Source organism: Dermacentor albipictus, chromosome 4 (assembly GCF_038994185.2).
Source record: "Dermacentor albipictus isolate Rhodes 1998 colony chromosome 4, USDA_Dalb.pri_finalv2, whole genome shotgun sequence".
Lineage (NCBI taxonomy): Eukaryota > Metazoa > Arthropoda > Arachnida > Ixodida > Ixodidae > Dermacentor > Dermacentor albipictus.
The window spans coordinates 22,348,597-22,420,685 of NC_091824.1; the positions used below are offsets into that span (position 1 = coordinate 22,348,597).

A 72,089-nucleotide genomic window follows, 5' to 3' on the forward strand; every position below is an offset into this window, starting at 1 on the left:
CAACTCGGCTAGCGACAATTTATCTGTGAAATGTGCAATAAATGCCCTTGTGATTGGTTCCACTACTGTGTTGTCGTTCCTTTGTCCCAAGAGCACGGGTGAGAATCCCAAATCTGGCTGCCCAACGTGGACCTCTTGGGCCATCGCACGATAGCTTTAAGTTTTGCTTCGTTCGAGACATTTGTTTGAACCGAAGCGTAGGGCTAGCATGGATTTTAATCGCTAGCGCCGGTGGCGTGCTTTCTTGAGCGAGGTGACATGCAACACATGCAACTTCGTGGTTGCATGTGTTTGCGCTGTAAACAGTTTTTATGACGCCAGGTAGGTGCGTGTCGTATGTAAAACTCGTTTGCTAGCCTCTAAGAAAAACTGTCATGGAAAACTATCACACAGAAATATTGGTAAATTTCTCGAACAACGGAATTTAAAATCGAATTTTTACTTTGACCTCCACACTCTGGTATCTGAGGCGATGAATCAGGGCTTCACAATTTTATACTTTAAAGATAATTCTTGTTTATATTTATTTGTTATCATACCAAGGAAGATTGGTTCCCATTTGTTCGCATTCTGCCTATACCTAAAATATGATAAAGCTCCCTTTGTAGGAAAGAAAAAATGTTAAACAATTTCATACTTTGTGGAATTTCTATTTTGCTATTGTAAACAATTCACAAACCAAACCAAAGCTGTTAAGCATCCGTCATACCAGGAATCAGTGTTTCTTTAATACTCAAAGAAAGATGAATACAGTAAAGAATTATATCTTTTTTAATATTTCCCTAGTGGTGTTTGCGGCGCATCCGTTAAAACAAAATGCCAACAAGAAGAAAATTTTCGGGGTTGGGAACGTAAGTTACAGAAATATTTGTCAGTATAGCGAGATCAATCGCGACTTTTTAGAAATAACTACAGGTGGTCGAGCACAACGTCCGTTGCGTTTCGAATGGAACGAACGTCCAACCATGCATCTCCTCTCTCCCGCAGGAATTGCGTTTTTTTTGTATAGCGTACTACCACGTGCCGTAATTGTCTACTTGCCCATGCCTGTATGGATGCTGGTTGTTCATTTGTTCGATTTCTGTCTGCCATCACGAACACTCTAGAAAACGAGCGATCCTTATATATATAGCTCATGTAAACGGTGTTCTAGGCTGCCAGGTAAGATGGTCCGTCAAGCTGCTTAGTCTTGTGGATTTTATACTGCTTTACAGATTTTTTTCTATGTATAAAATGCTTTAATTGTGATGCATACCTTTTCTGTATGTTCAACGGAACAACCTCGTCGTGGCGTAATGTGTTGGAATTGACGTTGTCTTCATTCTGTATGTATCACACATTGAAAAGCATGCTCCTGCTGCAGTATGGTTGGTTGAAGAGGAAGTTTATTTTGAAAAGAAGGAAAAATTGCCCCAGACAGCCCGTTTGGCAGGCACCATAATAAAGTCGCATACGGGTGCGTCACACATCATACGTTGAGTCGCTATCGTCGTCTTGTCCATCGTTTTCTCTCATTCGTTGGATGAAGCTTGAGAAGTAGCCATCACCACCGCTGAATTGGCCGTACAACATGCCGGTGTCGTCGGGGTTTGCCTGGGTCACGTGAGCGGGTGGCATCGTGTGAAGGCTAGCAGTTAAATCATCCGCCTGCATCGCGAAGCTTTCAGGGGTAATTGTCTGCCATCCATCAGTGACTCCGGAACCGGAAGCGGTTTTGTTTAGACGGAGTTCCGATGCCAGTTCGGTGGTTAGATCCACTATGGAGTTCGATGTCTGTGCCCCGCCTGGCGCGGTCGTGTTCGCTGACGCAGATAGTGAAACAGTCGGCGGGTCAGCACCAGCTAGGAGCTCCGAGACAGTGAGCTCGCGAAGCCGTACAGACATGGCTGATTCCAGGGGCGCCATGCAAAAAGTAGCGGAAGACATGTTCGGTGTCAACGGTGGCTCAGATGTATTTTCCCCACTGAATGTGAACACAGGAGGCTGTTGGCCTGAACAACGGTCAGATGAGTTTGCGTTTGAGAGAGGCTCTGCGAACGGAGTGAATGCTGCTTCGTTGAGGTGACCGGTTTCCGGTGGCATGTAAATTCCGAATCGCGACTGGCCGCAGCACCTGTCAGAGCCGTGAATGACGTTGGCCGTGAGGTCATGATTTGTAAACAACTCGAATGGCGGCGTGCTCTGTCGTGTCTGCAAATATAAGTAAGATAATGTCGGGTGAGCTAATGCAATAAACTAGTTTTCTTTGCATGCATCCTCATCTCAATGTACTCACATGTACTCCTCATGAAAGTATACATATTAGCACTTCGAAACAGTGATGCTTGGAATCTACTCTGGTATCAAAAGAAGTAGATCGACCTGTTTTATACGCAATGGGGACAAAGCCTGCAATTTTTTCTTTTGCTGCCTCAAGCACGAGATGTACACAGTTAACGCAGCATACTCATTGTACACACGCAATAAAGTATGCAATTTGCGTGGCGTGTCTTGCCCTGTTGCTTGCATTTACTACGCTCACTATTTTCCGCTCAAGAATCCTATGTCCTATCGATAATGCACATACCGTTCTTGATCGCACCGTTAAGCGTTGCAGGACGGAAAGGAGCGCAAGATGAATGACGAATATCGTTTGAAGACGAGATAAACCACTAAAGGTGAAAACTTTTCTAAGAGTGTACCTGGAAGAGATATCTGGCTGATAGAGCGCGGTGTGACCGTGTTTAGATGAACTCGCCTCACAGGTGCATCAACGACAGTAGAATGCAGCGTAGAGATGAGATATCAATGCTTTCGAACGAGACTTGCTGATTGACACACCCACCTGCGGCAGCTTTATTTCGTGGTTCCTTCCATTACATGGATTAGGTTGCGCTACGACAGACTTCGTCTTTCGATTATCCCGGTACCATTTCCAATGACGGCCTGTAAGAACGCCGATGTCTCAGTGATACCACGCAAGCCTTGCATGTGGCTTATCCTATGCGTCCGCGTCTACATCTGTGCTGCCATCAGTGAGGCTGGATCAACCTGCGCCTTGCATCTAGGCCGGCTGAGCGCCCATTTGATGATTACCCAGCACGGCTCCAGGCGTTTAAATGAACTCAAATAGCCTATTACAACCCGACGAGCCATTTAGACCCACTTCTTCTCTGTTCATGTAAACGGCTTGACTATACACGATGCTCAGAAGGAACGGTGACAGAAGCAAGGAACGACAAGGATGCTAGACTTTCACAACTGACGAAAGTTTATTTTAGTGAGCGCGCCAGCGTTTATGTCGTAACTTGTACATCAGATGGTCAAAACTAAAAGAAATCACGCTGGGCACGTATGAACATAAACATGGTAATCAACGCAGCATGAGGCTATACCAATACATCGATTACCCACACGCTTGAAACCCATGAAAGGAAGATCAATTGCCCTGACAGGAAAAGAAATGTCAGTTGTTTCTAAGTGGTTTCTCCTTCATGTCTTTACTGCCTTATGTTGTCTCATGGACTATATGAGATGCCTACACGTACTCCGTATATTTTATTGTATTGGAAAGTCGCGTTCTCTATACATCATTACATTATTTGTTCATAACAGTGGTCACTTTATATTTAAACTCTGGCACCTGCGCCAAAATAAGTTATCTTCTGTCCTCAGAGCACTGTGTCGTTGTTGGTCTTAACTTCAGTCCGTGTTCTTGTTGCATTTTGTTTAAAATGAGTCAATTCCCATTTTCAAACATTCTTCATAGCGCCAGGACAGGCCGCCATTGGAATCTGAGTTCAGTAACGTGGAAAGTTGGGCTAGCAGCGAGTGTCGTCTATTCCTGCTTGTCTTCACTGTGTCCGTGTTTGTGCGCTGCTTCACCAGCAAGGTACTATGATCACTCACCAACTAGGCAGCGAGTGTCGTCTATTCCTGCTTGTCTTCACTGTGTCAGTGTTTGTGCGCTGCTTCACCAGCAAGGTACTATGATTGGAATCTGAACCTGGCAACGTTTAAGGCTAGAACGTTATCTAGTGATGCGAGCCTAGCAGTGCTATGGGAGGAATTAGAGGGCAGTAATTAGGATATAATAGGGCTCAGTGAAGTTAGGAGGACAAAAGAAGCATATATAGTGCTGAAAAGCGAGCACGTCCTGTGCTACCGGGGCTTAGTGGAGAGACGAGAACTAGGAGTCGGATTCCTGATTAATAAGAATATATCTGCTAACATACAGGAATTCTACAGCATTAACGAGAGGGTGGCAGGTCTTGTCGTGAAACTTAATAAAACGTACCAATTGAAGGTCGTACAGGTCTACGCCCCTACATCCAGTCATGATGACCAGGAAGTCGAACGCTTCTGTGAAGACGTGGACTCGGCGATGGGTAGAGTGAAAACAAAATACACCATACTGGTGGGCGACTTCAATGCCAAGGTAGGCAAGAAGCAGGCTGGAGACAAGGCAGTCGGGGAATATGGCATAGGCAATAGGAATAGTAGGGGAGAGTTATTAGTAGAGTTTGCAGAACAGAATAATATGCGGATGATGAATACCTTCTTGCGCAAGCGGGATAGCCGAACGTGGACGTGGAGGAGCCCGAATGGCGCGACTAGAAATGAAATAGACTTTATACTCTGCGCTAACCCAGGCATCATAGAAAATGCGGACGTGCTCGGCAAGGTGCGCTGCAGTGAGCATAGGATGGTAAGAATTCGAATTAGCCTAGACCTGAGGAGGGAACGGAAGAAACTGGTACATAAGAAGCCAATCAATGAGTTAGCGGTAAGAGGCAAAGTAGAGGAATTCCAAATCAAGCTACAGAACAGGTATATAGCTTTAACTCAGGAAGAGGATCTTAGTGTGGAAGCACTGAACGACAATCTTGTGGGCATCATTAAGGAGTGTGAAATAGAAGTCGGTGGTAACTCCGTTAGACAGGATACCAGTAAGCTATCGCAGAAGACGAAAGATCTGATCAAGAAACGTCAATGTATGAAAGCCTCTAACCGTAAAGCTAGAATAGAACTGGCAGAACTTTCGAAGTTAATGAACAAGCGTAAGACAGCTCACATAAGAAATTAAATTTGGATAGAATTAAACATGCTCTACAGAACGGAGGACGCATAAAAGCAGTGAAGAAGCAACTAGGAATAGGCAAGAATCAGGTGTATGCGTTAAGAGACAAAGCCGGCAATATCATTACTAATATGGATGAGATAGTTCAAGTGGCTGAGGAGTTCTATTGAGATTTATACAGTACCAGTGGCACCTGCAACGATAAGCAAAATTATTTGAGCCTAAACATTTTCTCCTGTTATACTAGGGCGCCCTGAATATGTCATGCTCTAAGCCCAGTAATGCAGCAGTATTGTTCACACCAGTATCGACTTCCTCGATTGCTGATATAGTAATTCGTACAATCAATATTAAAGTTATATGTACAATGGTTTGGGTGTGTCACTACTCTTGATATAGGTTATAATCAATATAATGAGTACTTGCCACTTTGTTTTGCTGTTGCTGCATAGGACAGAAAGCAGGACCGGTTGGAAATTCCCACCGGTGCCTGTGTGAAGGAGACACGGAGAAGCGAGCGGCGTGTTGGATGGACGATGGCCCACTGGCGCTGGTGCCCGTTCTGCTTTCGAACAAGCTTCGCCCAGGCAGGTGCTTTCCCTGTTGTTGACTACAGCGCAACGGGCCCAATACAGGTGTCTGCGAAGCAAGAGCCATGCCCAGCAGTTGTAGTATTTTTGACGACATGGATTGAAGCAGCCGCATATATGCTGCTGAATGAAAGTGCGCAAGAGTTTTTTTTCTCTCACTGGAAGGTTGACTGAAGTTTGTTTTGAGGACTTGTTCTTCTCATCAGTATACTGCCTCCTGTGCCAAGCGCATACTATTCGAAGTGTGCTTTCAAAATTTTACCTGTGAGACGGTTCTCAAAGAGCCGAAGGATACCACTTATGGTACCGATAACAGGGCTTGTACGTTGCCGATTTTCCACGCGCGGAATTCAGGCAAGTGTAGAATGAAGCTCAACGTTGCGAGAAATAAAAGGTCTAACACGTAACCGTTGCTGCAGCTTGGAAGAGATATTGTTGAACAATTAATTTTTTTCTTTTGAGCTGCTGTGAGCTGGTCCAAAATAATGCACAAAGTGCGAAGAATTCCTGTGATATTCTGCATAACCTGCAGAACATCGCGCTACTTTCAATAAGTTATTGCGTTTCACTTGCGATCATAAACTCTTCCTAAAATAAATCATGTTGTGTGCAGCTATACTGCAATGACCATGAATTACTTTATATGAAAATATAAACAAGTTAAACATCAATTTCAACAATAATGCGAAAATCTGTGGCCACTCTAAATACACAAAGCAATAAAGATTCGTTCGATAAAACTGCGGTTCTATTTAATCCATTAAAACATTGAAAAACATAAGAACGCGTTTATCTATGAACACCTACACTGCTTGGTATTGAACGGGCTCCTGCGACAGTGGTGATAGCCTCCGGCAGACTCCCATGCTGCATGGTGACCCATGAAGTCGAGGCTGTCACTCTGTCGACATAATGTCACAACTAGAGGCATTACACAATCACGATACAACCTTCCACTTTCATACATTCCCCTGAATGCTTTGCACGAACGCGGGTTAGAGCTCCCGACCGCCTATAGACCAACAATTCCCATAGCCTACACTTCGTAGTCTTTTATACCTCACATGCTACCCAGACTTCGGCCCGGTCTGCGGTAGCCCTTAGAAGGCGTATCACGATATAACGGAGTACACGGTACTCATTTTTCCAGCCCGTACCCCATTTTATTCCACACCCTTTGGAGCAATGGTGTTGCGGAACGGTACCCTCGAGGCCAGCCGCAAGTTCTCCACAGGGCAATGGACATCGCAAGCGTTATCACAAGGGCTTCGGACTGCCGGCTACCCTCCTCCTCCCCCTCGGTTCCCCCAAACAGCCGTACTCACTCTCTGATGTTTTTCAAGTGTGTCACCACGGTGCCACAACAACCTATCTTCGCTCCCACTTTATCATTCAAGTTGTAGTCTACTGCAGCATTACTTATCGGGCCAGGTGAATTGAACCTAGGTGGTATTTCTAACCTTCTTTTACCAGGCCTGAATCATTCTTGATGAGCAGATTTTCCTTGATTATAGTCTAGGTAATAAATGCAAATAAGTTCGCAACAGCATCAGGTGACAGGCGATTTTCATGACATTCCATAGAAATTTACTGAGGAATGCAAATTTTAATCCATTCAGAATGTGCGGCTTCGCTCTTTCTTGGTAGATACAGGATGCATTGAGGTAACGTTCGTAGCTTTCCGATAAGATTTATATATAGCTATTTTTTAGATTTTGCAATCTAACTGTCGAGCATCGCCTTTAAGAGCAATAAGAATGTGTTTGGGCTTTTTGAAGCAGAGTTGTCGCATCTGCATGCGCACCTCGCTTTATGGGGTGCCTCAACGTAATGTTGTAATTCACTCCACAACACCTGCTCATTGATGTAATCATCAGCATCAGCCTGGTTACGCCCACTGCAAGGCAAAGGCCTCTCCCATCCTTCTCCAACTGCCCCGGTCATGTACTAATTGTGGCCATGTTGTCCCTGCAAACTTCTGTATCTCATCCGCCTAGCTAACTTTCTGCCGCCCCCTGCTACGCTTCCCTTCCCTTGGAATTCAGTCCGTAGCCCTTAATGACCATCGGCTATCTTCCCTCCTCATTACATGTCCTGCCCATGCCCATTTCGTTTTCTTGATTTCAACTAAGGTGTCATTAAATCGCGTTTGTTCCCTCACCCAATCTGCTCCCTTTCTCATCCCCTAACGTTACACCTATCAATCTTTCCATAGCTCGTTGCGTCGTCCTAAATTTAAGTAGAACCATTTTCCAGGTTTCTGCCCCGGACCAGGTTCCCGGACCAGGACCAGGAACCGGGTTTCTGCCCCGTATGTGAGTACTATATTGATCCAATACGCTGTCCAAAAAAGAAACCCTTCAGACTGGGTGTACGGCCTAGTATACCGTGGCAATACAAAGTTTCAGGTGCTTCACAACGACCCTCGGGCTTTGATCACTCCGATAAGGTAGGGTGTCTCGCTGTAGCGCGCCACCATAGAGAGTGGAGACACTGCCTTCGTGACCGCCATATTGGGGCGAGCGCAGATACGGCGGGCAACGGAGCGCCAGCCGATATTCTTGTTTAGCATGCGCTTAATTGCGCCAGCGAATTCAGGTGGATAAAGGCCTTGCACATTTACTCGCAATCCTAAGCGCTTCTTGCACATGGAAATAAAATAGCCTATTGTCGCGGCACAACGTGGACAAAACACAGGGAGACGTTCTTCACGAACAACAGGACAATCTGTTTAAAAACAAACAGAGCAGAGACACGTCTTCTTCGTCATCATCCAATCTCACTCTGACCCACTAGGCGGAGTTCGTTAGTGCTCCCATCGTGGTTGTAGTCTGCACATGATACACGCGTCAGTATGCTTGCATGTATAGATTTCAAAAGCAATCGCTACTGGGGAGCTAGGTCCACGTTGGCGAACTGGGATGCTCAAACCGAAGAATTACTTGACTAGACTGCCTGCTTTGTAAAGGAACGCCTTTTGGTGCTGTCGGGCATCAGTGTTTATAAGGCGCATAACATGCAGTAGGCCTCAATTTTGTCTCTTGCTACAAATCAACAACCAGTGAACGTTGAGCACAAATTCGCAGCGTCGTACAGGATGCCTGCCGCTCTCGGTCGAGCTAAATTTAAAGCCGGTAAGGAACACCGAGACCCGGATCAATCTAGATAAATTTGGTCGCATACCGCATTACAAAAAATTCATTAATTAATAATTAATGAATCAGCTAGCTAATTAATCTATACATACTGCAGTCTCAATGAGGTTATTGCCGGAGTGGGATGAACAACAAACCTACAGCATTTATAAACAAGCTTGCGTGAAATGCTTGAGTGGTAGTGAACGGATGTTGGCCGGTAATGAATTCTAGACTTCAATTGTTGAAGGAAAAAAATGTGTAAAGGAACCAGAGCGGGCAATAAAAGGTTGAGACATTTAGAGCATGGTGACACTCGGTTTGAAAAAAAGTCGAGTATTTATCTAAAGAGGAGAGGCACGAGAAGAATAGATTACCGTGTGAAGGAATTTTAGGCATTCAATTTTGCCATGCTCTGCAAGAGGAGTGAGACGAAGTAGGGGAAGAGAGACGGCGTAGATTCGTTGTCATATCTCCTACAAAAAAAAACGCACTGCCTTTTTTTGCACTGATTCTAGTTATTTGACATTCTCAATGCGGCGTGCCGGCCGCTTGAAGAATGATCAAACAAACAACAGCAAGCTTCGTGGCATGATTCTAACCACACAATGTTGGTACATAAAAGCGGACAGGTGCTTACCTTTATCCGTTCCTTATCCCGCGAAAAGCGAAAACAGCGCTTGCCTTTCGTTGTGGAGCCGGCACACAGCGGTACACAACACCCTAGCATGCTGGTTTTTGCCACTTAACACAGTTCAATCGCCCAGCACCTGGCGCACAACAAAGCAGCTTCGCAGATTACCCAACCATGCTGCTCTAGCAAAGCTGGAAAGAACGAGCGCAGCCATAATACGGCGACCGCGAAGCAAAACGGTTGCGTGGCAGAAGCCAAAAGGTGTCACCACCCTGTACGGCCGCGCGCTACATCGATGCACCCTACGATAAGAGAAAACACCCTGACCCCTAGCATCCAAGTCATCCTCATTCACACTTCGCGCATATTAAGCATCGCGCGTCACGGTTTCCATCACATTGCTTCCATCACATTCCATCACACTGTTGCAAGCGTCGTTTTTTGTATTACGGCCTGCCATTTTTACCAGCCATGTTTGCATTCACTGTTTTACAAACAGCTAATGATGCTAATAGGCAGTTAGCTGTGAGTTCATTCGTTGCCTCCTTTGTCATTTTTCGAACAAGCGTGACGCTAATGAACAGAGTAAATCCAGCCAAAATGGCAAACGTACAATGGAACTTAATAAGTTAAATAGTATATTTTTGTACCCTTGGTGTAGCGGGAGCTTCGGGCTCTTCAGGCTCGCGCGCCGAGAAGGCCTCCATTCGGGCAGTGATCTGCCGCATCTGGCGATTGACGTGCGACAGCTGCTGCAGCGTGTACTCCATCTGCTGGCGCAGCATGTCCAGCGTGCCTTCCAGCGTGGTGATGTAGTCACGCATCTGGCGGACGCAGTCGTGGTCACGTTCCGTGTCGGCGCGCAGGCTCAAGCCGCAGTCGCGCCTGCAGCGCACCATCCGCTTGGAGCAGCTCTCGCGTTGGTGCCTGAACAACTCAGATGCCGCCATCGGGGCAGCACAGTCCGCGCACTGCACTCGGCGGAACTGGCAAGTATCCATGTGACAGTTCAGTGATTCCATAGCCACCTGCAGAAATCACAGCGGTTGCGTTTGCTCTCGTAAGAGAAACTGGAAACGTCTTTGTCAACTTTGTACCGATTCACTGTGGCGATTGGATAAGTTCCTGTTGGAAGCGTCAGTTGCCAAGCGTGTAATTTATTCCGTTTTAAACGTACAGGGCGTTTTTTTTTCATTTTGCTGCACCAAACGTTAAAGTTAGAAGAATTTAAATCACGGTAACGTTATGTTTATATTTGGAGGATACGGATTTGAAGCATCTAGATAGAGAGTAATTCCTGCACTTACGTGCGTAATGCGCAAAGTTACGGCAATTAACTTTCTAAAGATCAACAATTGGTGGTTCGGATTTTTGGGTTTATTCGCCGGTTATCTTAACCCAAAAAGATCATGTTCTCGTGACGCCTATGGCAGAAAGGATGTTCGACATCCGCGCCAAGTTCTGTGAAGCGTGGCGCTGGCTAACACTCCCAGGGTTCTACTAGGAAACATGAATACCCAAGAACATGGACGGGTAAACTGTGCCGCGGTAGCTCAATTCGTAGAGCATCGCACGTGGAGTGCGAAGGTTGTGGGATCGTTCCCAACCTTCGGCAAATATGCACTTTCGTTTCCGTTAATTTATCGCTTCTTTATTTTATTTATTAAGCGCAAGTATTTTTCCCTATGTTGTCCTTGGTGCCAGTGTTTGTTGGCTTCTTATGATATTACCTACACATAGTAGTTTATGTACCTGTAAGCAGGTATTGACAAATGTTAGTATGGCCTACGCTTCTTCAAACCGGCGCGCCGCCACATCATCCTTTCAGGGTGGGGGGATGGTTGTATGGACGGATGCTACTAGCGTCCCCTTTGAAACGGGGCTGTGGGTTGCGTCACCAAGCTATTGTTACTGTATTGCGTAATGCCCTACCTAACTTCAAAAAGAATAAGAAAAGTTAAGAAGAATTCCTATCACCCAACTTTCTGAACCTCTATTGGGAACTTCGTTGTTTATCGTTTCCCCACTTTTCAACCCCTAGTCATCCGGTCGCCTCTTACTAATCTCTATTGCGTACATGTTTGCTTTCCCCCTACTCTTGCTGAACCCAAGGGCGTCGAGGGGGGCAGAGGTGCCTAAAGCGACCGCTGGGTAGGTATCTTCTCATTCTAACAAAACATGCTCTATCGTTCCCCTAGCTTTAGCGCAGCAAGCACATGCGTCTTCTTTCTTGTTGTATCTCGCTTTAAAGGTGCGTGTTCTAAGAAATCTTATCACACTTCGAAAGTAAAAAGCTTCTCTTATCTTATCCAGTGGCACTGCATTACCAGCTCTCCTAGCGGCCACTGCAGGAAGCTCCCCCGTTTTGAATGGGATGGGCTCATTTCTCGGCGTTAAAAAAAACGTACAGGCGCGAATTCCACAAAGTCCGCAGATAGGCACGTTCTAGGAGGTGTACCGCGATTCACCAATTCAGCAGTGTTAACATCGGGGCTTCCAATTCTCTTCCCATATTAAACGATGGGAACTTGTGGAAGCTACTGAAATGACGGCTCATTATTCAGGACAAAAACGGCCCATTTGAAAAAAACTAGATGGAAACTTCCAAATTGGCCGATAGTACAAGTATTATATACATGTATCTAATTTGAGCCAATCATCATGTCTTCGCGTGAAGAAGAACGCGTTCCAAAATGACGCATTCGACAACGCATTTGGGCCTTCGATGATACTGTCTTGATGATACCCATCGTATCACGCCGCCATCGATGTGCGTCGCCGCCGAGTGGTCTAATTGACCATGCTGTCGACTCGCGCACAATCTCAAGTGCTGGAGTTAGAATCACGAAATTCTGTTACCGCTTTTTCTTTTTTTGTCGCAGCGTGGCTGAAAATCTAATTGCTTCTATTCTTTTTTTCGCTAGAGCGCAGCACCCCAAGTCATCGCTGCAGCTTCGGTTTCATTTTTTGGAAACATATGCAGTGAACTTCTCACGTTTGATTATTTCTTATAACTCAACCTTCTAGAGGACGAGAAGATTGCGAACTACGGAGTCCCATTTTGTTTAATCAGAACCATAAGAAGGCAAGAAATATTGAAGCCAAGGAAAGTGAGGAAAGTTATTTGCAATATAATGGAGATTGCGTTTGGTGTAAGCACATTAGTACTTTGCACATTGCACTATAGCTTCGCACTGGCAGAACCTGTGAGAAGCTTGCACTGTCGAATTTACGTCTGCTTTCTGCGTGACCAGATTCTGCTTCTGCGCGTAGTACTGCTCTTGTTCAATACAGTTACTTCCCTTTCGTAAAATGGCCATCCCGACGACTTATGGGCAGAACTCGACTGCAGAGTCATAGTAAGACTTTAGCCGGTCTATATGCACAATCTCACGCCCTCGTCGTCGTAGATCAGATGACTCAAGCGGCTGGTCGACGTAGTTGGCGGACGAAGTTTGCTTGACCACACGGTGCGGACCGTGGTACTTCGAAGAAGTTTTGTCAACTGACCGGGCCTAGCTGAAGGAATTCAGAGCCACACACGTGAGTCAGGGGTATATGACGATGAAGGCTTCGAGACGTCTCGATGGCGTTTTCGGCGCTGCTGATCAGATATGGTGAGAGATGGGGTCATCTGAAGACACTCTTCAGCGTATTAAATTCAGCAGCGTGGAAAAATGTTGTAGACTCCCTTACATCAGGATGATATTGGAGTATGGTGTGTAGCGTGCAGGAGGGCTCGTTTCCACATAGCACATACTAAGGAGAGAATCTATTCGTGATCTGCGTAGCAGTATTATGGGCGTAAGACACAAAGGGCAGCACACTGTCCCAGTGTGAGGAATCGGAAAGGACGTACATAACCAGCACATCGACCAAGGTTCGGTTAAGTCATTCTCTCATACCATTCGTTTGAGAATTGTCTCCCATGGTGGTCAGGAGAATGACGTTGCTATCATGAAGAATTGTTTCGACGACGTGCGACCGCAACACACGTCCTCGATCGCTAAGCGGTTACGTGGTGCGCCGTGCCGTAAAATGACATGGTGTGAAATCAAAGAAGCAATGCCACTGGCCCTTGCACATATAAATGGTGAAGTCTCTGCGTAGCACGTGGGCTCATTGATATACTCTAAGAAAAAAAGGACTAAAAGGGGTAGGGAGGTTAGTCCTTTTGGGGACTAACTGATTTGCCACAACCATTAGTCCTTTTGGGGACGAACTGACACGGGATGAACTGTTACTCCTCATGCGCTTACTCCTTGGGGGGCTAACAGTTGCCCCTGCCCGATGGTCCTCAAGGGAGTAACGGTAATTCGTTCCGATGCTCTGCAAAGGTGGAATTAATTAAATTAGGCATTTATGCCCTAATAAAAAAAGTTAATGAGCTAAAAAAAAAACGTGCCCGAAATCAGGATTCGAACTCACGTCGTCTCACTCACAAGTCAGCTGCTCTAGCCACTTCACCACGCCGCTTGGTTGACAAGACGGCATATTTAGACAAGGTTAAGCAAGGAAACGCAAGTGCGGCAATATAGAAGTGACTCCGTATTTTGTACAAGCTATGCAGTGAGAGTCTAACGTTGAGTGTACTTGCAACCATAAGCGACTGCGAAAAGAAATCAGCCCGAGTATTCTTAAGGTGATTTAAACTGAGGCACTACGCCATATATACGTGTAGCGAGCTCAAACGGGTCACCGAAGACGACAGAGAAGGGCAATTTCTCTGTCGCTTAGCGTGTGCCGTTTGAGCTACACATCGCTTCAGTTCGCAACCTCCTTGGAACGGAAGGAACTTAGGTACTATTGACCAAGAAAATCTAGCCGTCTATCAATGACTTGCGCGTTTAATGTGTATCGCTCACTTATAGGGTGCCCACGAAGGGCATGCCTCTTCACATTCCAGTTTTAAGTTTCACGTAATTTTCTCACGAAGAGGCAAGGTGCTGCTTTGCATGTAGTTCAATAGACAATGCACGAACTTCGAACCATTAACAATTTATGGAAAATACCGTTTTCGCCGCATCGCTCCATGAGACGGACGAAAACAGTGAAGTGCCTGGGGAGTAACTGTTGCCGTTCGTCCTCCCATTGCTCTCTTTTCGAGCAGGGACTAAACACTTACTCTCCGAAATTTGCACACGGCACGCACATTCATGCAGTTAGTCCTTTGAGGGACGAAAGCGCCCTTTTTAGGACTAACGGCGCAGTTACTCCCGTTTTCCCCGGGATTTTGGATCGGTCACCAGCAGAAAAAAATGGCAAAGCGCCCATGTAAAACAATGCTGACGAGGGTCGAAGGGTGGGCTGGAGAAGGAAACTACTCTAACGGAGCAGACAAAAGACAAGTGGCATTCTTCTGACGCTGGCAAACGACGCGGGAAGTGACGTAGAGGTGGACGATACCGTAGTAGCAGGCGGGTTTAAGTCTTCAACCCTCCCGCATGTGCGCACTGTGAGTCAGCGTGGAAGGCGGCGCCTATGTCTTAGCGCAAGTGGCGTGGAAAAGCAATGAGCCCTTCACGTCCATCGGAGAGATAGTTGCGTTGGTAGAGCAAACCGTCACGAAGAGTAAAGTGGTGCGCTTGACGATGCATTTATCGAGTGACAGCAGGTGACGTTGCTTCATGCAACAAGTACATAAGGGTAGCAATACCGCGCTCTTCCGGTTGTTCCAGTGACATGTTGGAGACAGCGAGTGAGGTCGTGTCATGGAGGGACACAGACACAGTACCAGACGGGAAAGGCGAGCGTGACAGAGAATCTGCATCATAATGTTCGCATCCAAAGCGGTAAATGATGCGAATGTCGTACTCCTGAAGCCATAGTGCCCAGCAAGCGAGCTCACCAAACCTTTGAAAGAGGAGAGCCAACATACAGCATGGTGATCCACAACTGCGTCGAATGGGCGGCCGTAATGGCATGGGCGGGACTTCTCTTCGACCCAAATGATGGCTAGGCACACTTTTTCCTTAATGGAATAGCTCGCTTCGGGTTCGGTAAGCGCCAGGATAGCATAGGCAACGACATAGTCGTCAAAACCACGTTTATGGGGGGCAAGCAAAGCCCCAAGGCTAACACATCTAGCGACTGTGTGAACTTTAGTTGAGGCGAGGGGTCGAACTTTTGCGGTATTTGAGGTGGCGTAACAAGACGTCGAAGTTTGGTGAATGCATCGTGGCTAGCTGGTGAAGACGCTGAAAGGTCGCGGCTGCTGCGGGATAGGTCAGTCACAGGAATTATAACTGAAGGGAAGTTGCTGATAAAACGTCAAAAATGTGAGCAAAGGCCGAAGAAGCAGCGAAGGTATTTCATTGTCGTCGGTTTCCGAAACTGGGCAATAGCACGAAGTTTCGTGGGATCCGCAAGGGTGCCTTCCGGGGAAACGACATGACCCAGAATAAGCAGCTTTCGTTCAACCGAACAACACTTCTTTAACTTTAGCGGTGGACCAGCGGAGTTGAATAAAGTGAGGACAGTTTCGAGGCGTTGTAGATGGGTCCCATAGTCATGTAGAAATATCACAACATCGCCCCGGTAGCAGAGACATGTGCGCCACTACAGGCAGCGAAGGATGATGAACATGCGTTCAAAATTGGCAGGCGCGTTGCAGAAAATACGTGGATACTTGAAATACTTGAAAATACTTGAAATATTTGAAGATACTTGAAAATACGTGGGGCGGTCAGGAAAGTCGTATGCTCAGAAGGGATCAAGTTCATCAACCCTGCCAAGCCACTCGCCGCGTCGCAAGTTGGAGGGACATGAGAACGTATTGTACGGCGAAAGGAACTACAAAACAGTTACGTTTGGGAGTAGTTTCAGAAGGAGGAAAAACAACGGTTAGGTCAGAAGAGAAGTCACAGGAAAGCGGCACCAGAACGCGTGAAAAAAGAAGGAATCACGGGATCTGCGGGAACACTTTGGCAGGCTGAGGCAGCGAGTCGACAAAAACATAGTCGCAAAACATTCTGAACTCGAATACCCCGGAGACGGGCATAGTTGATGACGGCATGATGAGTGCAGAGGAAGTCCCAGCGAAGTATAAGGTCACGGTGGAACTCACACGAACTAAGCGCTGAAGTCCTGGAAAGCTGAATCTGCACCTTAGAATGGATGTCTACAGCAAGTGTGTTTATAGAAGTGAATTACTGCGCTCATCAGGAGGAATGTAGAGACATATTCAACGAGAACTCCCTGGCCGTCGCCATAATGCTCTCTAGGGCGTGGCAGTGAACGTTCCCAGAAATGTGCATGCGCTGTCAGGAGCGGCCGCAGGGCAGCATAGAAAGTCGCGGAGCTGGCTGCCGTAGCGGCTGAGAAGTCACCTGCTTGCCTTGCCTGCCACGTGCAATCCGCGCACGGCCTGGTGGTCCCTTCTCCCAGAATGGTTTGTGCTTAACCACAGGCGGTCAGCACTAATGGTGCGCACATTTCTGGAACAGCCCATTGCGTGTCAACCTTTGCGCAAAAGCATTGCAGAAGCTGTCATGGGTGCCTGTGTGCTCCCGTGCTAAAGTCTAGAGAGTAGGTTCTCGCTCTCTCAGGTAAAAAAAAAAACATGCATTGAATAAAGACTTTCTTCCGAAAAGCTTCGCCATGATTACTAAAGCTTTCTGAGCCTACCTGGAGAAATTTCAGTCGGAAAAAATGTTACAGGGGTTAGCATTAACGTAATTGTCACGGCAGAGGATGAGAATCTCACGGGACTCTACCATTTTCATTTGCCCTTGTCATTAAGAGTCGTCAAGTCACCGTTTTTTGTCGACTTCATTGCAAAGTCATCGTATAGTTTGTTTGGGAAAATATTGTTTGGTACTCATTCGCTGACAATATTTTTCTGTGGAGTGATTCCTTAAGACATACTCTATATGTGCCCACTTGAGCAAACCTGTGCTTTATATTTCGCTCCAATATTCATGCACTGTGTACGTTACTCATAACGTACGTTTGAAGCATTGCTGTGTGAAATAATATAGGTCAACATAATTTTACCCATGTTTAGTTGTTTTGTAGCCTTGTTGCCTTGTTTCCTGCACGCCATAGTAAATCCACGCAAAGGTGCCGAGATCTTAGCCAAGGAGCTACAGCTTTAAGCCCTGACCCCTTCTGTCGAGGCAAAAATAACTTGGTTGATTGATATAAATGTGAAGGTACTACACTGTGGCCCAACATAAATTGTTTCATTCACTTAATCAGAGCATCCCTACTCCCATCCTCTTCAGCAATTATGAAAGATAGTTACTGCATCTGTACAAGTTGCATGGTGTTAAACCGCGGCTGCGCAAAGTCCATTAAAAGTTATAATATTGAGCACGAAAATGAAACAGTATATAAGAAACTAATTTCTGCAATTACCAGTGATCGCAAATAATTACAAACGAGAGGAGGTAGTAGTAGTGTGTAGTCAGACATGTCCCACTTTTTCCCTCGTAAAAACAGTGGCTCAAAGCATAGAAGAAAGTCTGTCCTGCTAGCATTATGAGAAAGAAAAAGACTTAGTCCCAAAAAATGGGGATGCCGCTGTGCACTGTGCTGAATAAATTTTCTGCTCAAAAGAGTAGTACCTTATTCGTTCCCGTGCCGCATGTACGTATACTGCCTAAATCCTGCATTTGAAAGGATATGTTCTGGATTAGTAGTCGTAGGGGGCGAGTGACGTTGGCTAGCACTTCAGGATGGAGGTTCGTACACTCAGAATTCAAAGGCGTATCCAGAGAATATTGTGGGTGCGTCTCCTGTTCGGGGCCAAGTTTCCTTTTCTACCGCTTCCATCTTCCTTCTCCTTATTTGACCATATGCGGGGTGATCATTTTCTAAGTTTTATTGAATGTCAAAAATCACCTGTGTTAGAAAACATAATTCTATTCTTTGAGCCCCATGGTTCGGAAAAGCGGACATTACTTGCACAAGAAATAGAGATATTGTCACCCAGCTATTACAACTAAAACAGTTTACCACCGACAGATTGGCAAAAAAACGACTGCCTTTAGCGATGGCTGGTCCTCGGAGAGCGCGCGCGCAACCACGAGCTTCGTCGTTCTCGCCTTAACAGTCCTGTGTCATCACGTGCAAACTTATTTCGTATCATTGCTCCCCTCTCAAAAGCGATAGGCCGGTCGCTTCAAGGGCAGGGGGCGCGCACTATGGGCAAGAGTGCCAACATGAAACGAGAAAAAAAGAACAAACAGGAATGTACACAATGCTGAAGCAGTTTGTGAGGGTTGCTTATCCCTCGCGTGCGTAGTACGGCTACATCCGTACTACGTGGACGACTTGAGCACGGGGACGGCGTCGGTTCGAACCAGGATCAGAGCTTTGAGGCACCACCTCGTAGTTCACATCACTGAGACGGTGTACAACTTCATAGGGGCCGAAATAGCGGCGCAACAATTTCTCTGAGAACCCACGGCGTCGGATGGGTGTCCACACCCACACGTGGTCACCTGGTAAGTACTGGACATTCCGTCGGGTCCTGTTGTAACGGTAGGCGTTAGTATTCTGCTGGGTACGGATGCGATTCCGAGCATGCTGGCGAGCTTCCTCGGCTTTCTCGACGAAATCTTCAGTGATGTCATTCCTTGTGGTTCCGTGGTCTACCGGGAGCATGGCGTTTAAGGGGATTGTAACGGGACGTCCGTAAACAAGCTCCAACGGTGTGAATTCGGTGGTCTCCTGCACAGTGGTATTGTAAGCAAACGTCACGTATGGCAAAATTTCATCCCATGTTTTGTGTTCCACATCAATGTACATGGAGAGCATGTCGGCTAATGTTCTGTTTAGGCGCTCTGTTAAGCCGTTAGCTTGGGAATGATAGGCTGTGGTCTATCGGTGATCGGTGTGCGTCAGTGTGACGACTTGTTGCAGTAATTCCGCTGTAAACGCTGCAACGTGGTCAGTAATGAGTACAGCGGGTGCACCGTGGCCAAGCACGATGTTGTGGACGAAGCTGGCCACTTCAGCAGCAGTTCCCCGCGCCAGAGCTTTCGTCTCCGCATAGCGAGTTAAATAGTCAGTTGCCATGATTATCCACTTATTTTGCAAGGATGACGTCGGGAACGGCCCGAGAAGGTCCATTCCCGCATGCTGGAACGGCGCCGGAGGCGGATCCAAAGGCTGAAGGAGGCCGGCAGGCTTGACGGGTGGACAGTCACGGCACGTTCGCACATAGCGCTGAACCGACGAAAATAGGTGTGGCCAGTAGTATATTTGCCGTATGCCTCGCGAAGGCTAAGTGGCCGGCACAGGGATTGTCGTGGCACGCCCGTGAAACTTCCTTGCGTAGTGCCATAAGAACGACGAGAAGGAACATTTCCAGGCTGTTCTCGAAATTTTTCTTGTACATGACATCGTTTCACAAGCAGTACAACGTCAATCCTTGTGAAAGTGGGCGTGGGGAAACAACGTCAGCTCCCTCGAGATATCGGATGACGTTGATAGTCAGCCATGCGCACCACGTGGACGACAGCAAGAAACGGCAAATATAGCTCCAAGTCGGAGAATGTCAAGGGAATAGGAGAACGTGAAAAGCAGTCAGCGTCGCTATGCTTATGGCCGCATCTGTAGACAACAGTTATGGCGTATTCCTGGGGGCGGAGGCTCCAACGAGCGAGGTGACCTGACGGGTCTCGTAGATTGGCAAGCCAGCAAATCGAGTGGTCATCGCTGATCACTCGAAATCGCCGGCCGTATAAGTAGGGTCGGAACTCGCTGATGGCCCACACGACTGCTAAGCATTCTTTTTCAGTCGTTGAATAATTAGCTTCTGCTTTTGTCAGAGTACGACTCGCTTACGCAATCACATGTTCTGCGCCATCTTGCCATTGAACAACAATGGCCCGGGTCCTACGTCGCTGGCGTCGGTGTGTACTTCAGTAGCCGCGGTGTCATCAAAATGCGCCAGCACTGGAGCGGATAGAAGGCGTTCACGCAGTTCGGTGAAGGCCTGCTCTTGGTCTTCCGTCCACGCAAAGGGCACATCTTGTCGCGTCAGTCTCGTGAGCGGTTCAGCAATCCTTGAAAAGCCTTCAACGAAACGACGGTAGTAAGCGCAGAGGTCCAGGTACCGCTGAACAGCCTTTTTGTCTTTAGGACGAGGAAACTCAGCAACGGCAGCGAGTTTTTCTGGGTCTGGTCGTACTTCTTGGGAGAGGACCACGTGGCCTAGAAACTTGAGTTCCTGGAAGCAAAAGTAACATTTTTCAGGCTTGATGGTGAGGTTGGCCTTGCGTATTGCGGTAAGGACACTGCGTAGCCGGGCGAGATGTTCATCGAAAGTGCTGGAAAACACAACAACGTAGTCTAGGTACACTAGACACGTCTGCCTCTTTAGTCCAACGAGTAAAGTGACCATCATTCGTTGGAACATAGCAGGAGCGGAACAGAGGCCGAAAGGCAGCACTTTTAAATTCATACAGCCCATCGGGAGTCACGAAGGCGGTTTTTTCACGGTCACGCTCGTCCACTTCAATTTGCCAGTAGCCTGATTTTAGGTCTAACGAAGTAAAGAACTGAGCATAACGCAGACGGTCCGAAGCGTCATCGATCCGTGGCAGGGGATAAACGTCACGTTTGGCGACTCGGTTAAGCCGTCTGTAGTCAACGCAGAAGCGGAGTGCGTTGTCTTTCTTTTTTAGTAGTACGACAGGTGATGCCAACGGACTTGTCGACGGCTGGATGGCGTCATCATTTAGCATTTCTTGAACTTGACGCTTAATCGCCTCCCGCTCCATAGGTGACACGCGATACGTATGCTGACGAACAGGCCGCGCCGACTCCTGTGTAACGATCTGGTGTTGCGTAACGGAAGTGCGCTGGACTGCGGATTCCGTGGAAAAACAGCCGGAGAATTCTGTGAGTAGGCCCAGCAGCTGATCCTTCTGTACATCTGCTAAGTAAGCATTAATGTGGACGCGGGTATTCAGGCTGGCGTGAGTTGTTGCATCCGGTGAAGTCAGTTATAACGTGCTGATGCCGGAGAAGTCAGCAATGTCGTTCAGGAATGCCACAGCTGTACCTTGAGGGACCTGCTGATACTCATGGCTGAAGTTTGTCAGCAAAACTTGCGAGCACTTATGCTGCATTCGAACAAGGCCCCGGGCGATGCAGATGTGTCTTTCGAGCAGCAGCGGCATATTAGCCTCGGCAATACCCTCATAGCCGTCGAATGCATCGCAGGTGATGAGGGTCACTACGCTGCTCCTTGGCGGCACCGTGATGTTCTCGTCAACAATCCTCAACGCGTTGACATACGTGTCGTCAGTGCTGCTCCCTGCTAAGGCCTGCACCATCGAAAACGTTACCCGCGACTTTTATAAGTTAATCACAGCTACATTAGACTGCAGAAAGTCCATTCCCTGAATTATGTCCCTCGAATAGCTTGGGAGGATAACGAAATCTCCGAGGTACGTAAAACCACGAATGCTCACTCGCGCTGTGCATCTGCCTACCGGGGTCAGCAGGTGGCCTCCTGCAGTGCGAATCTGCGACCCAGTCCACTCGGTAGAAACTTTATTCAGCTTGCAGGCAAGGTCCATGCTCATAACTGAGGTGTCCTCACCAGTGTCGATTAACGCAGATATTTCTTCGTCATCTATGGTGACGGGAATGTTCGACGTTACTATCTCTCGTAAGGTGTTTGACTCCGTCTGTACGTCTGCGTGATTCTGTTTTCGTCATTGTCGTCGTAGTGGAGCATATTGCATACGGTCGTCGTCAGCGGCCTCACCTCCGGAGGTCGCTGAACTCAGTGTTCCCGGCACGCCGGGCTAGGTGAGCGGCGTCTCAGAGCGCCACGAGTAAATGCTTGGCTTGACGATGGTGACCGGTAACGAGCAGGAGACGACGAACGGGACTCCTGCCATCGCTGATCAACATTGCGACGATTCACGACGAAACTATTTCCGGCGGCCGCTCACCAGGTCGTGGACAAGGTGCATTCATTGAGAATCCACGGAGCCCCACATGATGATAAGGACAGATTCTGTAGATGTGTCCGGCTTCGCCACAATGAAAACAAAGGGGCTTGTAATCCGTGGTGCGGCAGACGTCGCTCTTTCTAGTTCTTGCTTCGGCGATGTGTGGTTGGCTCCGAGGTGGCCTGAAGCTTACGTCCATTTGTTGAGTGGGGTGTACCATGCTGTACGCACTTGAGCGTGGCGGACGGCGTCACAAGGGCAGTGCTCGTCTGCATCTTCTGCAGTTCCTCCTTGACGACAGCCCTGATGAGTTCTCGCAAGGCGCCAACATCTTTACGGAGGGTAATGGCAGAGAGCTCCCTTGAAATCACGGCGTCGCGGTTGTTCTGCCTGGCCCGCTGTTGAAGGGCCTTTTCCATAGTAGTGGCTTTGTCATGGAACTCTGCAAGTGTCGTCGGCGGATTTCGAATGAGGCCAGCAAAGATTTCCTCTTTGACGCCGCGCATTAGATGGCGCACCTTCTTTGTTTCAGTCATAGAAGGGTCCGCACGTCTGAAAAGCCGATTCATGCCTTCTACGTACGCCGTCACTCGCTCATCCGGACCTTGAATTTTTGCCACCAACACTTACTCCGCCTTCTCCTTCCTGTCCACCCTCGCGAAGGCATTGAGGAACTGCCTACGAAATTCTTCCCATGACGTCAGTGTCGCCCCGTGGTTCTCAAACCATGTTTTCGCGGAATCCTCAAGAGCGAAGTACACGTAGCGTAGCTTACGCTCGTGGTTCCATGCGTTCAGGTTGGCAACCCGGTCAAAATGGTCAAGCCAGTTGCCGGCGTCCTCTAAAGCACTTCCCTGGAACAGATTCGGCGTCCGGATGTGATTGACGACAACATGCGATGCTGCAGGAGTGGCAGGAGGTGGTTGGTTCGTCATTCTAGTTCGTTCGGGTAGAAAACCGTGCTGTGGCTGGAGTCCCTGGAGACGTCGGCTGGCTAGTACGTGCACAGGGGTAAGCTCGGCTGAACTACTCGCCGGGCTCAAGTCTGGGGTATGCTCCGGAGATCTTAACACCGACCATACCCCGCACGTCCACCCGAAATGTCACCCAGCTATTACAACTAAAACTGTTTACCACCGACAGATCGGGAAAAAAACGTCTGCCTTTAGCGATGGCTGGTCCTCGGAGAGCGCGTGCGCAACCACGAACTTTGTCGTTCTCGCCTTAAGGGTCCCGTGTCATCACGTGCAAACTTATTTCGCGTCAATATATATTCATGGAACTAAGCAGAATCTACTAAATAACTTCGTAATTAGTTACACTACGGCGCATATTGCAATTTACGAATTGTAGCTGGTAAGCTTGTAAAACGTATGCGGTGAATGACTTTCCAGAATGGTACCAGTTTGGAAATATGGGCCATCAAACTGGCCGCAAAATGAACATTGGTCCGCTTACTTCTTTAAAAAAGCGCCCTTTTCTACACTGAAACAAAAAGTACGTGTTTCAATATCTTGTGTTAGTTCTGTACGCCTCTTCGAATAATCCAGCTCAACGACAAGAATTATGCAATCTGCCACATGCTAACTAAAAATTCCGCACACTTTAAATTATCAAAGTCTGGGATACAAAAGCAGTGAATTATTGCTATGCATTGCTTCATTCATTCAGTTGTTACTAAAGAAACATAAGGGACTCGATCTCTCTCTCTCTCTCTCTCTCTCTCTATATATATATATATATATATATATATATATATATATATATATATATATATATATAAACGAGAAGAAAGGGGGTTAACCGAGGGACCCGATATTTATTAGTCATTTAATGAGAAGCCAACAAACACTGACACCAAGTACAACATAGGGGAAATTGCATGTGCTTAATAAATGAAAATAAAGTAATGATAAATTAATAGAAATTAAAGTGGATGAAAAAACAACTTGCCGCAGGTGGGAACCGAACCCACAACCTTCGCATGTCGCGTGCGATGCTCTACCAATTGAGCTACCGCGGCGGCGTTTCCTCATCCACTTTCTTGGGTATTTATGTGTACTAGTAGAACCCTGGGAGTGTTAGCCAGCGCCCCCACTCACAAACCTTGGCGGCGGACGTGGAACGTCTTTTTTGCCGCAGGCGTCACGAGAACGTGAACTTTTCGGGTGAAGGCAACTGGTCAATAAACCCACATATGCTACCTGAAGGCATCAATGTTGCCGGATTCGAGACCCTCGTTATGTAATAAACGAGAAGAAAGGGGGTTAACCGAGGGACCCGATATTTATTAGTCATTTAATGAGAAGCCAACAAACACTGACACCAAGTACAACATAGGGGAAATTGCATGTGCTTAATAAATGAAAATAAAGTAATGATAAATTAATAGAAATTAAAGTGGATGAAAAAACAACTTGCCGCAGGTGGGAACCGAACCCACAACCTTCGCATGTCGCGTGCGATGCTCTACCAATTGAGCGACCGCGGCGGCGTTTCCCCATCCACTTTCTTGGGTATTTATGTGTACTAGTAGTTCTAGTTATGTGTACTTGTTTTTTCATCCACTTTAATTTCTATTAATTTATCATTACTTTATTTTCATTTATTAAGCACATGCAATTTCCCCTATGTTGTACTTGGTGTCAGTGTTTGTTGGCTTCTCATTAAATGTATATATATATATATATATATATATATATATATATATATATATATATATATATATATATATATATATATATATATATATATATATATATATATATATATATATATAGTCAGTACATGAAGGGAACGTCTTATATAGTCCGTACAATAAATGAAAGCGGTCGAAAAGCTCGCTATTTCAACAGAAAGACGAAGCATGCATTGAGATAGCAAGTTATTAGACAGCTATACCAAATAAGAAGTGCTTTTACTGGCCGCATGCACTCCTAAATGTTCGCTTACTAACTTAAGTACCAAGCATGATGTGACGTGCACAAGCAAACGAACACATCGCGCTGGATGAGCGTAGGCACTCACTGTCAAAACTCTGGCCAGAGATCAGCAGCAGCGGCAAGTGAATCGATGTTATTGCTGCCTCTCATTTCAGCGCTCACTAAGCGGCGAGAACACAGCGCACACGAAGCCACCACCGTCGGTGCGACGAGACTCTGTACCCACCATTGATCGCTTCCCAGATACCACTTGCGCGCCATAGCGCAGCCGCGCAGTAGACAGCGGCCGCCGGAGTACAAGTACTTTTTATTTTGATAGCGATTTTATGGACACTCCAGGCGAACTTAGGCCGTCATCGTCGCCGCCGTCATGACGTTGCGTATAAAGTCCCAGGCTGATCATATCGTCACCTCGCCCTGTAAGCTGCCTCTTGGGGTGAAAGCATGCGAGGCTGAGCCAGCAGTGGCGACTAAAACCTCGCCCGCGCAAGAGAAGAAAGTGGGGAAGAAGCGCGCTTTCTCTGTCACGCACAAGACACCGGGAGGAGGGTGGGGATGGAGTGAGTTCTCTCCAGCTTGTGCTTGGTTTTGCGCGGCCGCGCGGGCCCTACGCTGGAAGCCACCTGCGATGGGGACGGAGTGCGCAAATACTGATAGCTTCGTATGCTTTTTCTCATTTCGCTCGTTTCTGCTGTCGCGCTTCCTTACTCCAGCGTTTTGAGAGCGAGTAACCGGGGTCATCGAGTGAGATGTGACATGCTTGTTAATTTAGTTAGTAAGCGAATGTTTACAAGTTCACATGTCCGATAAAACTACTTTCCATACTTCGTATAGCTGTCCGACTGATTTGCTATTGCAATCAATGCTTCGCCCTCCGGGCGAAACTGCGATTTCTTTAAAGCGAAACTTTCTTTGCGAAACCCCCGCGCCTGTTGCTGAGATTGGCTGCCGCGTGCTGTGGCCCGTGCGTTCTCGCCGAATAGCTCTGACTTGGCTGTGGGAAGGCGGCGCTGTCTGTGGGAGTGATGACTCCCACTACTTTTCCTGCAGCAATAGAAGGCAGAGAGGGGGGGGAGCCGCTATGTGCATGCGGGATTTCGACCACTGCTAAAAAGCGCGAGAGGGCCTAGACATGGAGAGGTGGGATGAGACGTGAGGGAAGGCACTGACGAAGATGGCCTCACGTTGCGCTAATTACGTTCCGCCGCCTGGCAACCGCGTGCCTCTAAGGGGAGGTGGGGTATCCAAAACAAATGGCGCAGGAAGCCAGCTTGCCTCTTTCAACCCCTAAGCGCTGGCTGCAGTCAAAAGTGCACTGCATTCTTCGGCAATATGATTAAAGCCTTCGGTTTCACAGACTAACACGTGTTTCCTTGTTTCAGGACTGAATATGCACTTACGGAAAGCTTCGCTGCATAAATTCCATTTAAATTGCATTTCCATAAATTGCATTTTTAGCTAATTTCATTTTTATTTATTTATCCCCTCTTGAATTGAATTGAATTACGAACTACTATGGTTTCCCCTATGCTGTTCGCGTCAATGTTGGCGTCTTTTGTTATAATGAAAATTGGTCACCTCAGTTTCTTTTCTTCTCGTTCAATAAATAGTGAGGATTTCGAATCCACCAGCTGTGATACCTTCGGTAGCATGGGTGGGTTTATCATCCAATTGAGGCATGTAGTAGCTAGCATGTTCTACATTCACTGCTACAGCCGTGAGTGATGGCGCTAGCTAACATTCCCAGGGTTAGTTCAAGTAGACGGACACAAATACCCTCTCTTTCTAGATCCTGTAATTTTCGGTAATTATTCCTAAACTATGCACCAACTAGTCCACGGTAGTAACGTGATGTTTCAGCTACCTCTTGCAAAGCAATGAAAAATTATATCTGCGCTCCGACAATGGAACTGACTTTGTACTGTTGACTGGTACAACTCATGGTATTTTTACAACTCGTGAACAACTCATGGTATTTTTACAATGAGCTTAGGTTTTCTTTCAGAATAGGTCAATAACTAACACTTAAAATATTGTATTAGGCACAAAATACTCACCGAAGAAGTTATAGATCCTGTTGACAAATACCTTAACGAGGGCGAATCAGAAAGTATATTCCTTATATTTTTTAGTCAAAACACGGCTGTAAACGCAAAGTCAAAATATCCATTTCCATTGGTGCACCTTTCCTGTACAGACCCCGCCTTAGCTGCCGGAAACCCCGCGGCACGGCGCTACTGCCCGTTGTTGAGGGTGCTGGTTGTGATTCACACGTCCACAGCGTACGAGCAACGAAGTGTGATTCGTTGTCTATGGCGCAAGGGACGAACGGCCATCGAAATCCACAAGGAAATGCCGTCCACGCATTGAGAAGGATGTCTCGCTTTGAGGAGTGCGAGGTGGTGCTATTGTGAAATCGCGAAATACTTAAACACTTGCATGACAGTGAGCGTTCGGGGAGACCGCGTGCGTCCCTGACTGACGACAGGGACATCTCAAATTCAGTGCTGTGACGCGGCAAATGTCTGAACCATTACGGGGTCTATTTCAGAAAGGAGTGCAAGGTACGTAGAATAGTAGGTATTCAGAGACCTGGATATGGAAGAATTGGGGATAAGAGCTAGTGGAGAATACCTTAGTAACTGGCGATTCGCTGATGATATTGCCATGCTTAGCAACTCAGGGGACCAATTGCAATGCATGTTCACTGGCGTCGACAGGCAAAGCAGAAGGGCGGGCCTAGAAATTAATCTGCAGAAAACTGAAGTAATGTTTAACAGTCTCGGAAGAGAAAAGCAGTTCAGCATAGGAAGCGCGGCACTTGAAGTGGTAAGGAAATACATCTACTTGGGGTAGGTAGTGACGGCGGTTCCGGATCATGAGACTGAAATAATCAGAAGAATAAAAATGGGCTGGGGTGCGTTTGGCAGGCATTCTAGGATCATGAACAGCCGGTTGCCATTATACCTCAAGAGAAAAGTGTGTAACAGCTGTGTCTTACCAGCACTCACCTACGGGGCAGTAACCTGGAGGTTTACGAAAAGGGTTCCACTTAAATGGAGGACGACGGAACGAGCTATGGAAATGATGAGAGTAAAGAATGATGGGTGTTACCTTAAGGGATAAGAAGAGAGATTGGGCGAGGGAACAAACGCGAGTTAATGACATCTTAGTGGAAATCAAGAAAAATGAATGGGCAGAGCCAGAGCATGCAATGAGCAGGGAAGATAAGCGATGGTCATTAAGGGTTACGGACTGGATTGTCAAAGAAGGGAAGCGTAGCAGGGAGCGGCAGAAAGTTAGGTGGGCGGATGAGATTAGGAAGCTTGCAGGGACATCATCATCATCATCATCATCATCAGCATTAGCTTATTAATGTCCAGTGCAGGACGAAGGCCTCTCCCTGCGATCTCCAATTACACCTGTCCTGCGCCAACCGATTCCAACTAGCACGCGCGAATTTCCTCATTTCGTCGCACAACCTAGTCTTCTGCCGTTCTCTACTGCACTTTCCTTCTCTTCGTACGCATTCTGTCACCCTAATGTTTCAGCAGTTATCTATTCTGCGCATTACATGACCTGCCCAGCGCAATTTTTCCTCTTAATGACATTTAGAATATCGTCTGTGCCCGTTTGGTCTCTGATCCCAACCACTCTCTTTCTGTGTCCTAAAGTTATGCCTTGCACAACATGGCCACAATTAGCACATGACCGGTGTAGTTGGAGAAGTATGGGAGAGGCCTTTGCCCTGCAGTGAACCTAACCAGGCTGATGATGATGACGGTGTAATTACCTATATGTACCTTATTTTGGTTAACGAAAATAGGGGCAAGGACTTGCTGATTCCCCCTCACATTATTTTTTCCCGTGAGGATAGCTTTCGTGGTTTCATTTTTTACAGCTGACTAAGAAAATCTGCCACATTTGAAAAAGCCCACATAAGAAGACGCTTACGCACACCAGCATTAGTTCCTTCATACTTTCCATGAATAAATGATCAATGGTGCATGCAGACCTAAGGAATGAGCAAGCCTTGAATAACGGAGATTGATCGATTACGAAAGTCTCGGTTTCAACTTTCACGTAATTGTCTTGTCTGCGTAGGTGATGTAATAAATAAAACCATCTGATATGCGACAAATAACGCTTCACCATTTTGATGCTCTGTCATTGTTCTTACTTTTGGAAGACAGTATAAAGGGCAGAAGTATGTTGGAGGCATATGACAAGGTATCGGTGGCGAGAAGTGTCACCGTCACCTATAGTAGTTTGTCGTGGCCAATTTATTACTTCGGTGTGCATGCAGCATCGGTTATTAGTTGGTGGTATGTATAAGGGCCGCAATGTCGTTGTGTGCAAGGTTCTAATAACGTGACACTTCTTCCAAATCTAGCACTATTTCTTTGCAGAATAACACATAGAACTGCGGCGGCTATCATCAACGCAATAAATTATTTGAACATTTGTCTATCGTACCTGCAATTTCAACAGCAAACATTTTGCTGTAAAGCAACAGCTTAAAGGCTAAAAAATATAATTGTTAGAGAATCACCAAAGCTCATAATAATAGAAAGTCCAAATTGACCAAGAAGAGAGGAATATTAGAGAGTTTTAAAATTGGGGGCCCAAGCGGCTTGGGGACCCAAGAAAATTGCGCGCCACAAGTGCGCATGCGCAGAACCCAAGCCAGTCTTGGGTTCTTGCGTTCACGTTAACCCAAGACCCAAGAATCAAAAAACTAGCGTGGGCCCCCAAGCCATCTTGGGCCGCCCTCGCGGGTGACAGCGTTGGCGTAGAGCAGATGGTCACAGAGCAAACTTATTTACTTCGACTGATTTTCGCCATTTCACGCGGGTGAACTCGCAGTTTTTTCACAGCGCGTCACAAGAAAACACCAACTAAGAGCACTTCGCTTCGATTGGCTTTGCTTGGCTTAGAATTGCACATCTAATTCGTAATGCTAACCGGTACTAACACAGCTTCTTACATATTATTCTTCGTTCTCTTTGCTCAAAAATGCATTCTGTTTGTTTTCACTCGTAAGAAAAGAGCTTCATTTTTTTTCTTTCAAGCACCTTTCTATTTGACACACTGCGGCGCCCCGAGCGCTCAACCCATTGCTGTCGACGTTCGACCCAATCCTCAAACTCTGCTGCTCATCTAAACCCAAGAGCAACCGACGCAACGCGGCTTGGGGGCCCAGAGCCTTGCGCCCCCAATTCTAAAACTTTCTAATAAATCGTTTCCGTTTTCTTCGGAAGATAACCTTCAATATTTAAATTGTGCCCCGTGTTACCTGAAAAGCCTTGTATATGTATGTATGTATGTATGTATGTATGTATGTATGTATGTATGTATGTATGTATGTATGTATGTATGTATGTATGTATGTATGTATGTATGTATGTATGTATGTATGTATGTATGTATGTATGTATGTATGTATGTATGTATGTATGTATGTATGTATGTATGTATGTATGTATGTATGTATGTATGTATGTATGTATGTATGTACAAGTGCACCTGAGGACAAAAGCTTCCATATTCGTATACATTTCCCTCCCCTATGGGCAAGCGTATAATGGAATGCTGCACTGTTGAGCCTAAATGTGGACATAAGGCAAGTTTTTGTATGTTGCCCAGTCCTGAAGTACCCTCACAGTATGTGTGTAACCTTACTATCGATGTCTCATTCTTCTTTTGCTTGTGTCTTCCTTTTCTATTTCCTTTATCAGTCATGTGGTGTGCATTGTAATAGCTTCTAACTTCTGCATTGATGAATGGGTTTTGATGGCATCTGCTGCACTCCTGTATTTTTGTAGCATGTGCATTCTATTCTGCAAATACTATGATCGGTTGTAGAAGAAGCAGTGTCTTGCGCAGCCCGTTAGCCTTAATCTTGTGTTTCCTTACCTTACAAGAAATGAAATAAAATTTATTTGAATAAATGCAACTATGTTACTTTTACATGCCCCTTCATACGGAATAGACTTCAAGCGGCCCTTAGCTTCGCTTGTGCTCAAACGCAAGCTCAGGAGGATGTGAAACACTGTGATTCGGCTGCAGTGCTAACTTCATAAGCGAGAAGGACAATGCGACTAACAGAGATTACCCACCAAGGATGCATGGTTCCATTTCTGCTATAAGTGTGCGAGATGGTTGACAAGTATTTCAATCATTCGGTATTATAGTTGGGCAGAAAATACGTTAGTGCCCAGAACAGCAAAAGAGGCCTATATTTATTAGATACATATCTTGAGAAAGCGGCAAAGATTTCCCTTGCGTTATAATCGCCATCATGTGCCTTTTACAAGTAAAAAAACGAATGGCTCAACAGAGGCGCACCTTTGCTTTGCAGCCTGTTTCTCTGTTGGGGCAGCGCACCGTGAGACGGGCAATCATGTTTGTCACAAGAGGAACCACGGGTACGACCTGGGACGCGGAAATGTCTTGGCCACACGTGGGGCAGCTGCCAGATCCCGGACTCGAGCCACGGGCCAGCCAGTGGCGGATGCAGTTGTGACAGAACACGTGGCGACAGGGACATTCCACTGGGTCCCGGTACACGCCACGGCATACGCTGCAGACGAGCTCCTCTGGAGGCCTGGGTTCGAAGTTTTCCACAGAGTAGGCGGCCGGTTCAATCGGCATATCGGTACGCCGTGTCGTACTCCGGTTAGAACTTGGCGCGGCCGGCGAGTGCGCTGGGCTGTCGCTGAATCCATCCGATTCAGATGAATCCATTGTCTAGGTGGGGCGAATGACACAAACCCTGCAGCGCACATTGTATTGTTTCAGAGTAGCGATCAATTTGCCGTATGCTTAGGAATGCCGGAAACGCGGAAGTTACAGTTTGTGAAGTTTGGAGGCCAATAGACTGCGGAGGCACTTATACAACCATCAATGGCACAGTTAGCATGATGTGCCACTTCTGAACGCATTTATCATTTGGTAAAAGATGTTGCCACGGCTGGTTGAGCGTCTATCACACCTGTTTTAATACTGTTGTATTAATACTTCAGAACATTGATATATTCATCGAAAACTTTCTTCAAATTGAAGAGTTTTGACTGTTTCTGTATGTAAAATTTTGAGCTGATATTTGAAGCCGCGTACTTACAGTTAAAATTCGAAAATTTATTAGATTGCTTCACTTAGCGTCTCTAAAAGCAGTGGTTGGTATTCCCAAAACATTGTTACTACGTGGCCAATGAAAGTAAAACTGATGTTTTACAGGCATGTTTTGTCTGACACAGTTCTACACATGCGGAGCTTCAGCGAGATAGGCGTAAAATGAGGCTGCCTTGAAAAGTTTTTGTGCGAGCAACAAGGAGAAGAATTACAAGCACTGTGATTTACTATGGAATGCTCATGTTGCACTGACTACTTCGTATCGCTGCACCGTTTTAACAATTGCATAACAAAGTTTGCTTAGATTACAGAAGTGAGGCATTGAAGTAGCGCACAAGACACATAGGATGCGAGCGAAAAGCACACAGGTTATGACGAGAAACACAAAGGGCTAGCGTCATGTTGTGTGTACTCATCGTGCACTTTTTAAGAGCTATTTAAACATGTCTACCACCTTCCTTCGAGGAAGCTCTTTATTGATTCCAAGTATTTTATTGGTATTCCCAACAGTTTGTAAACAATGCACTGGCGTACACTCCAGAACACTCTAGAGAGCGCCTACTAGGATTTTGCCAGTGGACGAACAAGAAATGTTTCATGGTAGAAGCAGCATACGCACATGAATACTCGTATGCTAATGCTTAACGAATGGTTTTCTTGTCCTAGGCGGCTGACTCTTCTTGCTTCCTTCGGCAAGGAGTATGAGTGGGTAAAACATGTCTTGAAGCAAAGAAGCTGCGAGGTTTCAAATCAGGAGAAAAGGTAATAGCGTAAAGAGTTGAGGATGTGTGCTGTAGGATACCTTGCCGATGAGGAAGACAAAGCGTCGAATAGACATGGCGACGAATCACCATGAAGGACTTGCACAACCTCTAGCCGCAGTGCTAAATGTATAGCAAAGAGCTAGCATGGATGGGTGAGGTGTACTTGGCGAGTAGATCTTGGTCCAGGAAATACGAAGAGAATGGCCACTTGAAGACCCTGGGAACAGAACTACTCTATTATCCAAATACTTGACAGAACTGGACTTGGTCTCAGAAAACAGTTGACGGAAAGTGCACACGCACTGTCTACAGATTCCGTAATGTGGGCCAGCTCGAGTCGCTACTAAAATGTTCGCATGTATTCTTGATGTTTGCCACCATCACCCTTGCTTTCCCTCTCAGCACCTGAGCGCTTGCGCTTGCGTCGAGTACTTAATGCTGGACGTGACAAATGCTTGTCTCCCTCAACGATGTCCTTATGCTTGCGGCTGTTTCGACACAGGTAGAAATAATGCTGGCAGGTCACGATACCGACGATCTTTTTGCACAGTTAAGACAAGCTCCTGCAGTATCTGGCGAAATGCCTTTGTTCCTAGCCCAGAGCATCATACATATATTGGAGGGAACTGTGGCTCTAGCGCTGCTGTAAGCAGGGCAGTTCAGCCGGCGCGGGAATTATGGTTAGCACATAGGAATTGCCTAAACTTTGTCCTTCTGGCTCATGGCACCATGCCTCGTGGGATCATGACAGCATCACATTGTCCCGCTACTCCTATGTACTGTCATCAGTTCTTTGAAATGGTGCATTTTCTTTAGTTCGAGCCTTGACAGTGACGGGGGCTGCCATTGCTTTGTCATTGCGATAGTGCTTGCAGTGTCATTGTCGTTAGAGGATATTTCGCATTTCAGTGAGCCGTAGCCGCAGCTCCGTCGGCTGCCCATTACGGTTTCAGGGAACGGCCAACGAACCATCTGTAGGATGCGCAGCTGTGTCACCGGTGAGGTGCGAAAGATAACATCTTGGCGATGGTTATCGGGTGGGTTGTCAATCTCGCAACGCAGTCGCTGTATGATAACCGACGATGTCAACTGAGGTATAACGCCAAAGGGCACGCAGGACGACAAAGAAGACAAAGACCGCGCTACTAACGACTTTACTTTTTATAACGCGTTGTCACTACATATATGCAACAGCATAAAATCCAGAAAACAGCGGGAAAAAAACAACCTTGGAAATAAAGGTTATTTTCTAGCGTAATCATACGTAACAAGCCGCTACCAGGATACACACAGGTTTTCATTCTTTTACACTAAAACAGGCGGGCAGCTCCCACAGTTTTTCCTTATATTCTTCTCGAATGCCTTGAAAATTTCTCTAGTCACTTCATCACTGTTTCTGGATATCACCATATCATTTTGATCTATGAAACAAAGATTTTCAGTCATGCTGCATGCCAAGTGCAGTTACATGGCCGCTCCGTGACAACGATAACTGAAGCATTCGCCCTTCTGTGCAACATATTAGAGCGCAGCTCTTATGCGCCCATTGCTACGGCAAGCGTCGACTTTCTCTATCGTAACCGAGCGAATGAACAGCGCGAAGGAAAAAAGTGAACACGGAGTGCAGCGGGAGATGGGTGACACAGCGGCGCGTATAGGTGACGCGCCCACGCGTCACCCTCGCGTCGCCTTTCGCGGTCTCTCGATTAGCGAGGCAGTCGCGCGACACATCACTCCGTTTACGACGTACCGCACTAGACCGATTTTGCGCGCCAGCAATATATCGCGAAATAAAAAGACATTTACAGCTGCGGTCAAGTTTCGCATTAGGGAGTCTCGTAATAATTGGTGAAAAATTGCCCTCTTGACAAAAAAGGGAAAAAAGAAATGTAGTAACCACTTATTCTATCCGAGGTATAAAGACTTCGCGGCGTTCTTTATTACTGCCATGATACAATAAAGAATCGGCTGTTAGCAGCGGCATATCTTCGTCTCCTGAGTTGTAATTCATGTCATTTTACAGTATATACCTTAAGTCATGCAGTACCAACTAGCCCACCAGTCTGTGATTTTAGGTGTCATGTTGCCGTTCAACTTGGTGCACTCTGAGGAGGGAAGGGAACTCAGAAAATTTTCCTAACGGAGTCATGCATCTCAAGCCAATTCTCAGTGAACAAACAATTTTTGTGGCATATTGCATCGTATGTAGATGCCATTCTTTTTGTAGATGATACATTCCTCTTCAATAAAAAGGCAATAAGCGCCGCGAATGCGACGTTTTTGTAAATGAGTTTGTAGGCAAGTTGGATTTACTTTGCCGCTAATAACGTGAGCTTCAGAACATTAATTACCATCATTGTACTAACATAACCTTTCATTAGTGCTTTGGGGGCTGTTCTAGAAATGGTGACTGAGGGCAGTATTATTTTAATGCACCCATATTTTTAAACTTGAACATTGCACTTAATCCGGCATATTATTCAACTTTAGCGGTAAATCGAAGGAATATCGAAACCCCGAGCGCCAGGAGCGCAATAAATGCCCACCCGTTTTCACCCCAGACGGAAACAGCCAGTAACGTTAAGCTCGAGGAAACAGAGTCTTGGCCAGACGCGGTAGTTACAGATATTCTACGCGTTTCCAGGCAAGCATGTGCGGCTGGTCAGGATTTGCCGCGAGATGCGATCATTCAAACTTCGCCCACGTTGCTTTGCGGGGCGTTGCCGTCTGACGCGCAGCGGGTCGCCCTCTGTCTCGACATTGCCTCGACTGAGCTTTGGAATATTATAATGAATATCAAAAAAAGTGGGTGATCGTAAAAATGGGTGTGCGGCACAATGTGACTGTCTCCAGATATTCTATCTCGACAATTGCCTTCGAGGCAATCATAAAAATGTTAAATTTCTGTTATTAGTCTTGTGAAGCTGAAATTATTAGCAGAAAAGTAATCTCCACCTAACTAGCAACTTCTCCGCAGAACCGTAACGCTTGCTGCGCTGATTACTTTATAAAAATATCTGTGTAGTTTAAAGAAAAGCACCATGTATATTTAACGTCTTCGTTGCAACGTTTGAGTACAGCCACCGCACCTTTCGACCACACCTATCTTTTGAAATAGCATGTGCATAGCGTGGCAGCGGAAGACACTGAAGATTACAATGGTAACATCATGTGTCCGGCTGACATTTCCTGACTTCAAGTTCGTCCGGTTACACTTCTACCTTGTTCTTTTATTCCTCCATGTTGATACGGGCGCGGCGCATTGAAGGGAAGTACTTGTTGCCCCATCTGGCAATGTGGAAATCGTAGGCTAATGTGACCGGTATTTGCATGCAGTGAAACAAGACCAGCGGCGGTCGGAGGCGCCAGAACATCTTTGGCAAAAACGTCTTGCTTAATGCGTCGCACGAAACGACTGACGGCCGTGCAGGAGGCGTAGGTTGGCGATCCATTTGCGGCGTAACGAAGTCCTGGTCCTCTTCGTTGTGCAACGAAGGTAATGCTTGTTGGAGGCTAGCTATTTGTTTCGAGGAGAGATTTGTGTTGGCTTCAACTACTTGGCTCACAGCTTCACAAGCATGTCCGAAACATTAACACAAAAGCACCTTTGTTGAATCGCGAGTACGTTAAATTTCTTTGAAAGTGTGAATCTGCAACAACCACCTCCATTCTTGTTCGTGTCTGTTAGATAGCTAACATCTATGATGGCCATTTACCAGCGTTGACAGAAATACAAAAATAAAGAAAGAGGAAAGATATCAATTGCAGAGGCAAGCTACTTCCAGATACTTTATCATCGCTTTCTTTCTCACTGATCGCCACACACTCAGCTAGACCATTCGTTTACGGGTGTTGAGGGGTCATAATACGGTGCTTGATGTGGTATACCTTCTAGAACTCTTCAACACACCGGCGCAACGTGTTGGGCTCATTGTTGAGTACTGCGATACAAGATAGACTAAACCGTGCTTGGACTTCTCGCGCTGTTCAAACGGTGGCGTTGGTGTCACTCGTGCAACAAACGGCGCGACGCCTGCTACGCCGTTTGCGGTGCTCTTCATCACGCCAGAGTGCCTTCTACAGGACGCTATGCTTTGGTGTCGCTTTGAAGGCATCGCGTTCGCTCGATACTACGACTTTCTAGGGTAACAATCACACTAAACACGACGCGCGTTCACCCCGTCATCTCAGCCACCTGTATCGTATTGTCACGATATCGACAGTGCTTCCGCGGTTCCCGCGTGGGGAGGCAGCAGGTTTCGGAGAAGCATGAAAAGCCACACTGCATGCAGCAGCAAAATGTCAAAAGTAAGTCAATTGCAAGCGTTGATTACCTGAACTGTGCTGAAGAACAGTCAACCTATGTCATGTAGAGACAGTAACCAAAGAAACGCGTAGCAGTTGAATAGTTAAACATCTCTACTTGCTAAACTTGTGCTTAAATAAATAACGAACATTCAAATTGCAATGAAAGCTTCGAGCGCAGTCGTCGGTTTCCAAATTGAGTCCCAAGGGCCAAGTTCGTCCTCAATATGCAGAAGTAACCACACCTGCTAGATTCATCGCTGATGCTCGCATGCATTCTGCGTTGTACGACAGGGTTCATGACACACCTGGAATGTTATCAGGCGTGACGCCTTCGCTATAGCATTTATCTTTCAACATTAAGGCGCATATAATTTCGAAAGTGAAACCGAGTATTTGTAAAATTACGCCTGATAAGCAGAAATTCACTTGCGCTTATGAAATTTAGAAGCACTTGCAACGTATTCTAAATTAAAATGTGCTGCGAAACACATTGACATTCCTATTTACTATTCCCTGAAAACATCGCTCTCACAGTTTGGGACAATCTTAGTTGGAACGCCGAGGTGATTTTTAGAGATGTTTCAGGGACATATATGCCGAAGCCGTGCTTGTCTTGAGATTTACGCTAAGCACAAACGACTTTACCACTCCGTGGCTTAAATTTCGGAATTAAACGTAATGGCAGACAGAGGTAGACCAAGAAGGACTGAAAAACTAGCAACGATAGCAAAAAAATGAGAGTACGCTTTATTCAAAGCTATGCGGCAGCGAAAAAAAAAGCTATTGCACGAAACCTGCTCTGATTCAAATGAGAAATACGATTAACAATATTACCTGTTACACGAACGCAGCGGCTAAACGAGGAGTTTTCGGAAGGTCCCAGGGTCCGGTGCTGCGACGCGCAGTGTAACTCACGCGCCGCGCCAGATGGTCAGCACCTGGTCCAGCGTTCGAAAGTCGTGCCTGGTTATTGGTCACCTCTGCCAGTTCTCGCTGTTCGAGTTGCACAGATAATGATGATGATGTTCCTCTTTTCTCAGGCGTATCCAGTAGGGGAATAGACCAAGAATTAGACCACCTGGAAGTAGCTTTAAAAAAAGTTCTTATTTAAAGAGGAGAAAGTAAAACAAAAAAGGAAATAAATTCCGCAAAAGCTCGAATAGCGTGAAAGTGAGCAGCCTGGCTAACCGAAGGAGAAGTACCAAAGAGGCGAAAATCCCAGCCTCACCGAACGCGCCATTCTATAGAAGATGAAGACGCGGCACGCGCAGACCTTGCCATTTGTTCGCAAGTTCACAACGCGAGGGCACGCGCTTCCTGGAAGCCACGATCATTACGGTGAGCGAAGCAACTGTGGAACTTGCCTATGCTATGGGAGATTGCACAAGAGTCGCGCGTCCTAGCTCAATACAGTTTCACCGGACAAAATTTCTCGTTTTCAGTGAAGGGACATTCTCTCGCAAAAGACAATCGAAGCGGCCTTCCACGTAAATGACACCTCTTAATCTTTAGGAACGACAAGAAGATAGCATTGAGTGGAGGGCTGTCAGAGTGACATGGATAAAGTACAGGAATAAAAAAAATTATAACAAGTATGTAACCAAAGCGAAACGTAATAACGAGATTAAACAGGTAGAACAGAATATTCAATTAGAAATCTTTTTATAGCATTTTCTACTGTCCAGAAAGATTCGCCTTATATAAAAACATAACGTCGAAAGAACAAATATCATAAATTTATTAAATGCATTGCTCTGGTTACCCAACGAGAAAAGTGTTGATCCGTCCCTCCCGCGCGTAAGACGATCGCTTTAAGAATAAGAGCCAGGCAGCAGTGGAAGACGATGATGATTGCGCGAGCAATGGCACCAGCACGTCTCTGTGACCACGCGACGTGTACAATCAGGCACGCACTAGAACTGTGGAGCAGCCGTGGCTTCGGTTCGGAACGTCATCAGCGCAATTGGCGCCGCCACTTGCAGTAGTTTGCTTGCCTCGTCAAGTCACGTTGCACCGCCTTCCGCAGCAGTGCTTGTCGCCGCAGCGCGGTTATATTTACCGTAATGGCGCCAGAAAGACCGCAGCCGCTTTCGGAAGAAGAACGGAAACGCAGGGATTCAGAGTTATCATCGTGAATACAGATTACGCTACAAACGAATGAACAACACTGCGAAAAGCGAGCAACTACAGCAACACGCGGTCGAACGCAACAAACAAGAGGAACGACGCCCTAACAACAACGCCCGATAGCGACGTTCTAGGGAACGCTGCATGCATTTCCTTCATTTCCTACGTGTCCCTCGTCGCTTCACCCCACGTCCACATCCGCTGCGGCCTCTCTATAACGCGAGTAAAGATTGTTTCTACTCGCCTCTTCTACGTCGTCTCGTGTGGGTCTCGCCTAACAGTTCGGTGTTGAAATCGCCCTTCTCTATTTCAAGATTCTTTCATGGTTGTTCTCGCTATCACACACAGCAGCGCACGACCAGTGAACACGACGTCGTTACTACAAAATGCTTACGCATCAGTCAGGCCCTGAGGAGACTGTACGTACAATTTTCCTCTGGGTGATTGAAGAAAGCGCAAGGGGATTACAGCGTACGACCACATCAGTGCGGTTGAAATATTAGCATAAACATAGAAGCTTCCTGAAGTTGTTGTGTGCTGTGAAATTCATACTGGAAGGTAGGGATATTGACACACGTGTTTTCTTATAATTCTCCGGTGACCACGTTTCACCGATTAACAATTGTTAAACGTAATCCCTCAGCGCAGGGCACGCCTACATGTAACGGAAGTTCGTCCAATATTATCGGCGGTTCTATCCGTTGTCTGGTCTCACTGAACCTTGCGTAATGTCATTGTATGCGCGGCGAAAATTGTGCAGTACTCTCTGGAATACACGCGGGCAGCAGCAATTTCTCTGGAACCTTCAATGACTCGTGTTCAAAAGCCGACGCGCTTGATCCACAGATCTGATTTCGACGGTCGCCGACTGTGCTCGCCGCTATCGTTATGCTTCAAGTATCACTTGCTTTATTGGCCACAGGTTCGCCCCAAAAATGTTAGTTTCGTGAATCACAGTTCGGCTATACTCTGATTTTCACCGTCACAACGACGTGACAGTTGGGGCAGCTTTGATATGGAGACACATTGGCACCCCTGCATCAGACAAGGAGACACAGTCTCCCTACTGCTATTCGCTGCGTGCGTGGAAGAAGTATTCAAGCTATTGAACTGGGAAGACATATTAGTAAGGAGCAACGCCTAATAGCTCAGCAACATTCGATTTTCAGATGACATTGTCTTGTTCAGCAACTCTGGGGACGAGTTACAAGAAATGGTTGAGGACCTTAAGAGAGAGAGTATAAGAGCGGGTTTGCAGATTATTATGCAGAAGAACACCATAATGATCTATTGCCGGGCAAGGGAACAAGACTTCAAGATCGCCAGTCAGTCTCTAGAGTCTGTGAATGAGTACTTTTATCCAGGTCAGGCACTCACAGGGAACCCTGATCATGAGAAGAAAACTTACAGAAATATAAAAATGGTTTGTAGTGCATTCGGCAAATATTGTCAGATCCTGACTGGAAACTTACCATTGTCATTAAGAAGAAATGTGTACAATCATTGCATTCTACCCGTGCTGACATATGGGCAGAAACTTGGAGACGGACAAACAACCTCGAAAACAAGTTAAGGACCGCGCAAAGGGCGATGGAACAAAGAATGTTAGGCATAACGATAAGAGAGAGGAAGAGAGCGGTGTGGATCACAGAGGAAACATGGATAGCCGATATTCTAATTGACATTAAGAGAAAGAAATGGAGCTGGGCAGGTCATGTAATGTGCAGGTTAGGTAACCGATGGAACATTAGGATTACAGAATGGGTGCCAAGAGAAGGGAAGCGCTGTAGAGGATGGCAGAAGACTAGGTTGGGTGATGAAATTAAGAAATTCGCTGGCGTTATCTGGAATCGCGGAGCGCAGCACAAGGGTAATTGCACATGGCAGGGAGAGGCCTTCGTCCTGCAGTGGACATAAAATAGAATGATGACGATGTTGACGACGAAGACGACGAAGACGACGATGATGATTATGATGATGATGATGATACATTGGTAGCTACGTTGGAATTATTTTGCCAACGGCACCACACAGCAACTTCACTTCTTCACTTTGTTCCCAATATACTTGCCGAGTTCGAGCTCTACTCTAGCTTCGCGACTGCGCAAAGCACTAAAAGAAAGCCAAGGTCAGGCAGAACAAATCCCAGAAGTATGCAGTTATGAATATACTTTTCTTAGTTTCGGCGACGGGTGCATTACAAGACATTTTATCTATAATTTGCCAGTCGCCTTATTTACAGAATATGACGTGCCGATAGTTACCGATAGTTGCATTATTGCGTATATTATTTGACTGCGAAATGTAACACCCATGCCTAACGACATCTATGAGGACAGTCACTATGATGAACGCTTGATTCATATGCTCAACGGACCTTGACGCAATTGTCGGATCTTATAATACCAGCTAGAAGTTGCGAAACGCCACTGCTGTTGCTACTGCCCAAGCGCTCCGTGTTAGGGCCAAAGTCAAGGACCCAAATAGCAATCAAGTTAAGAACTCTGACATTCGAAGTCACTTTGGGGCATTTAGAGTTCCACCACATACGCCATGCGTAACCAAGAGATTTCGTCGAGAGTAAGCATCAAACAAGGACGGGATCAGCATGGTTATTTAAGAGGGCGCATCAATTCGGCAAACTGTACGAGATGCGATGAAACAGGAGATACTGAGCACTTCCTGTGGTTGGGCTCAAACTTCCATGACAAAAGGGTCGCTCTCCTGAAAAATCTGCAACAGAAGGGCCTTCCACATACATGCTTGCAACACCTTGTGTTCCACGAAGGAGCACTTACAGCCAGCAAAGAAACTTCACATCTTCTTATCGGATTCTTGAGAGACTGGTCTGATGGACATATGGTGAAACACCACATTGATTTTTAAGAGACGCTCGGGCGGAGCAATAGCTGGCCTTGATAGCTATGTTAAACCCGCCTGTTGCTAGAACTCACCATCACCACCACCTGATAGGTTGGTACGTGGTCGTGAAATCTTCGCTTTGAAGACAATGTGCTCTTTGCTGACATAATGCAGATTTGGCGTATCTAGAATATTGTTATTAATTATGTAATCTCGTAACATAAGGGGCAATTTTGCTACGTTGTGATGTGGCGAGTAGCAAGAGATATCAAAATGGAGGCCTCAACGAAAAAAAAACCGGAGAATTAGTCACATAGTTAGTAAATTATTGGCCCGGGCAGAATTACCACTGATTCACTGGTAAAGCAACTACACTGCACTATCAACCGGTACCAGCACATTTGCTAAAGGGATTTGTTAGCTTGTCAACTAACGCCGGCGCGATAAGACAACATTGACCTACATACGCGTAAAAAAGAAGCAAACGACAAAACTCGGCATGAAAACAAACAAAAAAACAAATAGAGGTTCCGGAACCAAAATGGAAGGTCTGGCAATGTAACGAAGAAAACAATTTCCCAGATCATCCAAAAATATCAACCAGCTATGCCACACTTCATGATCTGTAGTGCCCCCGATTTCGGTACCCACAAATAAATGTACCATGAACGTCAACTTTGATTTACAGGCCTTTTCAAAAGCCAAAATGTGAGATAGACCATGGACTTTCATCTACAACCGATAAATGCGCTGTCCACCGGCACCGCATGCCACTCTTTTGCTGTACTTTGGTGTAAAACTGCACCAATCAACACCGAGTCAGCTTTTACAGGGTTTGATATCACTGCTACAGAAACAACGGGGTCATAAAACGGAAAATCTTTGTACGCAGTACGAAAACAAGAAACTATACATCATTGCCACCGTGCTGCCATGGGCACCTCCGCGCTTTATTATCTGGTGACGCATAAAATGCTTGCCTTAGATGGCATCCTCTGCCTCTGTTTATAACAGCAGCGTATGACGCCGTTGTGGCGCAGCAATCCGCTGTTTCAGCGTTTGCCGCCGACAATGCCTGCATGAACGGCACGATACTTTGCCCACAGCCTAAGAGCTGTTGCAAATCCAACCTGCGCTGCTCATTAAACCTTGTGCACATGAGACAATCATTGTCGTTAGGAGCGGGGCTAGAGAGAACTTTCCAAGGCACAGGGTTACGTAATGTAATTAAAGACGATGACTGATATTGGTAGATTTGTTTTGCATTTAATTAATGGCAGTGGCTTAGAACCAGTTGTCATGTTTATCATTTTACAGATTTTTCCGATGCGACACCAACACATAATTTACTTTTGTACGTGGTCACACGGGAACGTGTCCATTGCGCTACATGTCTTTCACATTGTTCAAAACACATGTTTTGAAGTTTTGTAGTACCCTAGAGAAAGTTCTTGTTATCGCTCCTCACTGATTTACGTTGTGACTCGTGGAACAGTGTTCCGCTTCAAACCTTCTTACGCAACATATCTAAGCGACTAGCTGACCGGGAACATCACTAAGGAATGCGAATATACGTAATACGTGAACGTTATTAGACAGTTTTAGACACTGCGCCATGACGATACGTACGCAGCACGCAAGTGCTTTGCGGAACACAGAATCGCGTGTCGCCTTAGGGCTTTTAGTACTGCGAAATGCCCATGTACGTCGGCGAGCGAGCGTTAGACGCCGGGCGCGTCCGAGCGCACTGGCCGCGTCCGCCAGTTTGTCGAACCGTTGATTGAACGAGACGCTGTTGATCTCGCTAACGTGATGTAATATGTGGGCGCGTTGTCGCTTCGTCGAACTATATTTAAGCCTTTAAGAGACTCTACCTTTAATACGGATGAAATGCACGAATCATATCGAGAAAAATAAAAACCAACTACTCTTTTTTTTAGGCTGGCTGGTCATTCACGACAAACTGCGCCAAAAGCAGGTCGAGCCTTCATCGCAAACAGCACACACTGAACACTTTCTCAAAACATTCCTACTTTTGCTATGCATTCCCACCGTGCAGGATCCGGGAATGGCTTCTACACGTTCACGTCACGCAGCATAGCCAAATCGTGAGCCATTGAAAAGTGCAGCCTTCTGCTGGTCGCCTTTGACGCTGCCATTTAGGGAAACTCTTTTGTCTCGCGCTCTCCCGAAGAAATGATAACGACGAAAGCAGCACGCAAGGCTCCCTACGTATGCACGCAAGAATCAAATGTGTGGGTGCGCAGCGGCCGCGTATGCATCACGTACGGATCATGTTGCGTTCTGCACATGCGCACTTTGCAGAACGTAGCGATCTTACGTACGCAACGCCATTGCGTACGCTATATACACAGTACTGAAACTGCCTCTTGAAACTTTTAGCGCACAAGAAGACGAGGACGAAAGAAGTAGGCATGGAAAACTTCGCGTACAATTCCGTTCTGCTGTATGCTTAAAGTTTCAATCACGCTAAGCCGACATGCCCACTGTTACGGACTTTGCACCGCTGCACCACGATTACGACTTTGTGGTCCCGTAGCGCTCGTCACCCGTTTCGTGACAGAGCGTTGGTAGCGAAGACTCCGAGCCAGGCGTCGATGAGAATAACGAAAGGTATTTTATACATTATATACAGGTCATTGTACAGGACAAGATCGGATCGGCACTGGGGCCGAGAGCTCACACAAACGCGACTGTTCCCGCACGGCGACGTCCGGCGAAAACGCGTGACACATCTCACCCCAGTCGGGAGCGACACTGTCTCCCGGTGGGTCGGCGGAGCCTGTTTTTCAGGTGGCGCGTCGCGTCTTTTATAATCCCCGAGGAACCATTGTCACGCAAACGGCCCAATACAAAGTCACCACTCGGCGGTCGTCCGAGAGGTCCAACCAGCGACCGCGCTGACCACCCGGTCCAAAGTTCGCGCGCGCGGTGACCTCCATGAAAAAGGAGGTGCGGCGCCGGGCTGTCTGGCACTCGCTGACACGTCCAAACATGCTGCTCGCCGAGGCTTCTCCCGCAGGACAACGCTGCCTGACGGCTCAGCCTTGACTTGTGAAGGGAGAATTAGGGCGCTCGCAGGATAGATTCCGCATCTTGCAGATTCGGAATCCGGGCTTGTGGTAATGGCACAACAGCATCCCCGCCCTCAGATAAGGCGCCGGGAAGACGAGCTGCCTCCACGTGGCTCGGATGCCAGGCGCGCACGTTCGTCAGGCTCGTCCAAGTTCACGTCCAGTGTCGGGACGCCAGGTAACTTCACGTGCCCAGGTCAGACTCGTCAGGACAGGAGCTCTGCTCACCGCGTTGTCGCCAAGGCACCTCGGCCAGCTCCACTCGGTCGTTCCTAAGCCCTTGCTTCTCGCCACTGGTCCCGGTTGGTCGTTCTGCAGCTTGCAAAACCGACCGGCAAAAGGCAACACCCAACACGAACAAGTGCCCTCTGTCTCCCGTCAAACACCAGACAAGGCCATAATCCAAATCAACCTAACTGAATTGCTATTCCTCTTTTTGCTCCCACTGCAACAAGAGGCAGGTGTACGATCTAGTACACAAGGCTCAAACAACCAGTTTTCATATTGGCAACACAACAAAATATCATGAACCATTAATAATCAGCAATAATAACGTCAAATAGAATGGTCCCCTTAGAATCACTTGGACCGAAAACATACCACTGAGGAAGCAAATGAGGTCTTTCATTTTTCCCGGCGATATTTTCGCGGAATCCGAAGCTGCTTATATTTGCGACCCTGCTTATCCGTGTAGCGGCGGTACAATAAGCCAGATTCTTTGCCAAATGAAACCCTCTTTTTTTCACTCCCCGTTTGACGCTCTTCCTCAGATCGGCTAATGAACAGTCTTCCTGTTGCTCGCGAATCAGACTTTCTCTTTCAACTGCAGCCTGCTCCTGCCGGCTGGCGGAAACCGGAGCGAGTGTGGAGCCCGCGTCGCCTAATTGCGGCGTCGCGTCTATATCGCGGCTAGCACTGCACGCGTCACTCCCACTCACTTCCAGGACCCGCTCGTCTAGGCCAGCCTCCGAGCTCTGCCTCTCCCGTGACTGCTCGCCACTCAAGTTACCTTGATCGGTCCGTGTGCCGCACCGCCTTTCGCTCACCGACGCAAAGTCAAGTTCCCTCGACAGCGGGCGCGCTTTGGATCGCGTGAGCGCCATGTACGCCACGTCGGCAAAGAATGATTTGCCCTGATCCTTCAGCAGCTGCTCCGAGTTATTTGAGAAGAGGTAGGAAAAGTGCTCCGGGAGGGCGGCAGACACAGCGGCCTCTGTGTTAAGTTTCCCAAACTCTCCTTCAATGACAACCGTTGCGATCGGTAAACAGACACTCCTCTCCACGGCCACTTGCCGTATCCTAACGCACTCTCCCGTAAAATCACTCGAGGAGACGAAAGACGGGTGAACAACGTCCATAGTTGCTGCAGAGTCCCGCAGTGCTCGGCATTTCTTGCCGTTTACCTTAATTTCCTGCACATAGGGCTCCAATAGACGTATGTTATTGTGAGTTTCCTGTATCGTTGCAAAAGCAATTCTCTCTGGGCAGCTTGCAGCGATGTGCCCTTGCTTTTTGCAATTGTAGCAAGTTAACGGTTTCCGTTTTTCAAAAGAACGCGTCGTATCGTTTTGCTGTTTCGGACCATCGTCATCATTCTGAGATGCATTCTGTCCTTCCCTTACAGTTTCTTTGGGAAGGGACTCGTCTTCCCGAAACTCGCGACGCGTGATTTGCTTCCGTTCGTCGGGCTTCCCGTAAAACCCATCTCTTCTATCAGCTTTTTCTACGCGCACTGCCTTGCTGTGCAAGCTGCGGCGGGTGGAATACTCTTCCGCTAACTCTGCTGCCTTGCTTAGCTTAACCTCCTTTAGCCTATCTTGCAGCCAGAGCCTGACCTCCTCATCAATGCAACGGTAATACTGCTCCAACGAGATGCATTCGACGATTTTGTCGCGGTCGTCGTAAACCTCTTCGCCCTTCAGCCATTCCACCAGGTCGGCTTTTAGACGAAACGCGAAGTCAACATTCGACTCCTTGCCCTTTTTTGCATACCGGAACCTCTGCCGGAAAGCTTCGGGCGACAATTTGTACTTCCGCAGTAGCGCTTCCTTCACATCACTGTAGCTCTCAAACGCCTCTTTCGATAAGCAAGTTATTACGTCTGATGCCTCCCCAGGAAGCAACGCTAACAGATTCTGTGCCCAGAGGGATCGCTCAATGCTATTCCGTTCGCACACGTGTTCAAATTTCACGAGGTATTTGGCCATATCCTCTCCGACGACAAAGGGTGGAAGTTGATCGCGTATTCTTGGAACATTAGAAGTGAGACTAGGCGCTGGCGAGCTATTTCGGGTCTCCAACTCTTTCATTTTAAGCTCGTGCTCACGAATCTCTCTCCTTTCCTCTTTTTCCTCCTCGCGACGTTGCTGTTCTCTCCTTTCCTCGTTTTTCTCTTCGCGACGTTCCTGTTCTCTCCTTTCCCGCTCGCAACGTTCCTTCTCCTCCCTTTCCCGACGTTCATTGATACCCGCCAAGGCCTCTGCGGCTTCCTCAGCCGTTACGTCCCCAGTCCTCATGACCTCAAGGATCGCATTCTTTCTTTTGGTTGAGCCCAACTCAATGCCCAACTCCTCACAAATTTCGAGAAGTTCCTTCACCTTGTACTTCTCCATCGTTCACCCTGTCCTCCTGCTGTTTACCCTTTTTGAATATACCTGCCGTACGCTACTATAACACTACTAGTAAGACATATGCAAGTATTTCACACACTGCCCTGTTTACCCCCTCAGCATCCCCTGGTTTTCAAAACACTCTTACTAGGCTTGAAACACACAAGGTTATCACAATGCAACACCAAATCCTTCCCTAAGCTACTATAACCTGTGTCAGAGAAAGTCTGGTGTTTGAGGTAAACTTCAGGCACTCACCGCGCCGAGGTAGCTGATGCCGGTCAATCCCGTAGCTGCCATCCACTGTTACGGACTTTGCACCGCTGCACCACGATTACGACTTTGTGGTCCCGTAGCGCTCGTCACCCGTTTCGTGACAGAGCGTCGGTAGCGCAGACTCCGAGCCAGGCGTCGATGAGAATAACGAAAGGGATTTTATACATTGTATACAGGTCATTGTACAGGACAAGATCGGATCGGCACTGGGGCCGAGAGCTCACACAAACGCGACTGTTCCCGCACGGCGACGTCCGGCGAAAACGCGTGACACATCTCACCCCAGTCGGGAGCGACACTGTCTCCCGGTGGGTCGGCGCATCCTGTTTTTCAGGTGGCGCGTCGCGTCTTTTATAATCCCCGAGGAACCACTGTCACGCAAACGGCCCAATACAAGACAGTTTTAGTTTAGCGTCCGCAACTATAGCGTACGCTATACGCTATAATATAGCGTACGCTAAGCAGCGCACGTTTTCTACAGTTTTAGTTGACCGGCGATATCTTCGGATCTCAGAGGCCATATGCCGTCGTTACGACTATTTTGCGCCTTTAGCAACAGGTGGCGCTGACATCTCAAACGTTTGTTTTGTTAGGCTTCGACTCGTTCGAAACGAGAAGCGATCTCGAAAACACCACGAGGTTATCCACAATACTCTGTCGTCGAAGCGGCCTGAGACTAAGCGAAACCGTTTACACAGTCATTTGCTACGAACGAAGTGCATTTTACAAAAGCAACGCCAAATTCAATTCGAAGCGGGCAGCCGGGACCGCCGCCATGTTTCCCGCAAGCTCCGCAAACCCCGCAAAAACGCTAACGCTAACTCGTTTGCGTTGCGTACGCCCGCTATACCCGCTATTTCGTTTAGCGTTTTGCGCATGCGCAGTGAAGACCCGCTATTTTTTAGCGTCCGCAATGGAATAGCGTACGCATTACTAAAACTGTCTACAAAGTCACCACTCGGCGGTCGTCCGAGAGGTCCAACCAGCGACCGCGCTGACCACCCGGTTCAAAGTTCGCGCGCGCGGTGACCTCCATGAAAAAGGAGGTGCGGCGCCGGGCTGTCGGGCACTCGCTGACACGTCCAAACATGCTGCTCGCCGAGGCTTCTCCCGCAGGACAACGCTGCCTGACGGCTCAGCATCTTGACTTGTGAAGGGAGAATTAGGGCGCTCGCAGGATAGATTCCGCATCTTGCAGATTCGGAATCCGGGCTTGTGGTAATGGCACAACACCACACAGCCACGCTAGTGAATGCGAGTTTCATGCCACTGAACAGAGCCGGACGCAAGTAGAAACCAATAAATTATTGCTCGCAAGTGCTAGCGAGTATCTACTAAATTTTCTGTGCTATCTCGGTGATCATATCTTACACCAAATTCTTGATACGAACAGAAGAGCTCGAGAAGTGTTTTCTCTTGGTTCTCATGGTTTCTAGAAAAAAACTGACAACCTCACGAACTATGTAGATTGATAAGCTGCGGCGTATGAATGAGGTAATAAGCATGCAAATGCTGAAGTGTGTGTGTTAATTCGGGTTTAAACTAACATTACTAAACTCCCGTTTTGGCTAGTTTAGAGGCGTTGTATTTTAGGCTTCTAAAGTTTCTTTGGTTGGCAGAAAGGACAATACAGGGCAAGAATTTCATACTTTATTGAAATGCGGGCCGCTATAGGGCTGGCGCGTATCCAAAGTGTTTAATGTGTAGGTCATTTCGCCCTTCAGAAACAATTACTGAATACTCTTCCTATGCAAATTTTCTACGAGGTGTATAACTGCTCTTTCCCAGGTATATTCGGTGAACTGTACTAGTCAAAGTATTTACGTTCGACGAACGACACATTTTTACTCTGTGCAGCTTTATTTACAGCCTCTGTTATTGGTCACTTACAGAGCATGAGTAAGTTTGTAGGCGTTTACGCAGTGTCATGCTGCCTTTATCTACGACATTTCCCAGGGAGGCAAAACAAATACACAAGCCATGAAAACAAAATTCAGTGAAAATGTGAGGAAAAGTCACCGTAACGTGTGGCGCATATTTGTACTTCTCTCTGGAACAGCAGCTTCGCAAATAATTATTCAATGCTATTTTTTTTATTTCCGAGACCAATATAATATTGTCCTTAGTTTCACCTCTGTTCTTTGTCAACTGTACAAGTTTGCGTATATTTGAAGAAATTTTGTGTACATGCCTTTTATTAATGCGAGGTTTCACGCCTCAAGGCATACAGGGGTAAGAAATCCGGGCGAATAAAGATGATTATATGAATGAAAAAAAGATTTGCGGATCTAATAAAGTCCAGGAGGGAACGATAACGAGGTCCCTGCGTCCAGCAGTGCAATGGCTGGGATTAGGCGGCGAAAGTCCCACTGTTGCGAGGTGCCGGAGCCTCGTCGGTTTCAGCGCAGGGCAAACCCACAGCAGGTGGTGGATGTCGGCTTCAGCATTGCGTGACTGGCAGACTGGACGCCCAGGGCAGAGATATAACTGGTGAAAGTGCGGCCACTTCCGATTCGAGGCAGGAGGGAGGGCGACCCCGCCCGGGATCCTCTGAAGCGAACGTCCTCTGCACGGGTAAGACCGGAGGGGAGGGTTGCCGCACATGGAGGTATGAGAGCACGTGTGCGGCACCGGAGGGGCTCACGTCGTGTTAAAAGGAGGGTTGCATCATCTAGGTGAAGGAGCTGAGGCACTAACGTTGGAGAGGTTGCCAGAGGGGTCGCAGCAGTCGCGCGGGATCCAATCGATATATATATATATATATATATATATATATATATATATATATATATATATATATATATATATACCAGAAAAAAAGCAGTTCTGGGTCCGGGTAAATATTCACAGTGAAGTAGACGCGCGTATGAAGCGGTTTATTGACGTTTCGGCCGGGGTCCGGCCTTCATCAGAATACATTGCATGGTGTCAGTGGTAAACCGCTAATACCGCTAATAAACCGCTTCATACGCGCGTCTACTTCACTGTGATATATATATATATATATATATATATATATATATATATATATATATATATATATATATATATATTGCGGTTATTAGACAAAATTCAGGGGAAGGTTATGTTTAATCTCAACGTAAAGTTCAAGGTTCGTGGGTAAACACGTCATTTATGTATGCAAGTGTTCCCGAGCGTTATGAGTATATTTTACGCAGGCTGCGAAATTTAGACAGCAGCCCTTAGTGACTACGAATGCCACCAAGTTCAATTTCGGCGAGCTTTGAAGAAATTCTATCTTTGAATTTGTGCCCAAAGTTACACGCATGCGGAAGAAATATTGCCCTTCTACAAAAAAACTCCATGCACAATCAATTAATGACAGTCAATGTAAGCAAATAGCCCGAACAAACGCACGAGTAAGTGACAGTTCCCCCGCCCATCTTTCCCGCCCATTCCCACAGGTACAGGTCTTCCCGCTCTAGTTAACCCAAGTGCCAGATAGTTTAGTCCAAGTGACAGTGAAATTTATCCAAGCGCCACGTATTTTAATCCAAGTGCAATGTCATTTATTCTGCGCGCCACCTATTTTAATCCTCACTCCAGTGAACTTAATGCAAATTCAAGATGCGTTTGCGGAGGTGTTCTAGGAAGTTTTAAATAACTGTAAATGATGTAATTTTGCTCCGAACAAACATGTGTAAAGAGACTACCTAAAGAGCGTTGTCATGTGACAACAAAAATGCTTTTATTTATTTATTTATTGATTTCAGAATTACTGCCAGCTTTCACAGAAGGCCTTAGGCAGGAGTGGGAAGAACATAGCAAAAGAGCCAAAATGCATAACGGGAAAAATAACCAGCCTAACAATACTTGAATCAAGTAAAAAATGCCTAATAAAAGAAAAAAAGAGAAACATTCTAAGAACACGGGAGAATAACAAAATCAGACACGATCAGCCCGCTCGAGGAGCTGGCCTGTGACGAAAAAGATGGATCGAATGACCTGCACATCGGTACACTGTTCGTACAGTAAATGGGACGAAAAGTAAGAAAAAATTAAAAGAAGTGAAACAGCACATCTGTGTGATACCAAACGCAATAAAATAATGCGCAATATAGGACTGTCACACGTGAACTGATTAAAAACGGCAATTCAATTTGATCGAAACACTCGAACATCATATCGAACATCGGCCAATCCGCATTCCCATAAAAAAATACAAAAGAAACAAGTATAGAAAAAGTATATAGAAGAACGCTGGGAATAAAAGTAGACACAATAAACCACAGGGACGAAAAAAGCTAGACACTACACGCGAGTCAATTAAAGGCGGTGTCTCAATTTTGATAAAAGATTCTCGACAGTCGGGAATTTCGCAGTCACAGCAGGAAGTGCGTTCCACTGGCTGACTGTCCTAGGAAAGAATGAATTCTTAAAAGCGTTGGTTTTACAAGTATATTCTTTCAGTTTCTTGGAATGATTTCCACGCGTAATCCGCTGATTAACAGGTTCGATATATAGGCTATTGTTTATTCCTAGTTTATTACGGTAAAGAATATGCGTCTACTTGAGTCGTTCATGAAAGCGTCGTAACTCTAAGGGATCTCATTTAGCTTTTTTGCGAGAGTGATCGCCGAAGTGTGCCAGTTGTATGAATTATATTCGAATCTGACTGACTTTTTTTGGATATTTTCGACTTTGTTAATATTATTGTTAGTATAAGGATTCCATTCAACCGAAGCTTATTCAAGTCGAGGGCTGATGAAGGTCTTCTAAGATAGAAGCTTTATCTCTTGGGTAGACTGCCGAAGGGTTTTTCTCAAATACCCGAGTTTCTGCGTAACCTTTCTTTTTTTTTTCAATGTAACGCACATGCTCATTCAATCTAAGATGGCTGGTTAGAATTACGCCTAAGTGTTTGTTAATTTTTAGAGATGATAGCAGGTGACTATTAATACAATATGGAAAAGTCAGGGTTGTCCTGTTACGTTGTATTGTCATTGTGACTGTTCGTTACAGTTATTTTTATTTGTCACGAGATGTACCAATTTTCTATTTTAGCTAGCGATGAATTTATGAGAGAGTGATCGTTTGGATGTTTAATTTGTTGATAAATTATTGCAGTTATCTGCAAGGATTTTTATGTTTGTGGGCACTTCTGTCACAATATCATCAATGAATATTAAAAAGAGGCCCAACGACAGAACCCTGTGGTACACCCAACTGTACCAACCAGGAGCTAGAACATACGCCTTCAAATGACACACACTGACGCCTGAAGGAAAGATACGCCACTATCCAAGAAATCGATGTGTTATTTCTGAGTATTGGTTGGAATTTTAATAAGTTCTAGTGGGAAACACAGTAGAATGCTTTTTGAAAATCTAAAAACATAATGTCTATTTGGCTTTGTTTGCCTATATCTGCGGCAAAGTCACGTACTGTTTCAAGAAGCTGCGTGATCGTAGATCCACCCTCGCGGAAACCCTGTCACCGAGAATCTATTAAATTGTGCTTTTCAAGAAAAGTAGATATGCGTTTAAAGACGGTATGTTCTCTAATTTTCTCGCTGGTGCACAAGATAGAAACTGGTCGGTAAGACGTAAGAAGTGATTTGTGTTCTGCTTTTGGTATTGGTGTGAATTTCGCGTGTTTCCAATCATTTGTAAGTGCTGCTTCTGAAAAAGAGTTTCTAAAAAGTAAGGGTGAGGTACTTAGAGCACCATTCTGCATACCTGAATAGCAAGGTATTTGGTATACTATACATTCCTTGCGATTTTTAATGTCAATATCTAGTAATAGTGATAGAACACATAAATATTCTCAACATATAGTAGTAGCGATATGACACATACATATGTTATTAATAGGCGGGCTGGTGTTAGCGACTGTAAAGTGCGGTTTTCTACCATCGTCATTTATGTATACCAAGAACAAAATCTGATTCAAAGAATTTGCAATTTTAGATTTGTCAGTTTCACTCACATCTCCATGCATACAGTGGTGAAGGGGTCATTTTTAGATTTAAAATGTCGCCAGAACTTAGCAGGTAACGAAAGAAGAAAGTTTTTCATCGTTATATTGTGGTAATTATGTTTTGCGCTTTGTGCACGTGCCTTAAGCTGTTGACGCATGCTAGTAAGCTTTAAAGCATTAGAGGCAGAGGGGCGTTGCTGGACCTGTTTTCTCATTTTGTTTCGTTTCCCGTTTTAGGCAAACAATTTTTTGGTGATCCAGGGATTAGTGCTGTGCACAATATTGCAACTCGGCCCCTATTCATTCACACATTTTAGAACAAGATTTTTGAAAAATAACCACAGTTTGTCGACTCAGCATGTGTCGCCAACACCACCTAGATAGCACAAGGCCTGTTTACTCCGATCCATGACGTCATGCTACCTGGCCCGAAATTTCAACTGACAAGGCTGGCGTGATGAAAGCGGTGACGTCAAAATCACTGTTGCCTACTCGGGAGCATCCCCATTAGATTCTATAGCAGTCGGGCCAGGTAGCATAACGTCATGGATCGGAGTGAAAAGGCCTTGTGCTATCTAGGTGGTGTTGGTGTCGCACTCATAACCGGAAGTAAAATAGGAAAAGGAGCCATCCAGCTCCTCTTAAATCCCGATGTCATCGGCACATGCGAAGTTGGCAAGTTCACGCTTTTCTTCCTTGCATTTCGTGAAGGCATTGAGACGCACATTGAAGTATACCATCTTGTGATCAGACATTCGTTATATGATCTTCGCCTCTGGTATATTATGGAGTAGTTCACCAGATACGAAAAATAAATCTGATAGAAGCGGTGCCATTTTGAAAGTGTGTAGGTTGCCTGACTAACTGAGGTAAGTCATGGAAAAGAATGATGTCAACAAAAGGCTCCGCGAAATTTGACACTGCTTCAGGGAAACCTGTAGTTTACACGATCGATGAAATATTAAAATCGTCCCCTAATAGTAAGTTGCAAGAATATTTTTTACGCTCATATAGAAAGCAGTTCAATTTATCAAAAATTGTATTGTCTGTATTAGGATGCCTATAAAATGTTCCTACAATAAGAGTTATCATATCCAAGCAGATTTTAATAACGCCCGACTCAATATCAGATATGTCAGGCAACCTAATGGCTTGCAGTGATTCTCTTAACAGTACTGCAGCTCCGCCACCAAATACCCTCCACCCCACAACAGCCTAAATCAGCATGAAGCAACCTCTTGGAGGAGGCTGCAAACAGGAACATATCCAAACCTAAACACACTAAGCAAGATGTTTCCCACCCAGTATAGAGACATTTGCCCCTGGTGCGGCGCCAAGCCCACCTTATATCACGTTACATGGGAATGCGTTCAGAATCAGCAATTCCTTCAAATAAAAGACCCGAGTGCGGAGCAGTGGGAGAGGGTGCTCTCCAGCAGCGAGCCGAAAGTCCAGCATGGACTAGTAAGGCACGCTCGCCGAGTAGCCACCCTCAGTGGTGCCCTGGAATAGGGGCGTCGACCCTGCGCAGATGGGGAAGAAGACCGTGAAGATGGCCGACCACATCTGCCACCGCTAAATTCTATACCATTAGAGCAAATAAAGTTTTAAATAAATAATAAATAAATAAATAAAATTCTGTAGCTTGGTGGCTTTACTTCGAGATAGACGATTTCGGACTGTAACCAAATCTCAGTTATAATGAATGCATGAGGTGTGTGCGTTATTATTATACTTCCTATATCCTCCGATTTATTTACTATGCTCCGTGCGTCCAGGTTTAAACATTGAAAAAGTTCTTGAGCACTAGTATAAGTTTTCCTATGCGATCATCGAAATAATGCACTGTTATGAACATAATGTTATTTTCATACGCAGGTCATGCAAAACGGAACTATTTGATGAATATGCACATGTTCATTACAATAAAGGGGCATCCAACAACAAACCGTTGATTTAGAAAGCTGATAAATACAGGCTAAAAGGAGTGTCACTTGAAATCTCATCACTTTGTTTTCTATAAGCCCCGTTCACATGAATATCAAATGAACGAGATTCGAACAATATCTGCTATTATAATCACGTAGCGCATCTCAAGTCACGTGGTCTCACTGCATCTCACATAACATTCGCCAGCCAATTCCCAACTTTCAACATTATTGACACGAATATCAAACGCTCGGGCTTCGAATGAGCTCTATGATAGTACCCACGCAGACCCCCGCATGTCAGACCCCGGGGTAAAGGATGTCACGTGACCTAGCGTAACTTGTGGAAGCGCACATGTGATTCAGAAACGTACTGACATGGATGTGAAACGAACGGGAATCGCAAAAGCTATGTAATGGTACACACGTAGCGAGCGTCAAATAAGCTGAGAAAGGATACAACGGGACCTCACGTATCATTCATTAGTTCATGCGTGATTCCCAACCATATTGACATGGATATCGAACTATCAGGCTTCGAAGAAGTTCTGCGATGGTACTCCCGTCATTTACTTCAGACCACATAAAAAGTGTCACGTGACATCACACAACTTTCGCGAGCCCATCGGTAATACCCAACCAAGCAGTCATGGATATCAAATGAGCGGGAATCAAACCGAGGAGAACAAGGTGGGTGTTGGTCTGCTACAGCGAGCGAACCCGCGCACATGACCCGTCCTATAAGTTTGCTGCAAATCCGAACGCTGCAGGGCCCTCCTAGGAATACAAGGCCTCGGCCGAGCCTTCTACGCTAACTCCAACGCCGGCTGCTTTATTGGAGGACGGGAGACCTATGGGTTATATGACACGATACGTTCGAGAAAAAAGACCGTCCGGCTACAGTTGACACCTGCATACTGTAGTTCAGTGCTGGTATTTAAACTGATGCATATGTTTTCTATGCGTTGTAACACCCCCCCCCCTCCACAAAAGAACAGGAAGATGTAGTATTAGCAGTGCTCTCGGTTCTGTCTAAGGACGAGTGTGCACGGGCCCTGTGACGTCACTGGTGAAAAGAGATAAAAGGCGGCTCTCTAATAAACACAGCGCTATTTATGTACGTGGCTACGTCGGGGTGGCATTAGTCTTTCGCTTGCATCACCGCCCTGCAGGGCCTGACACAACCTTAAAATATTATATTTTCTATTTTTTTCATTCTGAAGAAGTAGCAGTGTGTTGCTCATTTGTTATTTCTTCGCTTTTATAATAAAATCTCATTCCTTGGAACAATCAAATAGCATGTCCTTGTGTTACGCAAATATATCTCTCGTTCTTTCTTCGATGCAATTCTCTTAAACCAGCAATATTGGCAGTGATGCCATCGTGCTTATAAAGGCTTCTATAATTTCGGCAGAGTGCTGAAATAACAAAGCTAGGTTTGTGAGTAGTAGCAGGGCAATGTGGCGAATGCAAGCGAAGTTCATAAAGGACAAATTAGTGGCTTGTTTTTACTTCTCTAGACGGCTCACTGGAGTTCAAAGAGGGATCGTTACCTTATACACGAAAAAGAAAATATTGTGGAACCTTAGCATTTCAAATATTTTTTTTTGTAGGCAAGCTCCTCCCAAATTGCGGTCAGCAAAAGTGGCCTTGTTATAAACAGCATAGGCAAGAACAATCTTCGCGCAAAGTAATTATGCTTGAAACAATAGGGGGTGCGTGAGGACAAGCTAGAAAAAATTGTAATTATCAACACCGAGCTTGTAAAAACGCCACTCGCTCGCAGGAATGACGCGGAACTTCAAACACTGAGAACACTGAGTTTGGGGTTTGCCTAGTATCGGCTGGCTACGGTGGGCACGCGCTTTCTCCTTAAAAGACACTTGCGGGCTGTATTATAAAAGCAAAATCAGAGCATTACCAGCCCTGCGTCGTGGCGAATATTGCTGGGATAACACAGAGAGGGCTGAGTTATGACCAACTTTGCCGAAGTGAAATTTAGTGGCAGCTCGACTTTATATAGGATATAGAGTGCCATTTGGTTTCCAATACCTCCCTTCGAAATGATATCGGCACCTCAGGCAGAGGAGAGTGGGAGTCACAGCTGTTTAGAGCCGCTCCCAACTTGCGGAAGTTTTCCGCAGGCACCCACATGTAGATATCCTTAGGCGAGCACTGTGTTTGTGGTGATGTTAGCCTCACAACCTATGAGCTCTACAATCAGTTGCGTAAAGAAAGAGAGAGAGAATGCAGGAAGGAAAGGCAGGAAGGTTAACCAGAGCGAGTTCGGTTGGGTACTCAATAATACTCGAATTAGCCTAGACTTGATGAGGGAACGGAATAAACTGGTACATAAGAAGCCGATGAGTGAGTTCGTGGTAGGAGGCAAAATAGAGGAATTTCGGATCAAGCTACAAAACAGGTATTCTGCTTTAACTCAGGAAGGGCACCTTAGTGTTGAAGCAATGAACGACAATCTTATGGGCATCATTAAGAAGTGTACAATAGAAGTCGGTGGATACCAGTAAGCTATCGCAGGAGACGAAATATCTGATTAAGAAATGCCAATGTGTAAAAGCCTCTGACCTTACAGCTACAATAGAACTGGCAGAACTTTCCAAGTTAATCAACGAGCGTAAGACAGCTGACATAAGGTATAATATGGATGGAATTGAGCACGCTCTCAGGAACGGAGGAAGCCTAAAAGCAGTGAACAAGAAACTAGGAATAGGCGAGAATCATATGTATGCGTTAAGAGAAAAAGCCGGCAAGATCATTACTAATATGGATGAGATAGTTAAAATGGCTCAGGAGTTCTATAGAGATTTATACAGTACCAGTGGCACCCACAACGACAATGTAACAGGGAATGGTCTAGAGGAGTTTGACATCCCACAAGTAACGCATGAAGAAGTAACGAAAGGCTTGGGAGCTATGCAAAGGAAAAAGGCAGCTGGGGAGGATCAGGTAACAGCAGCTTTGTTGAAGGATGGTGGGCAGATTGTTCTAAAAAAACTGGCCACCCTGTATACGCCATGCCTCATGACCTCGAGCGTACTGGAATCTTGGAAGAACGCCAACATAATGTTAATCCATAAAAAGCGGGACACCAAAGACTTGAAAAATTATAGACCGATCACCTTACCGTCCATTGCCTTCAATGTATTTACTAAGGTAATTCCAAATGCAATCAGGAACAGAAGTCTAAAGGAACACTTTAGACTTCAGTCAACCAAAGGGCCAGGCAGGATTTCGTAAAAACTACTCAACAATGGACCATATTCACACTGTCAATCAGGTGATAGAGAAGTGTGCGGAATACAGTAAAAGCTCGTTAATTCGAACCGCAAGGGGAAGCCGCTTCAGTTCGAATTAACGAAAGTTCGAACTAACGAAAGTGAAGGAGAGCAACAGTACACTGCGATTTGGAAGCAGTAGGGCATGTCAAAATTTGGCGTGTCAGAAAGTGATGGCCTGTGCCGCGGGCACACGCCATCTTCAAGTCGAAGCTCTGGGTCCGACTGTGCCGCACCACCAATGTCCACCGAAACGAACGTTAGCCGAGGCTTAACACTATCACAATGATTCGCGACGGCCGATACCTCCTAAGTTGAAAACAGAGGTGCACAATCGATGAAGACTGCCGAGACAAAGACGCTGAACATGTGAAGGTGGCGAAGGCCCTGATTCGTTGGTTCTTGATTGCAAGCGCAGCTGCGACGTACTTGATTCGCTGTGTTTTGGCGCTTGCCGTGCCATCTCCGCACAACATTAGCAGCTGTACAAGATTTGCAAAGCCTCCGGGATTCGCAACGGGCAAGAAGTCTTGGAGGTTACGTAGAACGGAAAGGCGGCAGCCGCCACTGCCTTCTGGCTGACCCCGTGTCGGTTAGATTTTTTTCCGATTTTGCCTTCTCTCGCCGTTCTCTCGGTTTCGGAGGCAATACAGCCTTGTGTGTAGGCAGTAGGCGCTTTTCTCTGGCCGTCTGCCAGGTGAGCGTAGTTCGAATTATCCGTGAGGGAACCTTCTCGCATTCGAATTAACGGACTTTTTTATACATAGACTTCTGTGGAGCTTGGCCGGACCAAATCGTACAGTTCGAATTATCCATATATTCGAATTATTGAAGTTCGAATTAACGAGCTTTCACTGTAATACCAACCCTTATATATAGCTTTCATAGATTGCAAGAAAGCGTTTCATTCAGTCGAAACCTCAGCAGTCATGGAGGCATTACGGAATCAGCGTGTAGACGAGCCGTATGTAAAAATACTGAAAGATATCTATAAGGGTTCCATAGCCACCGTAGTCTTCCATAAAGAAAGCAACAAAATCCCAATGAAGAAGGGCGTCAGGCGCATGCGTAAATGAGCGTCTTATTGAATTCGACAGACTCTTCAGCTTTCCTTTAAGGCGTAATTCCTGATGTGAATATGTGTATTATATGTGTGCTCTCAGGACTGTGTTGTGCATGAATTGAAGCAGTCTCTTGTGGTATCTGTTATCACGTATCCAGCGGTCATAGTTGGTTGCGACACTGTAGCAAAGGCCGGTTTGCACTAGGAGACGCGAGCGTTCCCATTGTAAGCCTGGACATGCCCACATGAGGCGGTACGGGTCTGCCTCCATCACTGGAACTGAGCAGCACGGACACGTGGCTTCCAGTGGTAAATTCAACCAGTTCTACGTTGGGATCACAGCCGGTGTAAGGGTAACCTCGGTCCGAAGCCACCTAAGCACAGCTTCCTCCGCCCTAGTAAGATGATGGGGGAGGGAGCATACACACGGTGGCATAAGGGTGCGCCTGTCCTGCTGGATAAAATGTTTACGGGCTCGATGTGAGTTAAGGGGTTAAGGTGGTAGGGGACTAGAATGGGGAGGGAAAGTACTAGCAGATCGCATTATCAAACGTTAACTCTGTGTTGAAGAAAGCCTGCCACACCGTTGCGCAGGTAGCCAGAGGAAGGCTTGAGTAGTAGCTTACCGTTCGGCGTATTCGGAAACCACAGCTATAGACACACACTTTGCGAAAATAAACAGAGAGAAATCTCCGAGTAAGTAGGACAATAACAAAATTAAATCACACGTATGACATAGGAACAGACTGAAGAAGACAATCTGGTTAGATGGGCGGCTTTTACAAGCCATGGTAGCCTCCCGTCAGGGCTTCTTGGATGTTCGTGATGACGGTTTATGTTGGGTGCTCGACAATAACACCTAGCACATCAGAGACATCATCACAGAGCTGTGACTCCAATCTCAGCCCGTCACCTCAGAAATTTTTCAGTGTGTTCCCCACTTCCGGTGGAACCGCTTGCCTAAGAGTTCATCTCGAGGGGCCTACCACGTACTACTCCGTACTACTAGTTCACGTGTCACACAGGGCGAGTACTAACGGCGATGGTCCTTTCAGTTCTGCTATCAAAAACTGTTATTTTTTCTAGGTTTTCAGGAGGCTTTCAACCTTATTTCAAGCGAACATTCTTGCACGTGGGGTACTCTATATCTATCTATCATCAAGTAGGCTGTTTGTGTGGTGCAACACTTGCCTGAAATTGAGTTTCAGATGCACCTTGATCCGCAGGACTGAAACGTGTCAGCACCAAAAATATGAAACTGTTTCTATATGACGCATGACGTCATCTAACCTGTCAGCGCTGTATTAGTACTATCTATTATTTTTCTTGGGGGCGAGTGCTGCAATGTTTCTGAATGAGTCACTGCATTTGCAAAGTGTTGAAGGGTTGCATGCCATTCAGCCTCATAAAGACGTGGTGCTTATCATTGATGAGGTTCCCTGTTGCCTTTATTATCAGCCTTGATCTATGTGGCTCAGCAGGGCCTGGAGTCTAAGGTTTTTTGAACATTTGTTAGGCGCAACCTCGATACTTGCCTTTGATGGCATGAGTGGTCTTCCTACATCTATAAGTCTACTCTGTGCTATATTGATTAACGAAAAAGCCGCCGGAATTCGAAGCACCATGCAAGTCACACGAACCTTCCTTCCTGTGATACCGCCGATAACGGTCATTCCAGCGCCTAAGCAACGCGTCCAACTATCAGCTGACTTCACTAGTGTTCAGCCACTGACGCACCTGTATTTCGGGCACGCGATTAATGATTGTGCGCCGATGCGTCGCTCCAACATTGGGGCGAGCGAGGCGTAGGAAGCCAGAGCGGCTCATTCATTGCCGCCTCTTTCGCCGAGCGACCGGAATGTTGATGAGAAGCGCCTATTCACTATTCATCAAGCGGACGGAGGCAGGCTCGTCTCCGAGGTCGGTTTCTAGCCGGCTGACTTCCAAAGAAGCGGCATTTCTGAGCTCGCTTGGAAAGGAAGGAGGCGAAAAAGACAAATGAGAGAGTCTGTCGGCTTCCTCGCATCAAACAATAGAAATTGATTAAGTAAGCCACTGGGCGCCTAAGCCCGTGTCTCTGTGCTTAAGTGCGCCGGAAGTAGCCTTCGATTTGCCTGGGCGGTAGTTTAGATATGACGTTAAATATAGTTTTCACAATAGCCGCACAATGCCATCCAAACAATATTTATGCACAGGCAAACTGCACCGGCAAGAACAAACATTTTAAAATGAATTGAGGGTGAAAACAAAAATTGTCATGTACCTCTAGGTTGTACCTACTGAGGAGGCCCCATGGGTTCATCACAAAAAAAAAATGAGGCTATATTTTCTACTCCCATTTGTCACTGTGCCGTTTTAGTCTCAGAATAAGCAGTCCTAAAACCCATCTGCAGTCTTTAATTTAAAACCTGCTTTCATCTACGGAGAAGGCAACACCATTTTTCCTAATATTGAAGAATGTTATATCGTATCTCTAGAAGATGTGCGATGGCAATGGAGTGGCGTAGGTGGTACAGGATTTCATCATCGGTGTTCATGATGACTATTTCAAAAAGGAAAGTATGTTGTTCAAACCTGTATGGAGTTCCAGAGGACTGTTTCACATATGATACGCGCCGGACTAATCTTGAGACGGTGTTAGCTCACATAACCAGTGCGGTTCCTAGTTCTTCGCTGCTCTTGAAGCATTTGGTTTCACCATTGCAGGCAGCAGGATTAAGGCCGATGGCGGGTTTAATTTTAAAATTTTACATATATAGGTGAGCAGAGGAGAAGCTCTTGTTCACAAATTGTGTTTTGGTGATTGGTTATCTAATGTTGTTTGCTTCTTCGTTGTCTGCGTTGGGTTCACTCTGATTACAAGAAATGGGCAAACTAAAGGCGCACAGAAAGCTAGTGAGAGCAGTTCAGAAGGATTTCTCTCTGAGGGAACGTTAACTCGGGAGCTCCTATCTACGAGGGAGAATCAGAAATTATTTGCCCCTATTTTTATTAGCCAAAATAGGCTCTAAACAGGTAATTAGAAATATACGCACGATTTTAGGTACCTTACCCTATTTTTCAGCATAGTCCCCACACTGGTTCAGGTATTTGTCGCACTGCAGCACTAAATTTGAGATTCCCCAGTGGTAGAATTCGTCTGCCTGACTGTGGAACCACCGTCGGACTGCTGTCTTTGTTTCACCATACTAGTGAATCGCTGTCCGGCCAGTAACTTCTTCAGCTCCCAGTGGAATCACCAGAGCTTGTCACTGGTTGTATTGGCCACACTTCGTTGCTAATACGCCGTGGATATGTGGAGCACAACCGCCATCTTCAACAGCTGACAGCAGCTCCGTGTCGCGAAGCTACCGGCACATAAGGCTGAGCCGGTCCATGAAAGGTCCACCACTGGGAATGGATATGTTGACTTCTCATTTGCAGCCGCGATTTGGCTCAGAGAATAGGGGAAAAGACTGCCCGATTTGCTCTCGTAAATAAACAGGAACGGAGAAATCACATTACTCGGTATCTAATGCGCCAAATTTGATGGGGCTGGTCGAATTTGAAAGAAAAAAGGTAAAGTTTAGTTACTGTGGGAACCGGAGTAATATAAAAGTGGTCATAAAGGAAACTGAATTACTGAATTTTCAACTCTTTGTGTCAGTAATTACCATGAAGACACGAAAACGTGCAATGACGCACTACGAAACCTATCACGTCAACTTCATCTCGCAATCATCCGTCATCTTTACCTCTCCTTAACATAGTTTTCACTAGCATGCGCAGTTTGCTACCTAAACGAAAACAACTTCGCAGCTTCGCTCACGACATCGATGCCGACATCATAGTATTACCTGAAACGTGGTTAAACGGAGACGTAAGAGACATCAAAATTTTCCCTCCAAATTTCGGCTATGCTCTCTATCGCCATGATCGAAGCAGCCGGAGAGGAGGCAGCTATCAGAGACACCTTCTCACCTTCCCTGATCTTTCGCGATGATAATCTTGAGCTATTGTGGACCTGCGCTTACAACGGTCCTGGAAAGGCAATTTTTGGCTTGTGCCTTGGCGTGAATTTCACCGGACAGCCATCCGTCATTCTGCGATTTACTCTGTAAAGCGCTAACCGACATCACTGGCAAATTTCCATGACGCACCTATTCACCTCTTTGGCGACTTCAATTGCCCTAACATTAACTGCCCTCTGCATTCTGTAACTAACAGATCACCGTCATCCGAAGCTAAACAATTGATTTATCTTATTCTAGACTTCAACCTGCATCAGGTGATATCATCACCTACAACAGGGGATAACACCCTTGACCTTATGCTCACATCTTGCCCTGATAGCTTAAAGAGGGTTACCACACAATCAGGTTTTCATTTCATTTCATTTCATTTCATTTCATTTATTTATCCAAAGTTCTTTGTACAGGGTGAATTTACTGGTCAATCTAAGCACGCAGTGCTTGTAAAATGACCGGACAGTTGGTGAAACAACATATTAAATTCATATTACCACAATTAATACATTATTTCGCATATATACACTGAACACCGTCCAGTGCATGAAAAAGAAAAGAACGAGCAGTTCCTTTTTTTTTCATTACACAATGTTGTCAAGAAAAACATCAAAGTCAAAACAAAGTCAAAACATCAAAGCGATACAAAAAATACACCAGTCACTTACAGGACTACAACTCAATTCTTCAATCTGCTGAATTCAAAATTGTACACAGGTATCGAAACAAGAACTTAAACAAAAGTTGAAAACAAAGCCGGTAAACAATTCCATATGAGCCAACTGGCTTCACCCTACGAAGTGTTTATTGGGCTTACATACCATTTTCTGATAGCTTTATTCATTTTTCGTTTCGTGTTTATTGTACATAATTCATCACTCAATTGATTAAATACTGCAGGGACATAATAGTTCCGGGTTCTTTTTCCATAGTGAGTATAGACACGTGGTTTCACGTACATCTCAGTTTGTCGCAATGTCACGTTCTTTTTTACGGTAACCTTCAATTCTTTGCTGAAGAAGTGATTCTTCAAAACTATATAATTAAATAGTTCTTTCACTGGTTGTATACCCAGGACTTGGTATTTTTCCCTTGTACCTGCGCTATCTAACGCTGTTCCGCAGGTTATGCTCTTGACTATTTTACGAATGACACGATTAATTTCTTGTTTTTTGTTTTCACAGCAAGTGCCGTATAATGTAATGCCATACATAAGTAAAGATTCAGCTAGTGCCTTAAATACAGTAAGCTTTACTTTAAATGGAGCTCTGCCTCGAAGGTGATACCGATTAGGTCTTAGCGATCATAACCTCATCCACATTTGCATGACAATAGCGCTTAAGAAAAAGTCCCCCATCAAGGCCCTCTTGTTGTGCGTCTAGCCATATGTGTCTACCTTGGGGGTTTTCAAATTTGAATCCCCATGCCGCGTGTTAGGCATTGAAATCCCCCCCCCCCCCCATCACTAAGGCTCTGCATTCTGTGATAGTGAGAGTCTTGCGGAGAAGTGATCGGTAATTGGGACGTTTGTTTCTTGGGTTCCTATAAACATTAAGGAGACATAGACTTGGATTGTGTTTTGTGGTTGGTAAATAACTCGATAATTATATTGTCTACATGCGCAATGCATGTATCATGCTCAAAGAACATGTAGCCACGCTTGACTAGAGTGCTGCCAGCTCTCGTCTCCCCGTCGGCACTACAGAATGATCTATACCCAGATAATTTGGCCTTCGAGTGTGTCTCCTATAGCATTATGACAGCAGGATGTTCCTTATAATATAGGTGTTGATATAAGTGGGATCTTTTTCTACTGTATGCGGGACAATTCCATTGCCAGATATTATAATGGCCGTGTCGATCCGTGGTGGCAGTTGCAGTTTTCCGGTTCCATCCACCGTAGGTGTCGAGGGTTTATTATATGGTTTACTGGTTGTTTTGATGGGGCCGCCTCCACTCGTTTGTGGTCCACACGACTTCATATGAGATTCAACTGTGATCGTCTCGTTATCGTCCGTGGCTTTGCGCTTGGCTGGTGTGTTAGCCTCTTCTTCCATATCTGCCTCTTTTTCCCCAATGCTATCGATTGCAATACCGCGCCCGTTTTTAAGAGTAATGTTGTCTTTCCTCAATCTACTGTTTTCTTCTTCTAGAGCGACAATCCGCTTATGATGTTCTAGCATCATTGGTTCCAACTTTCCTAGTTCTTTTTCTAACTCTCTATTTCTAGTGTTAGGTGCAGCCTCTGCCTCCGCGCGCGCCCCGGAAGCTACGTTAGCCCAGCTCACCTGTGATGGAGGTCCGGTGGTGTAGTCACCGTTAGTGCCCTTGCTGTTGCCAATGGTCTGTGGTGGCTTGATTGGGCTGCCACTGCGGGTCGGGACCTTGACCTCGATCGGTTGCTGGAGTGTGATCAGCTTCTGGCTCTTCTGTTCCTGCTGGCTGTGCTTGGGCTTCTTTGTTTGTCGCCGTAGTTGTATTCCGCTTGTTCCTCTCTCCGGGCACATTCCCATCTTCGTCTTTTGACGAGGTATGGGATGCGATACCTCGCTTGGCATCGTTTATTCCCGGTCGGGTGGGTTTTTCCACATAGCTGGCATTCTGCTTTGGCTTCGTAGTCTTGCTTTGATTCTTAATGCCACAACTCAGGCAAATTTTATCAGTAGGATTGGGGCATACGTCCGCTCGATGACCAAGACTTCCGCATTCGTAATAGATGTGAAATTGTTTCTTGTAAAGTGCGCATCGAACGAGCGCAGCTCCATAGTTCACATAGCTATGGACGTCATATCCATCAAAAATGACGATTACGTTGTTTGTATTGCCCATACGTTTGGCGTAGAGGACGCTTGAGTTGCGTGGAATGACAAGCTTCCTAACGATGTCTCCCGGGCTTTCATCGGCAGAGATACTGTTCGATAGGCACAGGCTTCATATTCCTTGCTGCCAATGCTCAGACCGGTTATTGCGACGTATTTTTGCGCTGTGTCTTTCGATGGTGTGCCGAGGACAATAATGTTCTGCTTCTGGTTGAGGCAAAGATTATCTACTACATCCGCTGTGCGTTCAACATTTGCAGCATGTCGTACGCTATGGTAGATGCGGTCTGCACCGTGTTCGGTCAAGTTGAGTCCGCCTCTTGGTCTAATAATGATCCTGTAGCCGTCCACTGATAAGCGTGGCATGCGGCTTGCGTCGATTAATTGTCGAATCTGCGGATTGCCCTTTCTCTTGTTGCGACTAGCTTCGTGAGCTCGCTGAAGTGGTGTTTTATTACTTCGATGATTTCTTTTAATTTCGAACCAACGGCCTTGGTCCAATTCTTCTGGTTCAATATCTTCGCCTGCTACGCTTACAACCTCCATGTTTAGCCTTAATGCTCTGCGACAGCCGGCTAGAGCGGGTTTCTCCGGCAGTGATCGCGGCGTTAGGCTCAGCACGGCAGCCACAGTGGCTAGTGATACATGACGACGGGGATGCTCTCGCTAGGCTTAGGCTTCCCGGTCGGCGTGGCAAACTGTTTGAAATGATTTCTGGAAATGGCCACCTGGTTGATTAGGTTCCCAGATGATCCTTGGGTCTTCCTGGTTCTCCTGAGATGTGAATTTCGTAGTTCCAGTCGAAAAGGCGCCCGCCATCATTCGAAATTTATGCAGCCTACGTGAAACGCTTCCGCTTTCCGTCGTCTTCTTCCCTTAGCAGGCTTGAACACTTTTTAAAACGGCGTACACAGTTTACCTTTGCAAATAACCATAATTCTTCCCTTAGCAGCGCAAGATCGGGTGTGCCACAAGGCGCTGGTTTACTGATGACTTAGCTGCTAACATTACGAGTAAATTACGCCTTTTCGCGGACGACTGCGGTCTATATTCCCCCATCAAAGGCTCGAATTACATCGCCGCACTAGAACAGGACCTCGATTCCACCGCAGTATGGTACGAGCAATGGTTCATGCCGCTGAACCTTACTAAATGCAAACCTCTGTCATTCCCGGTAAACACGGCTTAACCAGTAACACCTACACAATAAATACAGCCCGTGTCAATTATGTCACATCTTACAAATACCTCGGCATTCATATGACATCGGCACTGTCATGGTCAACTCATACTAACACCATCAGTTCTAATGTTTCACGAACCCTTGGATATTTACAAAGAAATTGAGGACGCTTAAGCTTCGCCTTCAAGATTGGAACGCGATAGCGTTATCGCACCCCGTTCACACCGTCCACTCATTCGCTCGGCATGTTCTTGAATCACACAAAGACGAAACGTGTGCCTGAGCAAGCGGAACGAACCAAAGAACTCGATGACTCGGAGGAAGAAACGATCTACGTGAGCCACACGTCGTGATCGGCACGGACAGCCGGGCCGCGACGCGCCATGAAGGCGGACGCTATCATGGGGCTGACGCCTCAATGGGATCGTCCTCTATCTCGCTTGGGAGCACCACGCAGACGCATGACTCCTCGCCAGCAGCATGGCGCACATCGCAGGGGACGCTTTCCCACCAGAGGCGCTAGAGCGCAGTGATCACGCCAGAGGCGCCCGCATCAGACGCTGCACCTAGGAATCACGCTGTCAGCGGAAAGAGGAGCCGCGTCGCCTAAACACGAGGGTTCGACTGACGCACGCTGGAAGTTGGAAGGGGAGAGAGCGAGAAAACTTATTTTATCGCAAGGGTATTGGGGCATCCTTGCACCGGTCCCCGCACGGCCCCAATGCTCTCAAACAAGACGAAGGTAAGAAGCCGGTGAGTGGCGCGCCACCTGTCAGGGCAGCGACGTATATTACGAGGAGGGGGTCTCCTGTGTTTGTCTCAAGATGGCTCTGCCTGTGCGCCAAGCGCAGAAGAAATGTAGCGGAAACGTAGTTCGCTATTCGTTTAACTGCGACTTCTGTAATTTACATGCTCATAATTACCGATATACAACACAGTATAACTTTCTACGGCACGTTTCTAGGGCAACACCGCATTCACTAGAGGCGCTTTTGTCCCGCTTTCAACCATCAAACTCAAGGCTGAGTGGTAGCGTCTCAGTGTCAAACTCCGGAGACCCTGGTTCGCTTCTCACCTAGCCCATCTTGCAAGTTGTTTTTATTTATGAATTGCCTTCGGGGATGTTTCGCTCTTGGCCAATGCCGCCGACGCCGATGCCGACGATACCGGTTTTTCTACAACACGAGTTCCTTAACGCTGTCGCGGTAAAACTTACCCTTATAGCCGCATCAGCAGAAATAGAAAGGCTAGCATATTTATTCGTACGTCCGCAGTCAGAATATGCGTCATCTATCTGGCACCCTTCCCAATCATAGCTTACCTATGGCATAGAAGCAATACAAAATCACGCTGCTCGGTTTATAAATTCGCATCGCTCTCGTGGATCCAGCATAACCGCACTAAAACGTACACTTTAACTGCCATCAGTTGCTTCCCGGTGGATCAACACTCGTCTCTTCTCTTCACACCTCTTATTGCCATCCACACTCCAGGCATTCTCTGTTATATCCACCCTTACGTACATCCTCTCGGTTAAGCCACAGTCGTCTCATAGCACTCATTAACACCCGATCATCTGGCAATAACACATCATTCTTCCCTGACGCAATAACCCATTGGAACCATCTCCCAGAAGCTATCGCGTCATGCATTGACTGTAAAACGTTTCCCGAAATGGTAAATAACCACATTGCTTAATTACCGATCCTACCCACCCTTACTCTAACACGACGTTCCTTTTTTTCACAATTATTCCTGGCTTGTTTTTATTTATTGTTGTTTCTTTACTGCTCTGTACGTTTGTTATAACGTTGGCATAAGGATTAAAACCCTCCCTTATGTAATGCCTCCCGGTCTTTAAGGTAAAAATGAATGACATGAAATGAAATAAAAATTCAATGAAATCACGATTTTTTTTCAGTGAGGTACTATATCCTCATTTCGGTCTATAATGCCTAACAAGTAACGTGACTGTAACCCTAATACCTGAGAAAGCAGTCACAGGGAGCTATTTACAAGAATGAATTCATATAAAGAACAAGACAGTCTACAATGAAGCATGCTGAATATCTTCTGATAGATCACACTGAGTGCTGTGAAAAATCCCAATTGTCAAAAAGAGTAGCGCTTCAATATCTACAACGGCTTAGATAACACCTTTGGCATGTAACCACGGTAAGGCTCAACGCAGACACATAAAATAAATTCTAATAACTAACATTGAAGGTTATCGAATATCACCGTGACAGTAAATGTTACGTGAGTATACTACAGCTGAATTAAACATGAATTTAAATGTCGCTTATGCAAGCTATCTGTGTCTGTATATTCATTTAGAGTAAGCGAAAAGTATACTGTGATTATGTTGCCTGAAATTGCGCGAAAGTATGGTTTTCTCCAAATGTCCGGATTTAATGTGTTTACAACAATTTGACAACATCCTAGGGATTCCAGATATCTGGAAAATGTTTTAACAGTTGAAGGAAGTGCGCAATATATATTAAACAGAAAGGGTAAATATTTGTTTGCCTCGAACAGTAATGAACTGTACGAAAGCGTGTCGGGTTGTGAATAGATAATCCATATGTCGAATAAGGTGAATATGTTTTGCGAAGCACGAGAAGTATTTTGCCTTTAGTTGTCGTATGCCATGCTAAGGCACAATAAGCTATATGTAAATTACTTTTAGCATATTGCATTTCGACCTTAGATGCAACAAGGAGCAAAGGGTGGCAACGAGATACTATCCCGAATGTCGAAGAAATGTTTTCTGTAATATAAAAAATATGACTACAAACAGTAGGCAGTTGATGAGAGGGACATTGACACAGTCCCAACGGCGAACTCAACAACCAAGTACATTGTTCGTTTTGTGAGGCGTGCTAAGAGAGATTTCCTGTTAGCCAAGGCTAAGAAAATGAGAATTGGCACAAAAGACCTTGGCCTGGTTGGTGATAACAGTGTAATTTTCGTCAGTGAACATTTAACACTCCACAACAAGCAGTTGCTTGGAGCAACCGTGGCAAAGAAGAAGGAGCTCAAATGGAAGTTTGTGTAGACAGCAAGTGGCAAGGTCCTAGCAAGGAAAGACGAAGATAGCCATCTCCTGCGAATCTCTCCTTCCGATGACCTTGCACTGAACTAAAGATTGCATCAGGCAATTATAAGTTTGCTTTTTCTTTAGTGTATATGAGCACTTGTGATGATTACACATCAGAACTATTTAACACCACATTTCGGACCAACCAATCTAACTTCTCTTTGGTTCATTTCAACATTAGAAGTATAAAAAACAAGCTCGACAGCTTACAAATTTTCTTAGAGTCCCTCGTGCTGATATTTGAAGTCATTCTTTTTACGGAGACTTGCCTGACTGTTATCGATGATACACTCGTCATTATCAAT

General features: G+C 46.0%; 1 protein-coding gene across 5 annotated transcripts; it reads right to left on the bottom strand.

Annotated features, from left to right (window-relative positions):
* Nucleotides 1-1,365: 1,365 nt before the first annotated feature.
* Nucleotides 1,366-38,706, bottom strand: LOC139059038 (RING finger protein 151-like). Of its 5 annotated transcripts, XM_070536853.1 has the most exons (7): nucleotides 38,671-38,698; nucleotides 38,317-38,570; nucleotides 31,625-32,051; nucleotides 10,068-10,445; nucleotides 6,457-6,516; nucleotides 5,486-5,698; nucleotides 1,366-2,190 (listed from the first exon to the last, which is right to left on the bottom strand). In XM_070536853.1, the coding sequence occupies exons 3-7, from the start codon at nucleotides 32,021-32,023 to the stop codon at nucleotides 1,462-1,464; spliced, it is 1,779 nt and encodes a 592-aa protein (XP_070392954.1). In that variant the 5' UTR covers nucleotides 32,024-32,051; nucleotides 38,317-38,570; nucleotides 38,671-38,698; the 3' UTR covers nucleotides 1,366-1,461. The 5 variants fall into 5 exon arrangements, with proteins under 5 accessions (XP_070392954.1, XP_070392955.1, XP_070392957.1 ...); XM_070536854.1 differs by lacking the exon at nucleotides 38,671-38,698 and having other exon boundaries at nucleotides 38,317-38,590; XM_070536857.1 differs by lacking the exon at nucleotides 1,366-2,190 and having other exon boundaries at nucleotides 5,532-5,698; nucleotides 6,457-6,550; nucleotides 38,671-38,706.
* Nucleotides 38,707-72,089: the final 33,383 nt, after the last annotated feature.

Coding starts and splice junctions, on each gene's coding strand:
- LOC139059038 (XM_070536853.1), bottom strand. CDS start 32,023: ATGGATTCATCTGAATCGGATGGATTCAGCGACAGCCCAGCGCACTCG. Junction 6,517..10,067: donor AAGCTCCCGCTACACCAAGG/GTACAAAAATAT, acceptor GTCACCATGCAG/CATGGGAGTCTGCCGGAGGC. Junction 2,191..5,485: donor AGCAACAGCAAAACAAAGTG/GCAAGTACTCAT, acceptor TTATATTTGCAG/ACACGACAGAGCACGCCGCC.